Raw genomic sequence first — 59,771 nt, 5'->3', positions numbered from 1 at the left:
ACGATGAGACATAGTAGTACACTTACAGTATTAGAGTAGTATTAGAACTTCTATGTGTAGGGTGATAGTTGAATAGATTATTTGATTATAGAGTTATTCATTGTACATGAATGAAATTTTTCTTAAACTAATAGATAGGTGTGATTTGGTTGGAGAATTATAAATATCTTGTTTAAGAGTGGAAGAATAAATAGTATATAATCCTATAATAGAAACCGTGTAGGGGTTTCACAGCGTAACTGTTTATTTTTTAAACAAAAATTTATATGTTTTAATTAATATAAGATATCTAATATTTTAAGCACATTTTTTAATCAATTTCACTTTTTTTTATAAAGACAACAACATTTGATTTAAAAATATTTAAGGTATAATTGCATAGAAAGTTTATAGGATTAGATGGAGTTAATATTATTGTCAAGAAATTCAATAAAATAAATAAATTCAAAAAGATAGCATCCTCTAATATTAAGAAATTTTTTTGAAAATAAAGTCTATATTATTAATAAAAATTTATAAATTTTCAAAAAAAAAATATTTTATCTCTAATTTTTTACTATAGATACAAGAAAAAATATTTTCCAAGATATCAATATAAAAAAAAAAAAAAAGTCACGGTAGTGGAGACATGTGAAGAAAAGGAAGGAGAAAGACATCAACCTCTAAATAAAAAACAACAAGATAAAACAGATAATTCTAAAATATATCAAAAAAAATTTCAGGTAGTACAATAAAAATAAATAATACTAATAATATTATTATTTGACACCAAATGCTTGAAAGCTGAATCTCGATCTTAGGAACAAAACTGATTTTGAAGGGCAGGCAATTGTTGCGAACCGGTTGCAAAATCCAAAACAATGAGCAAGAAAACAGGTGATTACAACGGGTGTACGAAGAAGAGAGTGAAATTGACCGCACAGAATCCAAAACAGGGAGCAGGCGGAGAAAGCTGCATCCATCCGCATAGAAGTAAAACCCATGTGTGTTTTAGGTATCGGCCGCACAATGTCTTCTGCCCCCGAAAGTATTGTGGCCACGTGGCAGAATATGAGGAAACCAGACGCACACGTGTCACGACCGGAGAGGGGGTATTTAAAACCCAGAAAACGTAGGTAACGAACCGGTTTCTTGAACCGCTGAACCATTTCTTCTTTACGCGGTGGACTGGCTCGACTCTTCATTTTTCTCTCTCCATTGGAAGGGTTCGACGAACAGGTTGCAGCCCTTCTGACCAACAGCTTCTGCAGCATTCCATGGCGATATCTTCATATACCATTTTTGTATTTAAGTTTTCCATTGTAAGCTTGAATCATCGGTATAAATGGTTGAAGTTATAATCTCAAATAGTCTATTTTTCTTCCCTCTCTCTTCTTCCTCATTTAGTCTCCTTCTCTCTTTAAACTTTATCTCTCTTCTCTGCTAAAGTTATAATAAGTCAAAAGAAAATTATTTGTCGCATTATGCAATAAAAACAAATTTAAAACATTAAATTTTATTGAGTTGTTATTCTAATAGAACATTATTGATTATAGCAATAATATTTATGGTAATATATAGATATTAGGTAAAAGTTGTACGAATGATTTGATTGGTAGATTGTGATTGTGAGGTGGTGGTGGCGGTGGTGGCGGCGGTGGAAGATGGACAAACACAAAGCTGGTCTCTGCAAACACAAATGCAGGTATAGCAAATAGCACGGCAGTCTGCATCCTTATTGCACATCACCATTCTCTTCAGATCTCTTCCCTCTGTCTCTTTCACCAAAACTTCAAATTCAAATATACTTTTAATTTTAACTACTAAATTACTCATACCTAAAATAAAATAATAAATTATTAAATTAATTTTGGAAATAATATTATAATAAAAATAGGCATTTGAAAAATAAACATAAGAAATCATGTTATAATAAAAAATATTATAAACTAACAAATATCAAATTTTAGAGAATAATGTGATAATTTGGCATAAATAATATTCCGATAAATTATGTTTTATAACATTTTATTATTTAATTATTAAATAATTAGTAAAAAAATTCATTTTTTATTTATAATTTAATAAGAACAATTACTCGGTACGGAAAAATTCAGAAGAAAAATTTTATGTGGTCTCGTACTAAGAAATTTGATTATCAAACATAATATATAAATAATATTTACTTTATGCTATGCGTATATTTAAAAATAAGTTTTTTAAATAAATGTTAAATTTACTATTATTTTGAAAGAAAAAAAAAAAAAAAGAAATACTCACAAAAGGTGATGACCAGAAGCATCACAAAGAGAGTCAGTTTGTTTGAAACCTTCATGTCTCTTGCTTAGTGATTTGTTTTTTGATATTAAGAAGACTAATTGTAATTTTGTATATGGCATAGGCTAATGTTTTTATAGGTAAAATTTATAATTATTGATAAATCATGAGTTTATTTTTTTAATAGAGTCAGATCTCATGTGTAATACCCAGTTCCAGAATTTGGTATGAAATTAATTTTAATATTTTAAATACATAAAAAAATTTCAGATCAAGAGAATCTGATTTTCGAGCTCGATCCACAATAAGATTGCGAGTAGATGCAAGATACTTTATATTTTCCTTTACTTTTTTTATTTCTCGTGTTTCTTTCAGAGAATTCATTCCATGATGTTTGTTTAATACTTTTAAATTATTGTATAAGAGATGTAAACCTTAAACTTTTATTTCGCTTCCGCACTTAAATTATTATATATTTCTTTTTAGATTTTTGGGGCATTACATGTTACACAATATGAAATAAATAGTTTTCTTTATAATAAATAAATTTACATGATATTAAGGGTTGCATTGGTTATTTTTCTGATTTTTATTAATTTTCAGTTTTCGTATATATAATTAACGTAATATTCTTATTTGCCTAGTGTAGTTTACCCATTTATTAACTATTTCAGATCAAGAGAACTGAGATCTAAATTTTGATCAACAAAAAGGTTGCGAATAGTTCACCACTTGGACTGCTTTTAAAAATTAGTGAATGTTGTTTTAGAATGTTTAGCAATTTGCTTTTATTTATTTATTTTTTATTTTCGTTTGCTCTTTTAAAAAGAATATTTTTATAATCTTATTATGCATTCTAAATTATTGTGTAAGAAATATAAACTCTAATTCTATTATTTCGATTCTGTATTTAATTTATAACTTTATTTTCATTTAAATTCTGAACCTCTATATTATGAAAAAAAAAATATCTTATTCAAAATTAGTAGTAAAATAAAAAATTCCCTCAAAAGGAAAATAATATCCTTATATAATTGAATCTACATTAGGATACATGAACCTTGTAAATATATATATACATATATAAATTATACTCGGTTTACATATTACATACATAACGCCTATATGACTCAAGTTGATGTTTAAGCTAGCTTTTATAGATAAAATTTCATAATTTGTTGACAGATCATAAGTTTATTTTTTTAAATAATTAAATCCCATGAAAGAAAAACAATCTGAATCAAAATTAGAAATGAATTAAAAAAAATCCCCTCCAAAGGAAAAAATTTCCTTAAGCAGAATCTACAATAGGACAAATAAATTTTGTAAATATATATATAAATTATGTTAAATTTATATATTACTAGTGTTATTTTATTTTTTAAAAAGTATTACTGTGGAATTTCTTTTAATAATTTTCTCTTCAAAATACCTTTTCTTCAATCTACACTACTCAAATATATATATATATATATATATATATATGTATGTAACGCGGAACGCATTTGTAAAACAATATTACGACTAAGATAAAATGTGACAACAGTAGAACTTCCAAAAGTAATAATTTATATTTTACCATAGACATTTTATCTTAGACATATAACTGTTTGTTTTTTAAATAAAAAATTATATGCTTTAATTAATATAAAATATTTATTTATTTTAATGAATTTTTTTAAATAATTCCAATTATCCACTAAATACAACAGCCTCGACTTCCAAAAATGAGAAATTTTCTTTTGAATAATAATACAATTAAATTTATAATTTAAAGAAAAATTGTGAACTATATGTTAGAAAAACCGTAACACTGCTAACTTACAAACTATTCAGCTAAGTCTCAACGGCACCAGATGCAAAAACACGTGGATTTGTTTCTTGTAACAATACACCAACTGGCTCTGAAATTAACAAAAACAATATCCATTAATACCCAAAAGAAACAAAAAAAAGAGAGACAAATGTAGATATTGATGATTTATTGAGTAAAGAATGAGATTATAATTTACTAAAGCTTCACAAACAATTAAAAAGATCTTCTACTTAAAAAAAAAAAGAATTAAAGAATATACTGAAAATTAACAAGGACAAGTCATAAGATAGACCTCTAGAGCAACATATTGTTTCCTTGTTGTGACTGTGATGAATTTGTTGGGAGGCTGAGGAAAGGATCTCCAAATGGATTAATGGAACTCATCTGCTGTTCAGGATACTGAGATTGTTGAGGATATTGCGGCAGAGCTAGATACGGCTTAGGTGTCATTGACATGTTTTGTTGTTGTTGTTGATGTTGCATCATCATCTGTTGCTGCTGTTGCTGTTGCTGAGCCAATAATGCCATCTGCACATTGGTTGGGGGAGCGAAGTTGTTGGACATTATGAAAGGATCATGTGCTTGCTCGAACGGGTTTGGAGATGCTGCTCCTGTCCCTATGCCCCCATAGCCATATCCTGCATTTGTCATTTGAATTTGTCTCCTTGCTGCTTCATCTTCATACAAGCTATCGAGTAATAGCTTGTCAAATCCTCCAGCCTGATGCAAAACAGAAAATATATAAGCAGTAAAAAAAAGAGGTGAAGATCTTTAGCACGACATTTTTTTGGAAAAACATAGCCTCACCAGTTCGTTTTGTGTCAAATTGCTGGTAATATTATTGGAGGGAGTAGTAACAAGCGCTAGCTCCCATCCTGTTCCACTGATTTCAGCTAAAGCGAGATTTTTTGGATTTGATGGATCATCGCCTGCATAAATATAAGAAATTAGTAACCTACAAAGGAAGTGATGTTAAGAAAGAGCAGTTCAGAGACCTTCTAGATTGTAGCATCTCAATCTACCGTCCAAGAGGAAATGGACAATCATTAGCATCCAAATAAGATCCAACACGATTCTAAGATCTCACAGCTTTTAGTAGTGTATATTTTTATGGGTGGAAAACTACAGAATATAGGATATAATTATCTTATCTTCGACTGTCAGTCCCATTTCAACTGATAGATATGTTAGAAACTGCCACAACTTACCTTGTGGAACTATTGCAAGAGCCAGTGCATTGCTTTCCTCTAGCTCTGCAGCTTTTGGATTTATTTCATTCAAACCCTGCAGAGAAGTTGATCAATAATGAATTCATATACAGAGGAGTTCCTGTTTACAATAAGGTCCAGGGAAGCCGGGAGTATCTTTCTAAAATTGAATTTTCCGTTTTCTCTATTTACAACGAATAAATACCAGTTATAACAGGCGGTTCCATTTTTAATGAAAAATTTTGCAGGTGGCTCGGTGGTCTAGTCACATTGCCAAACCGAGTTAAAGTTCTTTTTTTGTTCTTTTCTCTATTACAAGGTGATTTCCCAACATAATACATGTCAGGCTTATCAAAATTAAGTAAAACACTAGGACAAATTTTAACTTACCAATAAGTCCACATCTTCAGTTGATATTAAAGGAGGTGTTTCAATCTCCTCTTCCTTAGGCTGAGGTTCTTCCTCTGTCTCAACCAGGGGCTCATTCTCTTTCGCATTTTCAACTTGCTTTTCAGTTTCTACTGGTTCTTCTGGCTTGGAAGACTCTTCTTCTCTTTCAGTATATTCCTGTTTCAGGAAACATACTAATCACAACTCCTGACATAGATTATGCCCACAAACTATAATTATTTGGCAAAATCAACTCAATCAGATATGGACTGGATCAAGTAGATAAGGGTCGAAAAAAATTGCTTTTACCTTCACAGACATAACAGTATGCATGAAGAGCTATACTCTATATGACTTAAATATGTTGGACAAGTATAAATAAGCTCTAAACCATATATGATTACATAAATGATCTCACCAGTCTGTTATGTACTGAACCCGTCTGAGGTGCCTCTTTAATATATTCTTCCATTGTTGCAAGAAAAGAGGGAGGCGGCTGTTTAGTTCACAAAAAAATAATTGTAAGAGACTGTGTGTTGGAATCCACTGGTACTTGTCAGTTTAATGCAGAGCAAGAACCTGTCTTAATATTGGAAACTGAAAGTTCCTAGCAAGTTCCAATCCTTTGCAGTATTCATAAAAATCAGCAAGATTTTCAGCCTGTAAAGTAGAGGTCCAAATGAGAAACTTCATGTAGTAGTTATACGGGATTTAGGAGTAAGCCTATTCAGTAATAATATAGGTCCATAGTACTATTTAAAATCAACAAGAATATTTCCTAGAGAAATAGAATAGTCAGGGAACCTGTTGGCCAGCCCTTTTGTAAATATTGAGAGCTTTAACTGCATCATGCCTTGGCATGTCAAAGAACTGTAGGAAAGTTGGAATTAGCTTCATATTGAAAAGGCTAAGATATCATAATGCAAGTGATTTAACTTAAAATGGATCTAGCAGGTTGTTGCAGAGCCATACCATGTCCACAAGACTGATGATTCCGTCATTGATGGCACAATATATTTTGAAGCTCTCTTTTAATACCTATATGCCAACCATGGATTGAACTTTGAAGAGTTAAAAAAGGCAATAATAGTTTTTTTTCGATTGGGCAAAGCATTATAATAATAGTATATTTTCCGATGAGAAAATATTGAAAGATTGTATGAATATAAATGATAGCACATTATTATCCAGTTAAACGCAAGACACGTGAAACTAGCAAAGAAACATGGTTTCAAAATTATAGATCAAATATTAAGTAGCATTTCCACATTTTGTATAATTCTAGAGCAATTTTGTGGTTTAACTATCAGAAACTGATAATTTCCATGGAGCAGCCAGGAATATGCATTCTGCTGAAACTGCAGAAAGAAATACTACAGGAAAGAGAGAAATATATCACATACCAGGGCCAATGCATATTGAATGAGATAGTTGCTATATGCTGTTCCTTCTGGCTGCGAAATGCAAAGCAAATTATAAGCCTTTTCTAGGATCCACGTTTAAAAACATATCGACTCAATGGCAGGCAGAAATGACAGGCCAGAAAATCATGACCAATAGATTGATCAAAGAGAGAAAGCTGGACTGAATCATAGAAATTACATGACAACCAATGAGACGGTACAGAAGTTGCTGCAATGCAGGCAGCTGCTCTAATAGCTCTTCACTACTCAGAAGCCGTGTTCTACTGTGTGCCTTCGAGAATTAAGCACGTTGTTGATCAGGATAACAAAATATAACATGATTCTGAGCATATGCTCTTCAATTTCAAAAACAAAACCTTGCTAATTGCAGCTTCTGATTTTGTCAAACGCTCTGTCTCAATATCATACTTCAAGACCCCAAAACATTCAAGTCTCTCCTCTAGGAAGAGTGCATATGTTCGAACCCATGCAGAGCAGTCCCAGGCTGCACATACAAGTAAATGTCTAAGAGGGAAGTGTTATTATAAGTAATTCTCCAAATGCATCCATCAACATAATGGAATGATTTTTGAACTTCTAATTTCAGGACAGAAACTATTTACCAAGAGGGCTTGAATCATCTTTAAAATTGGATATTTGGAGAATGCGCCCTCTGTGCGAGTAGCCTAGAAGCTCCTCCCTAAATGTAGGATCACCCTCTCTCAATGTCCTATGAATGACAATCAACGTCTTAATGGCGACCTGCACATAATTGTTACACATAACACTAGATTTTGAGGAGCATAGTCTTCACAACAGTTATTGCAGAAATAGATAACAAATGGAGTTTTGGGGCTTTAGATTCTACATAAATCCATGAATGGTCATTAGATGGGAGCCAATATTATTCTTATGCAACTTCCTCAACTCATATTGGTTTCTGTTTAGTCAATGGACACAAACTTTAGTCTCCATCTTTTAAGCACTTTCAATTGCAACATTTCAAGACATCAATTATCATTTAGTCATAACTTCACTCACTACTACCTTATACGCCCCCATTTTACCCTGGTCTGTTTTTGGGCTTTCTTAGCATCTGCTAAGATTTCAGGCTAATCTCCCCATTCCCCACCGCACTAGCACCTCCACCCAATACATAAAAGAATGACTATTAAATAATCCAAGGTCTTTATCAGGTTCAGACAGATTTATGGCAACTCCAATGTTGTTCAATGCGGGTAGGACAAAGGAAAGAAAAAAAAAAAAAGGACAAGCAGTAACTTTCAGGGGAGCCAAAAAGCAGAAGAAAAGAAAAAGAAAAGAACAGAGAAGAATTACAATCCAACTACGCGTCTTGTTTAACCTCTTGGCAAGCGCATGAATGCAATATGCCACATCTGCTCGGGGACGTGCCACCGATGTTGCAAAAAATATTTCTGCAGAATATTAATCAGTAAACAAGAAAAAGACGTCAAAACAAGTATACATTACATCAGCATTAGACCATCAAGATTAGATGAGGACGAGCTTTGAAATCAAAATCAAAAGCAGCCAAACAGGATTTTTTGAACTCGAGGAAAAACCCACCATCACAATTCAATCTCCATTTCTAACAAACAATGGTGTACATGAAGCCCATATTGTGAAAACAATTTCTCTTTTGCGGAGAAGAAAACAAAACAAAAAAAAATTGAACTCAATCAAGCCTACCAATCCACCATTGCATTTCAAATCGAATTCCAAACAACAATTGCATACATGAAATCTAAATGGAACAACAATGATTTATGCCGATCAATAGCTTCAGCAGATGGAAAGTTATTTTTTAACTGAACTTGCACGATCAAAACATGAACTCACTTCGAATATGACGTTCTTTAGGAGGACATTCAACGTGATTGGTGGCCTTTACTATTGCAATATCCAAATCCTACAAAAAGAAAAAGAACATTCAACCTAATTCAAAATCACTGTTTTTCCAAAAGCTTATAAGAAACAATTCAGGAAAAAAGAAGAAATCTGACCTTGAATTCGCTGTTGACCTTCGCAAGGCCAACCTTAGTCGTATCCTTGAGCGCGCCATAAGCTTTCCTAAAGCTCTGAAATGTCCCCATTCGACGAATACCTCTGTTATTAACCAAGAAGAAGAAAACAAAAAAAATCCTAATTAAAAAAAGAAACTGCTCAGAATGGAGACCGGTTCTTTTCTCTTGTTCAATTTCCAAAAATGAGAAAGACAGATGAAGAAGAAGAAGCAGAAGAAGAAGGAGACGACGTTTATGTTTGTTTTTGTTGTTTATTGATCTTCTTCTTCTTTGGGAACAAGAACAAAACGGCAAACAAACAGAACGACTCCCTCTCTCTTCTGAGTCCTCTCCAAAATGTTCGCAACTAAATAATAAGGGGGTATTCCGGTAATTTTACGGGGTTGAAGGTTAATTTAATCATGATTAGTGAGTGATAATTATTTTGCTTAACCACTAATTAATTTTCTGGGTGGAGCTTAATTGCCTGGGTGGTGAGAGAATATACCAACTACCAACTGATTTGCAAATAGAAAAAAGGCGGGTGCTGTCTGGTAGTTATGTTCATAGTACTAAAATGCCCTTGCTTATTTGTTTGTTTGCATGCATCCAAAGATGGGTAATTTGGGAATTTTACTGGTTTCACTTTCCTAAGTGGATGCGCATTTTCTCCAACTAATATTTGTGCTTTATGATTTTTTTTTGATAAATTTATTATAATTTAATTTTTAATATTTTTATAACAAATTAATTCTATAAATTTAGTATTTATTCTAAATTTCATTCTATTTAAAAATAATAATTGTAATTAAATTAATATTATTTTATTTTTATTATTTAATTAATCAGTAAAAATAAATTTTAATTTTTTTAAAAAAAATCTAAAATATTTACTAACTATTTTAGCATTTTTGTTGTAATTTAATTTTTTTTATAATACTTATTCTCAAATGCATTCAATTTTTTTTTTTAGGTAAAAACATATTTTGCTTGAGTTATCTTTGTGAATTTATCTATGAATTTTAATATGTATACATTATATAAGGAGTGCATATATCTATTATTTATTTTGTTAATATTTTTTTAAAAAAATGTTAATAAAACCATTGAAATTTATAAGGTAAACTTATCAATTTTTCTTTAAAAAATGTGTCTCTAAATATTGTACTATTGACGGGTATAAGTGTACAAGCAAATTTATTTGTAAGTAAATGTTTTGAGATTATTTAAGAAAAAACATGAAAGTCAACGCTTGAATAATTTAAAATATGTATTTATTGAATTTTTAAGAGAAATAATCCTAAAATTATTCAATAAACTAAGTCAAATGCTCTCAATATCCTTATAATCTCAGTTGATAAACGGATGATTTAATTAGAAGAATAAAATTAGCGTATCATAAAATGCACAATTAAATATATTAATAATTTCAAATTATTAAAAAAAAAAAAGAACCATCTATAAATTTGATGGCAAATGGCAAATCAATTATTGAATGGCGGTGGTTGACTTTATAATTTTTAATAATATTTAAATAAATTAAATAATGCATTTTTTTTTTTATAATAGAGGATATTAAAAAGAATAAAAATATGGGTATTACAATAAAGGTGTGAGGAGTATGTGTATAAAAATTACATTTAGACAAATAATTGATCAATAAATTTTAATTAAATAATTATTTCTTTTTTATTTAGAGAGTCAATTTTGATTTTTATTTTATATTTGGTAATTAGATAACTAATTAATAAATTATTATTTGGATTTGACACGTGAAATTCAAGATAAATGAAAAGAGGTCATGGCCCAAGGCCCAATACCAATAATAATAGGCCCGCCAAAAGGAGAACCCTGTATATCTTTTTCTCAATCCCAATTCGATCGGAAAGGCAAATGATCTAGTACTCAGCTCCAAATCAGAATTCTCAGATCTCCCAATTTCTAGGGTTAGGGTTTTAACAATCTCCTCCCATCTGAATTCAAACACTGCGAAAAGCAATGGCGATGAGGAGAGTCTACAACGAGATAAAAGGGATGAAGGTGAAGGAGTTGCCCAACTACGTGAAGCCAATGCTATCGACCGATTACGTGAAGAAGGCAGTTCAAAGAGGGCTGGACAATTATCACGCTAAGTACATACAGACTAGCTCTATTGACCCTCTGTATCATGTCTGCTTCGGTGGCATGATCTTCTCCTACCTCGTTGCGCTTCCTGAAGAGCGCCGCCATCTCGAGCACCAACAACACGCCAAGGAACACGGTGGACACTGATCCATCCCTTTTATTCTTCGCTCACTAATGGAGGTATGAAATTTTTGGGATTTCTAATTTTATCTTCTTTTTTTCTGTTCGGTTGGGTACTTAATAGATTTTCTAGGTTAGTGCTCATGTATGGTTGGTTAACATGGGCGTTTTTTCTTCGTTAATTGATTGCGATTAGTTGATGGTCTAGATTTTTTTACTTCTGAGGAACTGCTGATCTTCTGCTAGGAAATGATGTTTTATCATTTTTTTTTGTTGGCATGTTAGATCTTTACTGCGGATTATAATCAGGCTGGATACTTTAGGTACGGTTCGGATTTGGGATTGATGAAAGGTGCAAGCTGTTAGCTTCGATGGAATGTAGACCTAATTGGACTGAGGCCATTGATGTCTGTTCTTTCAGTTATTGGAGCAGTTTTTATGCATTGCAATGAAAGTGCTACGAGAAAAATTTAGGATGTTGGCCTATACCGCAACCATGTACAGAACATGAACTGGCTGAAACTAAATTGCATTAATAAGAACATGCAAGTTACTTAAACATAGATGAAAGAAAAATTATGATCATAATAACACTAAATTGCCGGCGTGCATCGTCTCATGTAGAAAGGCTCTCCAAAATATGTTTGGAGGTTGAGTAGTTTAGTTTATGTGGCTCTTTCATGGTTAAGTGATTTGCTATTCAATGATGCCATGAACAACGACCATCTTGGACTCTGAAAATGTATTTCCTTTTCTGTTGTCCTCCTTTCACAGTGCAGAAATATCTCTCTCATCCCCCGCTGTTGTTTGTTTTCCTCCTTTCAAAACTGCAGTTTTCAATTTAGTATTGGCCTCCTTCAAAACAAATTATTGGCTTGCAATAAGTGTAGTTTAAGCAATAAAAAGCCTAGTGCTTGCAATAAGTGTAGTTTGACTAATTAAAAGCCTAGTGCTTGCAATAAGTACTGCAATCCAGGTCAGCAAATACCAATTAAGGTTACCCATTGCATATTGTACTCCAAGTTAAGTGTTGTACCACCTTATGCCGTCCCTGTATATTTGCTACCAGCCTACCACTCAAAATGGCAAGATGATCCATGTAACTATTGGTTGGTTAGCTGAAATATTTTAATTACCCTGTTCTGCTATTAACAGAATGCATAAAGCACCATACTTCTGATTTTAAGTAATATATCAACTAGATCAACTAGACTATTAAAGTGTTGTTTGTGAACAATTAAAAATGAGAAAGTTTATGAACTTCTGTTCTTTAGTTACAGAGAGAGAGATTGAAGGAGAAATTAGATAGGGAGAAGAGGGATGAAAGGGGAGGAGTGAAGCATTTCTGCTCGGTTTTCTTTTGTAAACAACATCAAAGAAACCGAGTGAAAGTTCGTTGTACTGCTTGGTTATTGGATTCCATAAAGTACCATGTTTTGTAGAATATTCCTGTTAGCTTCACTAGTTCCCGAGGGAGAAAAACTCGAGAAGCAATTCCCTCTTTTTCTTCTCTCCTCTGCACTTGTGAAGGTGACAAACAGATTATAGAAATATAAAGATATTTATTTTCTGTTCCAGTCCCTCGATCTCTTCCTAATATATTAGGAGTGTTAATTTTCATGTTCTATGTTTAGCTATGCTTTTAATAATCATTTGAGATGGTTTATTTAAAAAAAAAAATCATTTGAGATGAGTACTTGAATTTCTTCAAAAACATGTTCCCTTCTACAAATTAATGGAATGTTTCAATCATGAATTCTGTCAGGATTTAGCAACTTTGTTAATTGTATAAGTTCTTTTTATTTTTATGAGGCACATAACTGAAATATGTGCCCAAAGCAATCAAAATTTATGGTTTTCTTGAGATATGTATGCCAACCATGTCTTTCCTACTAGGAATTGAGACGTACTGCTGTGTACATGCATATATTACTTTGCTCGCTCTTCATCCTCCTCCTTGGATATGAACGATACAGAAATTACTTGAAATTATACACTGACTGATCTTTGCTGCAAGTTTCCTATATCAGTAAATCATGATTTGTTATTGAAATGTAAACAGTAAACTGAGAATTTTCATGTTCCAGCCTCTGTTGCCCAGTAGTTAGTAGTTTCAAAAATCATCAAGTAGTTAATGTGTTACAGACTTTTCATGCTTCCTCATAATGAGTGCTTTGGCAGGTTGTATGTTGAAAATCTCACAGGTTTTTTTTTTTCAATATTATATTTGGCAGGATGAGCAATATCTCTTTGGGTTGGTTTGGTGAAGATTTGGTTTGCTTCTGGTGATCTTGGTTGTAATTTCTGGATATTATAGGTGGGACAATACCATCTTTTCAAATTTTCGATTGGAGTATTAAATGATGAAATAAAATATACTTGACGAGAGCTACTATACTTTGTTACTCATGCGATCTTTCTCAGGAAGAAGGAAATATTTGATTTTGGTTCTTCTGCTTTATTCTGTGTTTTTTCTTAGGACGTTATGCTTTCTATAAATAAAGCATAGTTGTCACCCAATAAGGGTCTTCTTCACCAATATATATATATATATATACACGTGCGTTATATAGCTCTTCAATTATAGGGATTCATTGGACTGTGTAGACTATAGGTGGTTTAAGCAAATTGGGAATTCACACTGTTTGGATTATCTTGCTGCTTGTCACAAAGAAGAGTAAATGTTTGTAAAAGGCACAGGAAAAGGGAGTCTGACACTCGCCAATTATTTCAACTAGACATCGTCCAGGACGAGAGAGAGTGATTGACTTTGTTTGTTGGTTGACTGTGAATAGTTTTAACTTTTAAGCAATATATTCAACTATATTTATTTGGTAATACAATAAATAGATAAGTTTTTGGGCTAAAAGAAACAATTTTCTCTTTTTCTCATTGAGTAAAAAGAGTAGCCTTCCATCATTGTATATCTATTATTCAATATAATATTTAAACTACTCATTTTTAGGATTGATAATTTTAGTTGTAATTTTTAAATAAATTCCATTTACTTTCATCTTTTAACAATTTAAATTGTTGGTTAAGTTGGTCAAAAGTAATAACCCTTATCCAAAAAGGAAAGAGAAAAAAAAGAAAAAAAAAAAAGCAAGACAAAATTATCTCTTGCAATCTTAAACTAATGTTTTAAACTTTTAGTTCAGTTCTCAAAACAACATATGTTGATAATTCAACTCTCGAATTTAAGTATCAAACCACAGTTGAAATATGGTGAATCAAAAAATCCAAATATGGTCAGGAGTTTCTTAAAATAAGAGAAATCAAATGCACTTATCAAAAACAAATGAAGAAAAAATCACTATGATTTCTGCCTACCAACTCTTTTGGTTAAAGATCTCAGTCAATTGTTTGTTTGACGACGTTTGAAATCTACAAGCAAAATTGCTAGATATATATATATATACATACATATATATGTCTGTATAGACACACACAGATATATATGTATATATATATGTATCTTAACTAAAAAAACTCAACGAGATATTCTTGGTGTAACATGAACAAAATTATAAATTAACAGTTATATCACCAAATGCATTAATGAAAACTTCGACCCACAAGAGCAAAATCCAATCCTTACCCTTTTGGAATTAGCTGCTTTCTGAAAGAGTGGGATCCACAAATTGCAAAGATTCACTTGTATTCTTTACAATCAGCCACAGACAAAACCCTTATTTATAGCTAAATCAACAGTTATTTTTTATTTTAAGGTTTACTTAACTTGGTGAAGAAATTATTTTTCCTTCTAATAACTTCTGAGTAATTTTCAAAATGTATTAAACGGATGTGTAAAAGTTCACTTTTAAAATTTGTTTGAAGCAAAAAATTAATAACTTAATAAATCCGGAACTCTTGAACAAAGTAATTGTGAGGAAGTTCAAATTCATAACATTAATGCAGCTTTTGATTTTTGAATTGTCAATATTTTCAAAAATTATGAAAAAATAACTAATTTGTGTTGTAAGTTTTATACAATAATGCCATTATTTTAATAGAAAGTATAATTTATTAAGTAAATACATTATACCTTGATCATTTACTTTCAATTATTATAATCTGTATATACATGTATATGAAATTTTCAGGATCTGAAAAAAAAAATGATATTTTTTCTTACCGAATATATTTTTTCTTTCCCAAAAAGAATCTGCCTTTGCTGGTGCCAACAATTATTAGGCAAGAGATTAAACAGAAAAAAAAAAAAAAAAAAAGAAACCAAGTGGATTTATACTCATTTCACACTGATAAATAATCAGTGTATGATCATTTGAAAAGAAACAAATAAATAAAAATCTCAACTTTCAATATGGGGAGAGGGATCTTGGAGAGATTTCTATTTTGCTCAGAGAGTTGGAATTGATCATTTGCTTCAGTTTCTGATAGGAGCAGAGACCCAGTACCTTACCGTTGAGTTGGCGCTCCAATTCTCCGTCGATAGCCTGCAACATCATCGTCGTCATCATCTTCATTCAACTCACCTTCAAATTTCAAAATTTGGAATAGAACCCTTTTGTATTTCCTTCCGTGGCAGAGACCCAAATCATGAGAAATCAAAGTAATCATTTCAAGTCTCGTTGATTTCCTTATTTTCATAGGCTACTACATTAACAAGCTCTTCAATTTCAGGTGAGTGTATGCATTCATCAACGTTACTTTTGACTTGCTCGTTTATGTTTCATTTTGTGGCGTTTGTTCAGCATAGTTTTCTTTTGATATTGACGAATTTGCTTCCCTGACGACCATGTATTTCTGGGTAGCTCATTTGATCGAACGAATGCAAAGATATGAGCATTTAGCTTTCTGGGTTCTCATGGCTGATGCTGATGATTTGTGTTTGAAGCTATGAAGTTGTCTTTACGATGTTCCTAATTTAGTTTCCTGGTGCTTCTGTTTTTGCTCCCAATTAAAATCTGTTCAATGGTTATTATGAGTAAAGACGATAATGTCAAAGTAGAATTGAATCAGGTGCTGGTTAAAATGATGTACCCTACTTGGTGCTTAAGTAGGTTAGTTCAAATCCTAGGTTTTCTTCTCTGAGATCAAATTTTATTTTGGGAGTCATTTTTACTGTTAAACTGAATCAGTACAATATTATGTTTGAGGACATAAGTGACGGTGAATGGTTCCTTTTAAAACAAAACAAAAGAGTGAAAAAAACAATTCTTTAACCTAGTATGTTATTTGATTTAGTGGTGCAAGGAATATATTGTTTTGGTCTTCACATAGAAAGTTTATATGGTATAATATTTGTGTCTGTGTTTGTCTATGTATATACTTAGTATTATTATGGATAAAAATTTCTTTAATAGATTGGTAAATGGACCTCATTGAGCTGCTGTAGCTCTAACTAAAATTAGAACTTAAAGTATAGAAAAATAAAAACAATGGTTGCTGTGTTTCTGTTCTGTTTATGATGAATTCCTTTTATTAAATGTTTCGAAGTTTTACACATATTGTGTAACCTTTTACCTAATGTTTTTAGGATCAGTATGCGTGGTCCTGGAAAGAAGGCGTCACGTCAAGAATTTGGAAAATCTGGCTTGTCAGAAAGGGAAACTGAATCTGAGCTAATTTCATCATTACAGTTCAAAAAAAGGAGCAACATGTCATGTAGCAGAAAACCAAAAGCTAAAGTAAAATCTCATGCAAAGAGAAATAGTACAAACCTGTCAAAGACAAAGCGGAAGGCTACTGGTGCAATGTCCTCTAAAAAGCGGGCTTCCATGAAGCTCCAAGACAAGATTGCCTCAGTTGTTAGTCCTGAAGGGGATGGAAAACATATCAGTGAAGATGTCAAAGTTAAGAAACTAAGGAAGAGGAGGAAAAAGAAGCAGAAGAATAAGGTGGAGTTAGACGAAGCTTCACGTCTTCAAAGGAGAACAAGGTACTTGTTGATTAAAATGAAGCTGGAGCAGAATCTTATTGATGCTTACTCTACAGAAGGTTGGAAAGGTCATAGGTATGGAAAATTCTGTTTTACAACTTAGTGTTAATAATGAGACTACTGCTTTTTGGAGCTTAGCTCTTAAGTGATCATGATTTCCATGGAGGACAAGTTCCTGCCTTTTAAGCTTAACGAGACTACAACATTGAAATAAAGATTCAGATAAGACATAGATTTTTATGGAAACCAGACATTTGGATAAGACAATAGTTTTACCATCACTTTTTTTGTTCCATTTTTCTTGAGCATGATATTGAAATAAAAAATATTTGTTTTTGGCTCATATATTTATTATTTTAAACCATATTGGAGCATGTAAACCGGATGTGTGAGAATATAGTAAATCATATTGGAGCATGTAACTGACAATATGGTATCTTACAAACAATATACACGGTAAGGTGCCTTTTGTTCTCGTGAATGGTATGAAGGATGCAAATTCAAGAAATATTGTTTCAAACAACATACACACGGTAAGATACCTTTTGTTTTCATGAAATATATGGAGTATGCAAATTCTTTCTTGATGTCAGTGGAATTAACAATCATTTATAAAACAACCAATAGTTTTCCCTGAAGTTGAGTGGGTTAAAATGATGCATTTGCAAGAGAGGAAATAGGTTCCTTATGTAAAATTAGGATAATTGAATCATAGAATGTCTTGCGTCACTACATAACATGTGCTGCAACTAGTGTCATTATTTACTTACAGACATGTAGCACAAAAAGGTTATAGATACCATCTTTATGTTAGCATTTGCACAAAATAAGCTTGCAACTAAGTTGGCTTCTAATATGACAATGTTTCAGAACAGATTTAAATGTTCTAATTTTACATTCCTGATTTAAGAGGAGGACGTTGATGAGCTGAAAATTAGAATGTCTGGCTTTTATTGCAGTAGAAAGTTTTTCACTTTTTTTGAGCTAGCATTTACTATTTTTCTGGGTTCATTTTCATAGTCGAGAAAAGATAAGACCAGAAAAGGAGCTAGAAAGAGCAAGGAAGCAGATACTCAAGTGCAAACTTGGAATTCGTGATGCAATTCACCAGTTGGATTCCCTTAGTTCTGTGGGGAGCATTGAAGACACAGCTATTGCTCCTGATGGATCTGTTTACCATGAACATGTAAGCAATAGTAGATAAAGGATTTACCATTAGTAGGTTTCATTTGATAAAAATTGTTTCAGTTAGAGGTGTAGGAGCTATTTGGAATTCCTCTATGATATGCTATTTATTTTGAATAAGCTTGTTATTTATAATTTTGGTAGCAATTTGAATTTTCCTCATTGGTTGGCCACATCCTGTGCTTCAATATAGACATCACCAATGATGCAGTTACCCAGCCTGGTTAGGAAGATATTACTTAATTGATCATATTTCATATTTTATTTTATATTCATGTTGGTCTGAGGGGACATGTATCTTTATATTTATATGGTTCTCTATGGATAGATATTTTGTGCAAAGTGCAAGTTACGTGAAGCTTTCCCAGATAATGATATTGTGCTTTGTGATGGGACATGCAATTGTGCATTCCACCAAAAGTGCCTTGATCCTCCATTGGACACTGAAAATAGTAAGTTCTGGTCTTGTGGATGCATATTTTGGACTATGAATGATGCTTTTTTTATAGTTTTTCTAAGATTGATTAAACAATTTTTCAGTTCCTCCAGGAGATCAGGGGTGGTTTTGCAAATTTTGTGTGTGTAAGATAGAAATTATTGAAGCTATGAATGCACATATTGGAACACACTTCCCTGTGGACAGCAATTGGCAGGTTATTTTTGCAATCTTGCCAATCCATCCCTGTCAATCAGTTGTATGCTTGAAATGGACTTTACTACTCTAGTGACCAAACTGATGAATCCATTCTTCATAGAGCAGGATATTTTCAAGGAAGAAGCTGCTCTCCCTGATGATGGGGGAGCTTTATTAAACCAAGAGGAGGAATGGCCTTCAGATGATTCTGAGGATGATGATTATGATCCAGAAAGGAGAGAAAAAAGCTGCAGTGCCAGCGAGGTGGGCACTGATGAAGATGCATCTGATAATGCAAGCAGTTCAACTAGCTTGAGTTGGTCTTTAGATGGTGAAGCTTTTTCAGGATCTGGTACATGGGAATTGGAGGGAGATCATTATAGAAGCCAATTAGTCGACAGCAGTACAAATTCTGCTGAGACCAGCGATGCGGAAATTATACATAGCCGTAGACAGCGAAGAGCAGTTGATTATAAGAAATTATATGATGTGAGTATCAAAAACTTTGCAGCTGGACAAATTATCTTGTTTAATGGGAATATTCTGTTGTATTCTCTTTTTTTAATAGTTTGACAAAAATTCTCATCCCATGAATTTTATTAATCGCATAATTTTTTCTCAATTTATAAGCCGAAGGAAATACCATTTCAGCATATTAGACAAAATAATTTCTCAGCTGAGAGCTTCTTCATTGGCTGTTTTACTACAAATATTGGAGATATTGTATGGCGGGATGAGAACTAATAATAAAAGTCTCTTTTCTTGTTTTGGGGAAGGAATGGGTGGGGGAACATGGCCATCTGAATATTTTCAGACTGCTTATTATTAATCTTTAGTTAAAGAAAATAAATAGAGGTCAAAGTATGTTTTGAGATTCAAACTAGGAGCAAATCAGAATACAAATCTACTTGATAAGCTCTTAATAAAGGGAAGAAAACAGAAGAAAAATATCAAGAACAAAAAGAGGGAATCAGAAAAAGAATAAAGATTGGAAAAGTATCTTCCCTCTCTTTCTGATTGGAAAATTCAGATTCAAATCCATTCTTCTATTCTGCAAGTTTCCTACGAAAGCCTTCACACTTATTATTCTAGAGCACATAAAAGTGAGATGCCCATTCAATGTATTAAAAATTCGCTGTAAGTTGGTTTTTCTCAATGAAAAGACTCGGTCTCGTTTCAACTCTCAAATTGCTTTATCATGGTTGTGTTTGTAGTTATGCATTTTATTACTAGTGCACTTAAGTTATCTAAAAAAAATTTACTTTTATAATGTGATCCTTCTCTATACATAGGAAATGTTTGGAAAGGAAGCTCTCCCATATGAGCAAATTAGTGAGGATGAAGACTGGGGTCCTCATAAAAGAAGGCGGAGAGAAAAGGAATCAGATGCTGTAAGCACCCTTATGACCCTGCATGAAAGTGAGAAGAAAAGCCCAAATATTGAAACTGTAGAAGTGGGAGAAAAACTTTCTCCTGATGATAAAGCTAGAAGGACGATTTTCAGAATTCCTCCCAATGCAGTTGAGGTAGTAAATGATTTGGCTTAGTAGAAACTTTTCTAATGGAGCTCCTTATTCTCATCAGACCACAGAATAATGTGTTTCCTGACATTCTTATTTTGCCCTATTACGTGCTATGGCAGAAGCTTCGCCAAGCTTTTGCTGAGAACGAACTTCCTTCTAGAACCATCAAGGAGAATCTTTCAAAAGAGTTGGGTCTTGAACCGGATAAGGTATAATTAAATAGATCTTGTTCTTTAATACCATAAATTCTGTCGACGTTTAAAATGAATTTAGTTCAATGATGGTGCAAATCTCTCTAGAAACTAGAGTTCTCTTTTATTCAGATACTATTTTATTCATAAAGAGGAGTCATTATTATTTCATTGTTTTTGTTGTTAGTTTGTCATATTACTAGCGTTCAACTATATAAAAAACGATTCATTTATGACCTTACCAAAAGCATTCTTTTTAATGAAATGTATCTCTCAAAGCATAAATAGAGGTGGATAAATAATGAGAATATGAGACTGTTCACACTAGAGAACTACTGTTAGTTTTGACATCGGAAAGGGACTCTTTAGACAATATCTGTTTGTTTCCCTTTGTGTGTAAAGGGTGGATTGGACCAATATTAGCATATATAGAGTTGTAGATCAAGCCAAGTTAGTAGTACTGATTTGGAAATAAATTAATAAATATAGAGGAAATAACTCTAAAATCTTAATAAGAATGTGATGAAATAAAATTTGCATTAGTGCCTATTCTCTCTAGAACTTAATAACCCAGATCTTTCTAATGTTTTTGGGGGAAAAAATGTATAAAGATGTATCATTCATAAGGCATCAAGGAATTACATTATACAAGAAGAGCTATATGCAAGAGAAACATAAGGTCATTGAAGTTTCAGATACCAGATAAAAGAGTTTAGACGGCCTGAAAACCATAGATTTAGTGTCTGAAACCAGTCATCTGTAGTACAATGTGAAGGAAGAATGACAGTCTCAAGTGTTCTTCAATTCCGCTCTCTGTATGGTCCAAAAGATGGAGATGGAATAAGAAAAACCAAGGTTCTATTTGGCGCATAGCAGGATTTTCTGGTTTATATACGCACACAGGCACGCGTATGCTTAACAAAACAACATGCTTGATGGTTGAAAATGGAAATAAGTCTTTAGAAAATGAAAATAAAAGTGTTGGTGCAGGTCTGGAAATAACAATTTTTTTTTCTTTTTTCTCAAATTAGTGTAAAAAAGTGCTTCAAAGTATTGTGATTTGACCTGGACCTATCCTGATGAAGGTCAAGGCATTTCAAATTGTTTGTTGACTCACAGAATGAAAACTTAAGACTTTGGTCCATTCCACTGGAGGAAGGAGAGAAATTAGAAACACACAAAAAAAAGGGGAGATGCTCTCCAATATGGGAGATCTTTAAATATATCGCCAGGGCCAAATAAAATGGAGATAATCTTTCCATTATTCAGAAGTCCAGCATCCTTTCTCCTCCTTGATTTCCTCCTTCTGATGTTGTTCATCATGGATCATTAATAGTTTCTGAATTGTCTGGGTAACAGGTGGGAAATAATGACATCCATTTATTGAAATTACTGTTCTATTTCTTATTAGCTCTTTCAGTTTTCACACCAAAGTAGCATTTTCCAGGTAAGCAAATGGTTCAAGAATGCCCGCTATATTGCGCTAAGAACAAGAAAGGTGAGTCTCATTCTGTACACTGCTAATATTCTTTTGATTCATTTACCTCCAGCCTTTCTCCCATTTTCTTAGAAGTTAAGTACCTTTTTTCTGGTTTGAGCAAATTCACATTTTCATATGGATATTTAGATTGCTAGCAAAAATTCATGCTCTTTTATAGATAGTATAATTCACATGTTAATATTTAATCGATTGGTTAAATACAATTGTATGTCTTTGGTCCTTATGATGGTGTCTGGGATTTGTATGCATTCTTGACTATTGACATTAATATCTATAACTTGAAGATTTTTGTTTTATATAATTGTAAGCAAGCTTTAATATTTTGGACAACAGGCAGAGGGAGCAAAACAACACAATTCTAGCCCTCAATTTCTAGAGGAATCTGGTCTACAATTATGTAACACTGAAAATCCAGATGATGTGGTAATGGAAAACAACTCGGCAGAAGGTGAGAATTCGATAAAGATACATAAGGGAGTGAACCAGAATCGTCGTGGTTCACTTAGAAAAAGCAATAAGGTATTGTCTGGCAAGATCCTTGTTATTCTTGACACCCTCTTTGTTATTTGCTAATATGATGATATTAGAATTAGTTTCAAATACTATTACTATTATGGCGGCAGTCAAAGTGTAGAAAATCATGAAATGGTAGTTTAATAATTTTTTGTGAATTTGTTGTGGGCAGGTGGAGATGTCCGCTACCACAATATCCTTTTTTCTTCATTCTATTACGATATTGTTCGGGTGCCAGGTGCCTATATAATGGCACCCTCCTTATTCTGTAATGCAAGAAAAATCAAAGAAGGAATTCTTCTCCTTTCGAAAATCTTCATTTTCTTTCTCTAAAATTTTCATGGTGTCAGAGCATCTCTGATCCAGAAGCTTCAATCCGACTGAGCCGAATCCTCAGATGGCCGCGGATGAGCAAAATTCCTCTCCACCCGAAGTACTCTCAGGTGCTTATCTACCTACACCCATCAACACCGGACTGGTGGAACGGTCTTCATCGTTCATCATCGGCCACAAGCTCAACGACAACAACTATCTACAATGGTCTTCATCAGTGCTGTTGTTCATCCGAGGGAAAGGACGTGACGAATACTTAACTGGCGAAATCACACTGCCGCCAACACATGACCAAAATACGCGAGCCTAGAAGATTAAAAATAGCATAGTCATGTCGTGACTAGTAAACTCCATGATTCCCAAGATTGGAGAGAACTTCTTGTTCTACGAGACTGCGCACGAAGTTTGGGAAGCTGTCCGAGAGTTCTACTCCAGTCAGGATAACATGTTGATCATCTTCGAGATTGAATCTGCCCTCCATGAGTTGCGACAAAGTGAGATGTCTGTTACCCAATATTATAATTCTCTCATTCGTAATTGGCAGCAGCTTGATGTCTTCGAAGAACACAAATGGAGTTGTTCGGAAGATGTAAAGAAGTTCAAAACGATTGTTGAACAGAAGAGAATATTCAAGTTTCTAATGGGGCTGAACGAAAATCTAGATGACGTAAGAGGACGAGTGTTAGACACAAAGCCCTTGCTGAGCATTCGAGAAGTTTTTTCTAAGGTCCGCCGCGAGGAGAGTCGAAAAAAGGTGATGATGGAAGAAACCCAGCTCGCTCAACTAAGTGAGAACGCCTCGGCACTCACCACCCGGGTCACTGATTTTCAAGGAAAGAGAGGACGGCCATGGTGTGAATTCTACAAAAAAACTAGGCCATCTTCGTGAGAAATGTTGGGAGTTTCATGGAAAACCGGGAGAGAAGAAGCCCATCAGACCATAAATTCATCACGAAAATCTAGCAATGTCGGATGATACATCAAACACTCAACCCAACAACATTCCTTTTAGTACAAAACAGATGGAGGCCCTCCTAAAGATGGCTTCTCGGTAATGCTTCAATTGCACAAAAAGGTAATTTCCTACTTGGTTTATCTGCCTATTCAACAAAAAGACAAATGTGGATTGTGGATTTAGGAGTATATGATCGTACGACAAGAGGTTGTTCACTGCTTCACCAATACAGTGAATGTAAAGGGGTATTTTTTATAAAAATTGCTAATGGAACAAGTTTTAGGGTGGTAGGAATTGGCTCAACTGATATATTACCGTGTTCGACACTATATTCAGTTCTTTATGTACCCAATTTGAATTGCAATCTGTTATCTGTGAGCAAACTATATAGGGATCTGAACTGTGTTGTTAAATTTGACACTAATCTTTGTGTATTTTAGGACGTGGCCTCGGGGAAGACGATTAACAGTGTTAGGTTGGAGTCAGGACTATACCTTCTACCAATTGAAACACCTTTTTCAAATTGATAAACTTCAAATGCAGTATGTGCTAGTTCAGTTTCTATAGGATGTTCAAATGATGACTATTCTATCATGCTATGACATTACCGATTAGAACACCCAAACTTTTTGTATTTGAAATAACTGTTTCCTGCTTTGTTCAGAAATAAAAATTCGCTTTCATTTCAGTGTGAAATATGTCAATTCTCTAAACATATTCGAAATTTCTTTTCAAGTTTGGCATATAAACTCTCAAAACTTTTTGCATTAATCCATAGTGATGTATGGGGACCATCACGGGTAAATCACATTACTGGTACAAAATGGTTTGTATCTTTTATTGATGATCACACTAGAATTAACTGAGTTTTCCTTATGAAAGAAAAATCTGAAGTGGACCAAATATTCTGGAAATTCAACATTATAATTCAAAACCAATTTCACACCACAATACAAATGTTGAAATCAGACAATGCATGCGAATATTTTGAATCTACTCTGGGAAAATACCTTACTGATCAAGGCATTATTCACCAAAATTCATGTGTTTACACCCCACAGCAAAATGGTATAGCCGAAAAAAAAAATTAGACATATCATTGAAGTTGCTCGAGCACTTATGTTTACTACACATGTTCTCAAATATTTTTGGGGAGAGGCTATCCTTACCGCCACCTACTTGATCAACAGGATGCCTTCCCGTATACTCAAACTTAAAACACCATACGAAACTCTCCTTTAACTCTTCCCTAAATCTCACATTCTAAACACAGTCCTGTTTAAAGTCTTTGGTTGTTCTGCTTATGTTCATATTCATGCTCATCTTAGGAGGAAACTAGACCCAAGGACCCTTAAATGTGTATTTGTTGGATACTCATCAAATCAGAAAAGATACAAATATTTTTTCTCAGGTACCCCTCAGTTTTACAATACTATGGATATAACATTTTTTGAAAACCAACCCTTTTATCTCACTCAAGAATATCAATTGTGGGATGTGAACACACCTCCTCTATATATCTTTTTGACAAATATACTTTCTCCAACAATTAAGCCGGTTCCTGAAATTACAAAAGAGTCTGAACTTGTCACAGAAACTGATAGTACATTACTTGCAAAGAGTGAATTACGTGTCTACACTAGGAGAAATAAGACTCAATATGATAAAGTATCTTAACCAACTACGCATTGTCATGAATTAACTCCTGGATCAAGCACTCAGAATACAACAGGTAATGAAATCTTTGACTCATCGACTGATATTGATACTGAGTTACCTATTGCTTTACGAAAAAGTGTTCATTCTTGCACCATGCATCCCACACAAGATTATATCTCATATGGTAAACTGTCTTCAACATATCATGCACTTGTGAGTAAATTAGACAGCAACACCATGGAACTAAAAACAGTTCATGAAGCACTAAAATTTCTAAAATGGAAAGTTGCAATCCAAGAGGAAATCAAAGCACTTGAGAAGAATGGGACATCGAAATTAACTGAACTGCCTTTAGGAAAAACTCCAGTAGGATGCAAATGGATCTTTACTCCAAAGTATAATCCAGATGGAAGTGTGAATCAGCACAAAGCCTGCCTTGTTGCTAAAGATTTTACTCAGTCATATGGGATTGATTATCAGGAGACATTTGTCCCAGTTGTCAGGTATAACACTATCTGGGTACTATTCTCAAGAGTCTCAAATCTTGATTGGCCTCTTTATCAACTTGATGTGAATAATGTTTTTCTTAATGGCGATCTAGAAGAAGATGTATATATGGAAGTTCTAGTAGGACTTAAAATGAACTTGCAAGAGGTGTGTAAACTGAAAAAGGCACTTTATGGTCTCAAGCACTCCCGAAGGCTTAGTTTAATAGATTTACCAGGACGATGAAACATACGAGATATGAACAGTACCAGTCCGATCACACATTGTTTGTCAAACACAGTGTCACAAGCAAGAGAACTATTCTGATTGTGTATGTTAATGATATTATCCTGACTGGTGATCATGTTGAAGAGATTCAAATATCAAAAGCTTTCTAGCCAAAGAGTTTGAAATCAAAGACCTTGGGATACTCAATTATTTTCTTGCAATGGAAATAGCTTGGTCTAAAAAAAGAATCTCTGTATCACAACAGAAATATGTCCTGAATCTCTTGAAAGAGACAGGTATGTTTGGTTGTAAACCCACAGAAACACCCATGGAGTCAAATGCTAAGCTAGGACTTAAAACTGATAGTAAATCTGTTGATAGAGAAAGGTATCAGGGATTTATAGGCAAGCTTATCTACTTAACTCACACAAGACCTGACATCAGTTTTGCAGTGAGTATTATGAGCCAATTTATGTCTCAATCTACTGAAGAACACATGAGTGTGATATACCGGATTCTGAGATACCTAAAAATGACACCAGAATAGGGATTATTCTTTCAAAAAATAATAAATAGGGACATTGAAATCTTTACTGATGCTGACTGGGCAGGATCAGTAACTGATAGGAGATCCACATCTGGTTATTGTACATATGTGTGGGGCAATCTAGTCACTTGGCGTAGTAAGAAACAATCTGTTGTATCAAAAAGTAGTGCTGAAGCTGAATTACGATTACTTGCTCATGAGATATATGAAGGAGTGTGGCTGAAAAAGATACTACTTGAACTAAGATTCTCAGTTCCTACCCCTATAAAACTCTGGTGTGATAATTAATCAACCATTAGCATGACAAAAAATCTTGTGTACCATAATAGAATCAAACATGTTGAGATTGATCGCACTTCATTATGGAAAAAATTGAAAACCAGGCCATAACACTACTATATGTTCCAAGCAGTCAACAAACTGTAGACATACTCACAAAGGTAGTATTAAAATGGGCGTTTAATAATTTTGTATCTAATTTATAATTACTCAATATCTATGTAACTTAGATTGAGGGGGAGTGTAGAAAATCATGAAAGGGTAGTTTAGTAATTTTGTGTAAATTTGTTGTGGACAGGTGAGGATGCCCGCTACCACAATATTCTTTTTTTCTTCATTCTATTAGGATATTTTTCGGGTGCCAGGTGCCTATATAATGGTACCCTCCTTATTCTTTAATGCAAGGAAAATCAGAAAAGGAATTCTTCTCCTCTTGAAAATCTTCATCTTCCTTCCCTAAAATTTTCACAAGGTAACTTGGTCCTAAATCAAAATAGCATAACTTTCGATTCTCATCATTGTTAAATTTATAAAACACAAATCACGAAACAGCTTCTGTCGAATCTAATTGTAACCAAACAGCCAAGTCAGTGCAACACAGTCGGTAACCAAGTTACCTTGTGCTGTTCTTGACAAAAATTTGATATCTACTTTCCTAGCGACTAAGAATGTCCTGTTCGAAGAGGCTGAAAAGAAAGCAAATTATAAATTATAGAAGCCGGGGAAAAAGGTCATCCTTTTGAAGTTAACACTATACTTTTTTAATGTGAAACCTCATTTCAGGAATGAAGTTGCTTTGAAGTGATAAAGGTTTGTGCAAAATTGCCACTCCTATAGATTGCAAGGTTCACTACCCTGGTCCAATCATATGCGTGAGGAACTTTATTAATCATTTTCATTCAAGCTGTCAAAAATTTCTTGTGCCAGAGAAGATTAGTTAATTGACAAGCTAGAACTTAAATAATCCTAGAGCTTAGATCATGAACAGATCACACCTAATATGATTTAGATTTGAAAATTGTATGGTTAGCAATAGCACTTTGTTAATAGCTCATATTTAATGTTGCTTTTCACAAACAAAATCTAATTAGTAGTTTTTATGAATCTGGTGCTACATGGTGGTTAGCGTGCATATTACCTTCGATGCAGACTGAGTTAGAGCAGCAATCTTTAAACATTATAATGACCCAATTGTTTTGCAGTGTTTTCTTGCTTGATATTTGTTTTCTTGTACGTACAGATTAACCTTGAGTTCAATGATGACATGAGCTTGAAGAAGCTTCTGAAAGCCAAAAGGAAGGAGAACAAAAAGGTTGGTATTGCTGCTGGACACAGATGGCAGGCATTTGAGGTAGAGATGGAAAGACTTTATAGGGCCAAAGTCAGGCTAGATAATATGAAGCATACGTTATTAAAACTTAAGAATCAGAAAGCCAGGAACTTGAATAAATCTCAGTTACTTGAAGAGTCTGTGATTTATGTTCCTGTAGCAGAGTTGAAAGAAAAAGCTTGATGCTACTAAATGTAATTACCTTTTTGTCAACAGTTTTTGTGTATGATAGTTTCATGCTTTACAAACTTTGTTTCAGCTGAACCTCATCCAAATAACAGTGATAAAGTAGTCCTTCAGTTTAGTGGCTTTTTTTTTTTTTTGAAAATTTTTCATTCGGTTTTGTTTGTGGATTCATCATACATCCTTGAGCTTAGATGATAAAATTAGTTGTCATATAATGCAAACCTGGGATAGATAGACAATGGTGACTGAGAGGGCAGAACCTGATCAAAACCATTTGTGGGTTGGGTGGTTTTTGGTTGTCTACATATTTAGGTTGTCAGACATGTTTCACTCTTGCACTCCAAATTATAAAAAGTTCCAAAATGAGAAAAAAAAAAAAAGCGATTTTACATGGAATCAAATACTTCTGTTTGGAAACGAATTTGCTTTCTGCAGTTTCTTCCTTTTCAGAGCCACCATTTTCAGCATAAGAAAAACTAGGTTGAATTACTAGTATGAAAAGGTGGAAATATATCAATTATAGCATGTCAGATCAAATGATTCTCCAATCTTGACTTTTCCGGGAAAAACACCCTTCTGATATTAGAATATAAGGGCAAACTCCTGTTTGTCCCCTGAAAATGAGAATGAAATTAACCAAATAAATCATGTTAAAATCAAATTGGACCTGAAGGTCATTCTGTCCACAAAATATGCTACATTCTGCTATGAAGTTATATCTGCAGCAAGAAATAAAATATCAAATCGGAGGTGGATCTTGCAATGAAACTTCTATCTGATCCAAACATGTCCAAGGCACAAATGCCTGCAGCTCATATATTGCATATTGATTCCCCTCACTACAATTATAATGGATGTTCACTCTGATGGAGGTATATCTCGAAAATTTTTATCTTTGGATTTTAAAAACTGAATATACAAGAATATATTTGACGGTATATTCCAGTTGCCAAAATTGCCAAGCGGTGAACTCTATTTTTTTGTCACAACTCGGGTAGTGTCTCCTGAACCATCACTCCTGGTCTGATGAAGTCTGCGCCGTTTAGCAACTATCCGATGCCTCAGCTACACAGGACATGAAACTTGTTAATCTCCAAAAGATAACCAATATCATAGAACTTTGATAACAAGAGACGTACAACTCCAACAAGCCATCATAGAGAAAATGGAAATTTTATATAGGGGCAGAAATGATGAATCTTAAATCTGGGAAGAAAACTAGAACTTGAACCACACAACGTTACATAAGTTGGTACCAAACCACATGATAATACGTAAGTTGCACACACAGCAGAAATGGACTGCATACAAGCTCGCTCTTGCATCCTAATATGTTCGAGGAAGAGGCATGATTATACCCAAAGGGCACTGGCAAGTACAACATGAACTATTACTCTTAACCATTTGGTGAAGAGATAATAAAAGTAGGTAATTACAAATGGCTATATGAATAAACTGAAGGAAACAAAAGGAAATCAATAAACCTAGGAACTGCATAGTAATGTGCTTGTGGAAAACCCCAATCTACTAATAATAATCTAAAGATGGGACCGAAGAAAACAAAACCTATACTCAATCTTTGATGCAAAAAAACCACAAACCAGATGAAAGCACAAAACTAACCTTCTTAATATACTCAACCTGCTTCAACACTTTATCAGTTTCCAGCTCCTGAGGAAATGCATAGAATTAGAAATTTGCTAAGAAATGATCAAGAAACAAGCAGAATGTAAATTCCCACAATAAAATGTCTGAAGGAGGACTAAAAAATAAAGTACAGTACTTTATTTCGAGCTTGTTCAAATAAACAAGAAAAAGGAGATGTCTGAAGGAGGCCTTGGAGAACTGTCTTAATTAAATGAATACAGTACTCTATTTCGAGCTTTTTCAAATAAACAAGAAAAAAGTGATGAAGGAGGCCTTGGAGAAATGTCCTAACTAAATGAAGTACAGTATTCCCTTTCAAGCTTTTTCAGATAAACAAGAAAAAAATGATGGCAGCCATTTACATAACTCTCACAGGTAAAAAAATTACCTTTGTGCTTCATATCTTAACTTGGCCTCACTATGCACATACCAGAAATCATTTTTTTAATGTATAATAGAAACAAGATCTCATTTGAATGAATCATTAACCAGACCAATAACATAATCCTACTCAATTTTCAGATAGATCAATTAAAGTACCAAAACAATTGATCGGGGTAATGATTAAATATTTGCCACTTAGATGACCCCTTCCCAAATCCCAGGTTCGAAAATATTCACTACTTCTACTAGAGCAACCACTTAGTATAACCTTCCTTCCAAGTATCTTTATAGCAATACATAATCAAGAAACAAAAATTATATAAATAAAGGAGTTCCAAAATTGGAGAAAGTTACCACCTGAGGAACAGCACAATCAGCATGTGATGGATCCCAGAGGACAGAGCAGAAGCACTCCCAGTCATCAGTTTGGACTTCAAAAAGAGGAGCCCTGGGTATATAAAAATATTGATTAAATAAAGACTACACACTAAGCATTTTTTTAACTTTATATTTATTACCATTCTTATAAAAATATCATAACTATGTATGTTTAGGTGTTCCATTAACAAAATAACGTAATGTTAAATGATTGTCAGGTTAACAATTATCTTAAATTTTTAATTCATAGAGAAGATGATAACTTTAATATTTACATACTAATGCTCACATGCATAAGTCTACTGGGCTAAACGCATGAAAAAAACACAAACAGATTACAAACTAAAGGAGGATAAAATAAAAATGAAATAAGAACTGCATCATACAAGATAGCAATCAAATCCTTGTGTGGCATGGATAAAAGAATTCTCCAGAAAGAAACCAGACTTAAGCCCAAAGAGAAACAGAAAACTGGTCCTCTCCAAAATAACCATCAAACAAATGAGACCTTTGCTTAAAATTTCTCGCATTTCTCTCCAATCAAAGCCACATAAAAAGGTTAAATCAAGAGGACACACCCAAGAAGCATGAAAAGAAAATAATCTTGTCCAAATCCTCCAGACATTCACGCAGTGATTGCACACTGAAGTGTGGAAGCACAAAAAACAAACATCAAAAGAAAGCACTCTTTGAGATCTATGATTCTAAAGGTAAGTCATCGTATTTACCCTATTTAGAACCACCATCCACAAGAAGCTCTCACCTTATAAAGACCTTTCCAGAAAGGGGGGAGAAAAGTCTAAATTGTATTTGGTAGGGTTGGAGTATGGGTAAGAAACTCAAATGATTTGCAAGTATAGCACCCAAAAAATAATGGACCTTTTTGTTTTTTTTTAAAAAAAAGTATAATGCGTATTCATTAATTACAGGCACTAAGGGGGTTCCTCTATAGATTACATCAATAAACACTTCTGTAAGGTTACCAAAACCCTCTATAGATTATAAATAGTTACTGGTAACCCAAACAATATTTACACATCAATAAGTATTTCTATAAGGTTACCAAAATCCTTCATAGAATATAAATAGTTCTCCGTAACTAAATAAGCTAAAATTTGATACCATTTATGTCTAACCTATCAAACTCCTCTTCCATCTCTTCAAATGCCCTTCGGTTTCTTTCTTTCTACACTACTCAAAAAATTGTAAGAGGAATGAGGCCCAAATATTTTTTTCCTACCACTCACCCCCTTCCATGTCCAAATCTAACCCCTTACACTACCTGCCATTGCCTAGCTAATTCTCTCCCCATAACCCTCCTTGATGTAGAGGTCTTTTGAGTACATCCTGCGCCACCAAATAATCTTTCTTTCTCTCCTCCAAATCACCCATAGAAATCTGCACCGTATAATTTTTCTAATTTCCTTACAACACTCTCCATAATTGTTAAAAGAGACAGATAACACACTGATAAGTTTGATAACGTACTTTTGATAAGAGTAAGACACCCTCCTTTAGAGAACAAATTCCTCTTCCACCCTGCCGACTCTCTCTCGAACCTGACCACAATAGGGTCGTACATTCTCACATCTTTGTATTTCACTCTCAAAGGCATACCTATACACTTGATCAAAAGCTTTTCTACCTTGCATCCCAAAACTTTAGTGTAATTTGCCCCTTCATCTAGTCTCACCAACTCAGATTTGGCAAGATTAATATTAAGACTCGAAATCCCTTGAAAGCACAATAAAACACATCTTAAATTAAGCAGTGCATTCTCATTCGGTTCACATAAAACTAACATGTCCTCTGTGTTTTGCCTGCTCTTCGGCTCCCACCGTAAGCCCTCTAAGTAATCTCTCTTCCTTAACTCTTAACATCAAAATATTCAAAACTTCCATAGTAACAATAAACAACAATGGAGATAAAGGATCTCCTTACCTAAGACCTATTGTATTCTTGAAAAATGACGATGGTCCACCATTCACTAATACTGCAAAAGATGTCATTGTGACACATGAATTAATCCACTTGCACCAACCTCCCTCCAAATCTCAATCTCATCAACATATAACCGATGAAACCCCAGCTAACAGGATCGTATGCCTTCTTCATATCAAGCTTGCATAGGATCCTATCTCTATTATGGTATAATAGTTCATCTACAACTTTATTTGCTACCAAAATAGCATCCATGATTTGTCTTTCTTCCACAAATGCGTTCTTACCTCTCATAACACATTTGTAATATTTCTAGCTAATATCTTCACAATGAGCTTGTTCACAATCCCTATTAAAATGATAGGTTTGAAATTTTTTATATTAGATGCTTCTCCCACTTTTGGAATTAATACGAAAAAAGTTGAATTTAAAAATTTCACGAATGTCCCCATCTCATGAAACTCTCTTAAGTTCTCTAGAATATCCTCCTCCATTAAATGTTAGAACTTCTGTATGAAGCCCATATTAAAGTCATCGGGTTCTGGAGCTTTGTCCTTGTTACATTGCATAAATCCTTCATAAATTTCCTCCTTCGTGAATTCTCTTTCTAACAACTCTCAGCTTCTATCACACAATGCTCTAAAACTAATACCATCCAGTTGAGGTATCCAATTAAACTCCTCTTGGTACAAGCTGGAAAAGAAGTCTTAACCCCCTGCTTCAGCTACTTATTGCCCATCACCACTCTATCCTCAATCACCATTTTCTCCATGTAATTGATCCTCTTAGAGTGACTAGCCATACAATGAAAGAATTTGATATTTCTATCACCTTTTTTATTCACCTGGCCCTTAATTTTTGTGTCCACGAAATCTCTTCCCTTTGTAAACTGCTAGCCAAATCAATATTCACTTATTTCTTTCTAACCGTTCCTCAATAGACAATCCTACCCCATCCTCTTCTTTATCGAGAACCTCCACCTCCTATAGTAAAACTTTGGCATACTCCTCTTCCCTCACCTCCACTTTGCACCATTGCTTAATTATGTCATTCACAGCTTTACCATTCACCCCGAAGTGTCTCCACCACTCTTCAACCTTGTAGAAAATGCTAACCTTCATCATTTCTTTTTAAATCTGAACAAGCATGTTCCCACTTGGTACCATCAGCTACCAAACATATAGGTAAATAATCAAAAATAATCCTTGACAATAGCTTCTAGCATATCTTTGGAGCTTAATAATGGCATGAGACTGAAACTAAGAATATGTCAATACATGACTGTACTAAATTAAGACTTTGGTTGAACCAAGTCCATTTGCCACATGAGGGATAGATCCAATAAATTAAGTTTGTCCAAGGTCTCTTTAAATTCATTAGGATAAACCCCTTAAAAGACCTTTCTTCTCTGCACATAACTATATTAAAATCTCCCCCCACCATCAACAGAAAATCATATTTCAATTTGCATTCGTCTAAATCCTTCTACAACGAGTCTCTCTCTCTTCCTTTTATCTTATAATAGACTCTTGTAAATACCCATTTTCTTCCATTGCTATGAATCTCGAACAAAGAAGATATAGAACACTCTCCCTTAATTACCTCCAAACAATTAAGAGTTGTCTCTTTTCATAAATTATAATCCCTCCATATGCTCCCCTCGCTGGTAAATCATACAATCCAATTTCTTTTTCGTCTACAAACTCCTAGCAACCCAATCATGACAATCTTCTAGTTTAGTCTCCTACAAATAGATGACTTCTGGTTTCCATCTACTCATGCATCCTCTAATTACCTATCTTTTCTTACAATCATTTATTTCCTTAACATTCCAGGATAGATGCACCATATCGATTAACCTGCAATATTACAACTCTCTAGATTCCTCCATACCTTATTTGCTTTCTTTTTTTGCTTTTTTGCTCCCCATCCCTCATATTTCCTCCCTTTCTACTCTCAATTTCCTTAAACAACTCCATTGTTTTATCTTCTAAACCCTCAAAAGAAACTCCCAACATACAATGGATCTTTTAAATATTTTGCATTATCCACCTTGAAATTTCTTTTTCAATTAGATCCCGGATCTTCTCTCCACTCTCTCTCTCTCTCCACCATAGCCACGCCTCACTGGTTATTTCTTTCTACCTCCTCAATCTCCACCAGGATCATTGTCAGTTTATAATCAACCTCATCAACCTCCCTCTTATTGCCATCACCATTCCCTACGTTGATATCTCTTTGGCAATCTCCTCATCCGAAATCATCATCTCCCTCTATGTCTCCCTCTTAACGTCTTCTACACTTGCTTTCAAATCTCCCTCCACCTTACCTCCGCTTGACTCTCCTCTTTCTCTACATCTTTCTCCAATCTCCGTGGCCAACACCACCCTCTTCTCCCTCATCGCCATATATGTATTCGTGGTGAATGTGGAGAAAAGAGTCTAACAATTTTTTTCCGGATAAAAAATGAGATAATAAGAGGAAGGCAGAGGAAAAAGTGTGCTAATATGGAGATTAAAAGGCTTGCCTCTATCATTCATTATAGTGATATTAACAATAGAAAAGGTGTTTAATTCTTTATGTAGATCATAAGTTGCAATCTCAATGGTTTCAGCAACATTCTTAGTTAAGATCAAGGTGGTTATTACTAGAGTAAGCCAAGATATTGATCTAATCCAAGAGACCAAGTTGGGTACGATCAATCCAACTCTTATCTATAGTGTTTGGGACGCTCTAGATTTGAATGATAATCCTTCAACTCCCTCCCTTGGGGCCTTCGTGGGCATCTATGTGATTTGGAACACTAAAGTGGTATCTTATGTTGACCAAGTTGAGGGTTCTCTCTCTCCTTCTATCCATTTGAATATTGTGGATAAGGGGTCTTGGTGGCTGTGTTATGTGAACGGGCTCAATCATTCCAGTTTCCGTTCTTTCCTCCACGAGGACTCTCTTTTCTTTCGGATATATGTGGCCTCTTGTGATGTATTGAGGCTAATTGTAAAGCTTGCAGAGAGCCTCTAAAAAAGTTGACAAATAATAGAATCACAACTATCATGAGAGGCTTTAAAGATTTTATTCAGGATTGCAAGATAAGAGATCTTCCCCTACCCAATGCTCAATTCACTTGATCAGTGAATAGAAGTTGAACCTTTTCTTTTCACATTGACCATTTTTTGGTTCCTAACAAATAAGAAGAGTGTTTTCCCTATTTGGTTCAAGAGGTTCTGCCCCATAATGTTTCCAACCATTTCCCTATTCTCCTAGAATCTAGATGTCTGAGTTTGGATCCTACCTCCCTTCCATTTCGAGAATGTGCATAACCATCTTGACTTTTTGGAAAATATCGAAACTTGGTGGTCGGAGTATATAATTTGCTAGGTTGGGAAAGGTTTAAATTTATGAAGAAATTACAGTTCCTTGAAGGTATATTGAAGATTTAGAATAAGGAAGTTAATGGTTATATTAGATCAGAAAATCCAATATTCTTAAGGAGATTTCTTTCCTTGACAATATGACTTCCATAGATGTCCTTTGTCAGAGTCTCGCAATCTAGATTTGTTCAATAGGCCTTCCAATGTGAAGTCTTTAAGCAAGCAAGCTGCTTACTTCCCATTTTTTTAGCCTTCCTGCCCTATAGTGAGGTTGGTCTAAGAGAATTCCAAGTCACTTGGAAAAAAACTCTTTGAATTAATAGTTGAAGCTTTTATTTATGATAATATGGATACTTATAAGGAAGCTAAATCGAGCTAGTTGTATCAATAGTGACACCATATTTCCTCCTTTTGTACTGTTGTCGGAGTCAACAAGCTTCTTGTCTTTTCATTTTATCGACCTAGTGGTATCAACTGTCTTCCTTCTTATGGTTGATAATTTCCAGGAGAGGCTTTCAACCTAAGTGGCCAGCCCGTCCTACCTCTCTTCTAAGCGGGCATAATCCTACTGATATTACTTCATGAACGTCTCATATTGTCACTAGAAACTTTTGAAGTCCTACATGATCACTGGCTCCCATACCAATTTGTCATGGGTCCCGAGCTATAGATCATGTCACATAGCCTTTTAGTATAAAGTCCTAAAGCAAGTAAGCTGCTTACTTCCCGACTTTCCGACCGTGCCAGAAGAGGCTCTTCTAAGATAACTTTTAATCTTTTAGAGAAAAACCCTATCGATTAATAATTAATACTTTTATTCAAGATGATATGCGTATTTAGATAAAAACTAATGTAATTAATTCTATTATTAATTCCATGAATCATAATTTCTAATCTAAAGTCTAACTTCAATTATAGGAATCATATTCCTAGCTTTATTCCATTTCCTAATCTAAATCTAAATTTAAATATTTAGTAGAAATTCTTAAAGAATTCTAATTTTTATTAGTTCCTTAAAGAAACCAACTTCCAATCCAACTATTTTTTTTAAACAAAAAGTATAACGAGCACTCATTAATTACAAATACCAAAGGGATGTCAACTCATATACAAAAGATATTTACACATCAATTAGGATCTCAACAAGGTTACAAAATCTTCCATAGAGTGTAAATAGTTACTCATAACCAAACAACCCAAAAATTAGATACCATCTATCCTTAATCCTATCAAACTCCTCTTTCACTCCTTCAAAAACTCTTTTATTCCTTTCTTTCCACACTACTCAAAAAATTATAGGAGTAAGACCCAAATGCTTTTTCCTCACTCACCCTTTTCCATGCCCATATCTCATCCCCTATACTACTTGCCATAGCCCAGCTTATTCGTAATAGCTCATACGTCATATTCCATAATTTATACCTTAGAGGATACCGTAGTAAAATATGGTCGCAAGTCTCCTCTAGCCCTCTTACAAAGGTAGCAACCATTCAGTAAAATTTTTTCCCTTCCCATCAACTTGTCAATAGTCAAAATGTATCCACGCTCTGCCTCCTTAGTAAAGAAAGCGATTCTTAGGGAAGCATTTTCACATTTGCCGAAATGGGAACTTATCCTCCAAAATGTCATTTTTAACCAAATATTTATAAAATGACACAACCGAAAAAGACTTATTTGGGTTGACGTCCAAATTAGTTGATCATCGCTCTCATTCAAAGATACAGAAGACGGTAAACTCAAAAGAGATTTGTAAGCATATATTTCCCAATTATTAAGGTTCCTTAAAACTTTCACATACCACTCCCTCCCACCCCCAAAATCTCTAAATGCTTCCCTTACTGTTATATCTTTGTACCTTAATATTGCTTTTCTATGGGAATCTATCTTTAAGCGTGTCCTCTCTGAGCCATATGTCCATCCAAAAGCTCTCTCCCCATTACTAACCTTCCATGAAATATGATGCTAAAAGTTGTCTCTTCTCATACATATTTTTACCCATACTCCTATCCCATGCAGTCCAACTATATACTCAAACTCCTTCCTTTTGTTGGTTCCATCAGTTCCACATCCTCCTTTTTGCGTACTATGACACCCTTAACAATGATCAATAGATGAGAAAGTTTTCTTTTAAAATTTTTGAGAAGTTCCTGATTAAAGAAGAAATTAATTGGCATAAGAAATCCAAAATGAAACAAGTTAAAGCAGAAGATGCTAATTCTAATTTCTTTCATATAATTGTCAACTGTAAGAAAAGGAAAAAGTTTCATTAAGACATTAGAACTTGAGAATGGTAGATTAGAGAGAGATCAAGAAATGATTGGCTCCTCAATTACTGTTTTTTATATCTCTATGGGGATGAGGTAAATGATCAACCTTTTGTTGCCCAATCAATGGAAATCGAGCTAGGAGGATTAAGAGACCTTTCAAGAAATCTAAAAGTAAGAGAGCTATTTGGGACCTTGGTATAGATAATGTTGTTGGGATATCATCAAGGAATTCTATCTTAGATATTAAGGTTTTTGAGGAATTCCATCACTATTGCCTTCTTCCAAAATTGTTTTATCCATACCTTCACTATTCTCTTCTTCCAATGCTAGTGGGATATCATCAAGGAAGACAACGTTAAGGTTTGAGGAATTCTATCTTAATAGCAAGGAAGACAATGTTAGTATGAAAACTTTTATTACTTTAGTTCCCTAAAAAGATTGCTCTATTAAGGTTTCTGATCTTCATCCAATCATTTGATAATGACTATTTATAAGATTTTTCTAATGTGATTTCTCATTGATTGAGGTACTCAATGATAGGAAAAACCAACGTTGTTTTGTTGGTGGCATAGAGATCCTGAACACTGCTCTTATTGCTAATAAGGTGGTAGAGCAGTTCATGAGATTGAAGAATAATGCTTTAGTGTTCAAACTGGATTTTAAGATAACTTATTGTCATGTGACTTGGGCCTTCTTAGATAAGGCCTTAAAGAGGAAAGAATTAGGTGCTGGATTGCAAGGTTGGATCTCTGGAAGTTTCTCTTCTGTTGCTTTTGCTGTTTTGGTTTAATGGCAAATCTAGAGAGTGGTTATTGTTGGCATGTAAAAATTGACAGATCTAATGAACTGAATTGGTTATAATGTTTTACAATGACCTTTTCTTTACCTTGCCTCTGGGGAATAAATCCCAGGTCTATCAACTTTTTGGGACCCTGTTGTGAATAGTCTCTAAGCGCATGGATCTTGGAAGGTACTCTTTTTTCTATGGGTGGTCTGCTTACTCTTACTCATTCTTGCTTGTTTAGCATTCTACTCTACAATCTTTCTCTCTTAAAATACCTAGAGGTGCTGCAGAATAAATTAAGAGGGTGATGAGGAAATTTCTTTGGTCCGCGTTGGGTGATTCCTCTAAAAACCACTTAGTTATGGGAGAGATGTTGTTTATCAAAGTCTAATGGTAGTCTTGATGCTGGTAATCCTTTTTTTTTTTTCGAAATATGATGCTACTAATCCTTATTGTAAAAATCTGGCGCTTCTGGCTAAATGGCTTTGGCGCTTTTCTTTAGAGTCTAACTCTTTATATTATAGGATTATTAAGAACACTTTTTTGCATCATAGTGAATGGGATTCCAAGTCGTTGTTTTGAGGACATAAAGGAGCCCCTAGAAAGTTATTTTCAACTTTTACAATGCTTTTTTACCCTTGCTCAAAATAAGGGTGGATGATGGTTCTTTGTCCTTTTCTGGGAAGACCCTTGTTGTAATAATATTCCTTTAGCATCTCACTTCCCTCATCTGTATATTTTGTCCCAGCCTCATCATGCCCCATTTTTTTTTTCATAGTACTTTAATGATTCACTTTCTTATAACATGTCTTTCTTTGGGAACCTTAATGACCCAGATTTTGATGATATAACCTCTCTGCTTCACCTACGTGACTATGTTGTTTTATCTAATAACTTTAATCATAGAATCTGGTCTTTGGAACCTTAGGTCTCTATTATGCAAACCTTATTATGTTTTTCAAACTCAAGATCTTGCCTCCCATAATGACATTTTTAAAGAGAGTTTTGGGAAGTTTCTTGCTTCCTTTAACATTGAAGTTTGTTTGGACTCTGATTTTGAAAAATATGACTAATAATGATTGGCTTCATGCTTCCTAACCAAATCGTGCTTTATTCATGGGAATTTATGTGATATGCTTCAGAGCAACAGAGACTTTTGCATTGTGATAGAGCTTGGAGAATTTGGTGCTCTCATTTGATACTTCTGTTGTTTCTTGGGCTTTGCCAAAACACAATAGAGAGATTCCTTTCATATGTTCTTTTGATACAGAATTTGAATAAAGATATTAAAACTCTTTCATGTTACCCCAAGGTGCTTGCAAAGAGATTATCTAGAACTCTTGAGGAAGTGATTGACGAAAATCAAAATGCTTTCATTGAAGGGAGACAAATTCTCGATGCGGTATTGATTGCCAATGAAGTTATGGATGATTTAGTAGGACAGAAGAAACAGGACCTTATATGCAAAATTGATATGGAGAAAGCACATAATCATGTGTTGAGATTTTGTGGACTATATACTTAGTAGGATGGGTTTTGGGTGTAAATGGAGAAAGTGGATTAGAAAATATATTTCTTCTACCTCCTTTGCGGTTATAGTTAAAGGGGGACCTTCAACTTTTTTCAAGTCTTCTAGAGGTCTTCGTCAAGGAGATCCTTTATCACCATTACTCTTCCTTACCGTTATGCAGACTTTTAGTAAATTGATAGAGAGGATGGAGGAATTGAACTTATTGAAGGGAGTAGATATTGGGAAGGGGAAGGAAAGAGTGAGAGTTTCTCACTTATTTTTTGCGGATGATGCTTTAATCTTTTGCGAGCCGAAAGTTAATGCCATTTTACAATTGAGATGTATTCTACTTTGCTTTCAAATGGTTTCTGGGCTTAAAATCAACTTCAGAAAGACGGAAATGGTGTGGATTGGTAATAGAAGAGATGAAGCAAGCTTGGCCATGGTTTTGGGTTACAAAGTTACTACTCTACCAATTAATTACCTTGGTCTCCCACTTGGGACCAAATATAAAGATGTGAAAACTTAGTAGTCTATTATTGAGATGTTTGAAAATAGGTTGGCCTCTAAAGGGGGTAGACTTATTTTGATTAAGAGTACACTTGTTAATTTACCAATATATTATCTATCCATTTTAACAATTCTGGCCAGCATTGCAAAAAGACTCGAAAATATACAATGTAGATTCCTTTGATGTGATGAGGATAGAAATAGGAAATACTATTTTATAAGGTTGGAGGAGGTAAAAAAACTGGTTATGGAGGAGGGGCTCAGTTTAAAATCAATAATGGATTTAAATCGTGCCTTCCATGGGAAATGATTGTGGAGGTCCCTTGAGGAGGAGGAGAAATTGTGGTGGAAGGTAGTGCATGCTAGATGGGGTGATTGGGAAAGGGAGAGTGGAAGAAAAGGTATATTCAAGCCTCATGGGTTGAGCATTTGGAGAAAAATAAGGGATGACAGCCATCTTATTAGGCATTATGTGGGCTGGCAGGTCGGCAGGGATGGTGAAGTTAGTTTTTGGCATGATGAATGGATGGGAAACTTCAGCTTAAAGGACAGATTTAAAAGAATTTTTGATATTGCTAGCAATAAGGATGCCAAGGTGGAGGAGATGTATGAGAATGTGGGGGAGGGAAGGGTGTGGAATGTGAAGGTGAAGAGAAATCTACAAGATTGGAAATAGATGAGTATAGCAGTCTGCTTTTGTGCCTGAATGAGATGAAATTGAATAATGATAGTGACAAAAGGCTGTGGAAGCTGGATGAGAAGAAAGATTTCTCGGTGAAATCTTTGTATAGCTTTCTCACTAAGAGTGACAACAATGGAAGCAAGTCAGCACCTTATAAGCAGACTTGGAAGTCTAAAGCCACTCCTAGAATGACTTTTTTTCCTTGGGAAGCGGCCAGTGAATGTATTTTGACTATTGACATGCTAAAAAGGAAGGGGAATTCTTTGGTTAATAGATGTTACTTATGTCATGATGATGAGGAAACATGCAACCATTTATTATTATCTTGTCCAGTGACATACAGCATTTGGACCTCTCTTTCTGGGTTGTTAGGGTTAAATTGAGTTATGACTGATAGTGTGAGAAATGAGCTGTGGGCCTATGTGGGTTTTTGTAAAAAAAAAAAAGTAATTTATTTCTTATTCCACTTACTATTTTTTGGGTGATGTAGAAGGAAAGAAATAAGAGAGTTTTTAAAGATATAGAGACTAACTTACAAGAATTAGAAATAGATGAATTCATATTTTTAGCTCTATTTTGTTGGGTCATGACATCAAAGATTGAGAAGACTTTGATATTGTCATGGACCACTTGATTGACATGTAACTATTTTGTATATGAGTGGTACTCCCTTTGTATATTGCGCATAATAATATTTTCTTTTTATTTTTAAAAAAAAAAATTCTTTAATGTCACACTCTCTTTATTGGGTTATGGGTGATTTGGCTAAAAAGAAATGTAAGAAATTTTAGGAACTATTCTACTCCCAAAGAAAAACGGGCACCCTTCCAAGAGCCTCAGTGCTTTGAAATCTCACAAACAACAGCATCCCAAAAGGAACCAGCCCGAGGATTCCTCCCGGGAGAACACCAAGGTAAGTGAAGGGCCATGTAAGACATCGAAACCCATAAAAGCAGTAAAGCCTATACTTACTGAAGCTCAACATTGATACCTGCAAAGCTGCTCTACCTAAGGCCAACTGCAAACCCAAGATAATCTAAAACATAGCAATATGGTGATCACATTATAAAACGGAGCATGATAATTAGAAGGAAGCAAGGGTGAAAATTTTTGGGGAAGAAGCAAGAAAGGGAGAAGATAACTTATGGGTAGCACTAGGGAGAAATAGGAGGGGGAGATTTCTTGTGCTTACAGAGGAAAGAGGGGACCGTACATGGCGCATAGTTATACCGGAGGAAAAGGAGGCGGAAGGATGGTGGAAAATGATGGTGACTTAGGCTGAGGTTGCAAGCAAAAGGTGGGAAGGAACAGCTAAACACAGTGAGGTGCAGACTGTTAAGAAGGCAGAAGGAAGGAAGAAAACATGGGCAAAGCTGCTCCAGTGTACCTGTGTTGCCCTAGCAGCCAAACCGAGTTCAAGATGAGATTGGAAGAGAAGAGTAAAAAAAGTTATGCAGAAATTGCACGGAGGAGGGTGGCATTGCCGAGCTGAGTGGAGAAGAAAGGATCCGGATACATGCCGGATTGGGAGAATTGTGAGCTTCAAATCCTGGAAATCAAATGCAGATGAGAGGATATTGATAAGAATAGAGCGAAATGGTTTCAAACCCTAAGATTTTTGTAATGGGTCAACCTTTATACTCCAGGAAAGATTTTGGTGATTTAATAGATATCACATGATTTGTAAATATTTTTGTGCATGGGCTTGGACTCCCTTGGTGCTTGTAGTTAATGGTACTCTATACTTTTTAATTCAAAAAAAATATAAATAAAAAGAAAAAGATCTTGTCCTCAACAAACTGAAGGTGGAAAACTTCCAGTTTATCATGACCAATCTTGAGACCCTTGAAACCACTGTCTCAAAACCTCTCAAGAGCATACAGCTCAAAACATTGACAAGGAAAGGAGATAAAGAATAACCTAGCCTCGACCCACGATGTCCACGAAACCACTCTCTAGCCTTACCATTAACTAAAAACACAAACATGACAGAGGACAAAAAAAATCGATGGCCAACATCTCTATCTAGGCCGAAACCTTCTCCATCCAACGATCAAGAAAAGCCCAGTTCATCCGATCACAAGCCTTCTCAAAATTCAATTTAAGCACTGACCCTTCAACTCTAGACCACCTAACATCCTCCACCACCATATTAGCAATGAGGGAAGCATCCAAAACCTTCCTTCCACCATCAAAAGCTCTTTGATGGATAGAGATGGTCTCGTCCAAGACCCTAGGTAATTTAGCAATTTGCATATGTAGCATTATTATCTTAAACAATCTATAAAAACAGGGATTTCTTCAAAAAATAGCATTTTTTAATGTTAATATCACAAAAAAAACCCCTTTTGTAAAAACAATAAAGTGTGAATTGTATTACTATAGACACCAATAGAGTGCCACCCATGTACAAAATTTACAATTAACATATCAACAAGTTCCGCTAGATCCTCCATAAAAACAAGAGGATGACTCTATAACAAAAACCCAATGTTCTGAAACCATCTATTCTTAAGGATATCAAAACCATTTACATTCTCAACCCCATCAAAAACCCTGATATTCCTCTCCTTCCAAACTACCCAAAAGATAGAGAGTGGTATTATGTCCATTTGTTTCTACCGGCCTCTAACACCCCTACACGCCCAAATTTCTTCCCTCACTAATCATGCCATCACCCAACTAACGTCCAACAGCTCATAAACTAATTTCCACAGCTTGTAAACCTCCAGACATCAAAGCAAAACATGCTTACAAGTCTCCTTATCCCTCTTACAAAGAAAACAAGCATTGACCAATATCTTTCCCCTCTTCTTCAAGTTGTCAATGGTAAAAAAAAAAAAAATTCTTTACTAGCCTCCTAAGCAAAAAGAAAAAAAGAAAAAGAAAAAGAAACCCCGGGTGGGGCATTGGTCTTCCATATCTACCTAATAGGGAAACATATACTTTTATCTCCATACCTGTATAGCTTCTTGTAAAGGGATTTAACTGAAAAAGACTCTTTGGATGTGAAGCACCATCGAGGTGTATCAATGCTTCAATCCAACGAAATGTAAGATAAACTTTCTAATAACTTCTCATATTCCTCAATCTCCCAATCATTGAGATATCTCGATACAAGCACCTGCTACTCCTTCCCACCGCTACTATTCTCAAGTAGAGAGTCACAAATTTTGATGTCTTCCTACTGTGCAGTTGCATAAATTTGAGAAAAACGTGCCCCCAAAGTGCTCTTTTCCAGCCATTGATCCTTCCATAATCTAACTTTATCCCTCTTTCCAATCTTCCACCATAGACACTCCTACAAATTATCTTTCCCTTGGGTAATCTTTTTCCACAAGCTTCTCCCATGTGACCTTGTGCTCTTTCTGGTAAGTCAACCTCTATCGTCCATGCCCAATTTTGCTACAATTATTTTTCTCTATATTAGTTCTTCTTCCGTTAAAAATCTCCATAGTTATTCATCCCCTACAAAGATTGCAAGCCCAAGCGACCAAGGTGTAGAGACTTCTTGAGCTCACTCCATGCCACCAAATGAATTTGTCTTTCACCCGTGTCAACCCACAGGAACCTGCTCTGTACGACTTCCAACTTCTTTACCACGCTTTTCAGAATGGTCAACAGAGACATGTAATAAATAGGAAGGTTGTCCAAGGTACTCTTGATGAGCCTGAGTCTATCCCCTTTTGACAATAGGCCCTTCTTCCAACCTGCCAACCTCTTCTCAAATCTATCTACCATCAGATCTCACATACTTATTTATTTGAGCTAGGATCCAAAGCTAAACTGAAATGCTTGATAGGCAAATCGACATATCTACATCCTAAAGCCCTTGCCATACTGACCGAATCACCTATCGACCTCACTCTCGATAATTCAAACATGGCAAGGTTAATATTAAGCCCTGCAACCTCTTAACAACCCCTCAACATACATCTGACGTTCAACAAAGCTCTCTTCTCTGGTTCACCAAATAGCATAGTATCATTTGCAAAAGGTAAATGTGATATCTCCTCAATCTGATCCCTTACCTGCACTTTTTATCCTCTTAAAAGCCCACACTCCCTTACTCTAATAAGCATACCATTCAGGACTTCCACTACCACTATAAAAAGTAAAGGAGATAATGGGCCACCTTAACTCAGTCCTCTAAAAGTTTTAAAGGAAGATGTAGAGTCTCCATTAACAAGGACCCTAAAAGAAGTGGTGGTGGTACAAACCTTTATCCATCTCCACTTTTCACCAAAACTCATCCTCTGAAGCATATAATTAACAAAACTCCAGTTTACATTATCATAAGCTTTTTCCATGTCAAGCTTACATAAAGCCATTTCCTCCTTCTATATATCAATTCATCAACCACTTCATTATTATCAAAGCTGCATCCATTATCTGCCTACCTCCCACAAAAGCATATTGACAATCGTCAATCACCTTACGACCTTTGTCATCCTTATTACAAGGATTTTGGCAATTAACTTATAGATGCACTCCACAGTTTAATGGGTCTCAAATCCTTAATATCCCGAGCCCCACTAAACTTTGCGATGAGTACCAGGAAAGAAACATTAAGGGATTTAATAAAAGACCTATTTTCATGCAACTCCTAAAAGAGGTCCATTATGTCTTCCTTCATAACTGTCCAAAACTCCTAAAGAGAACCCATATTAAAATCATCTGGACCAGGAGCCTTATCTCTCTTAAACAACATAAAATTGTTAAAAATCTCCTCTTACGAGAAGTATCTCTCTAATACTGTTCTGCTTGAGTCATCAAGGACTCTGAAGTCAATGTCATCCAGACTGGGCCTCCAATCCACCTCTTCCCAATAAAACCTACGAAAGTAACCCCTCGTCTCCATTCCTTTTTTTTTTTGAGATAAAACCTCTCCTCTCCATTCTTAACTGCTTGTTATCCGTCACAACTCTATGATTAATCTTCATCGCCTCAACATAGTTATTTCTTTGATGATACCTGGTCATACTATGGAAGAACTTGGTGTTTCGATCCTCTCCTCTTATCCATCTATCTCTTGACTTCTGTCCCAAGAGATCTCTTCCATCTGTAACCTGGAAGTGACTTCAACTTTTAGAGACTCTATCCTGGCCATGTCTTTTGTCATCAGATGTCCATCCCCTTCCCTTTCCATCTATACCCTTAATGTCATCCAACATTGTCTTTACCTCCCTGTCAAATCTAATCCCTCTTCGTTGCACCACTTCTTGATTTCAGCTTTAAAAAATTTTAATTTTTGTTGAGCCCTGAAGCTTGCCTTCCCCACAGGATTTATGGTCGTCCACCACTCCCTTACCTTATCCTAGAACTCATACACTTTTAACCATTTGTCATCAAACCTGAAAGGACATGGTCCCCATCTGATGTCATCTGCCAACAAATTTATGGGGAAATGATCAGAAATAACCATCTGAAGTCTTTTCTAACACATGCTGCCCACGTACAACTGCCACTCTACAGAGACAAGGAGTCTATCAATTCTGGAAAAAGTCACCAAAAGCCCACGTATGGGGAAATGACAACAGATTATCACCAAAAATCCTTTGTTCCAAATCTTCAATTTTCCCCGAATAAATTGCGACTTCTTCATGATCCTAAAACCCTCTCACGGCACAGGATTGAACTCCCATCAACAGTTTCTAATATTCTCCAAGAAACCTGGACGGATCAATCGCATATTCTCAAACCAGAACAAAGTGGGACCCTATCCATAGGGTTGAAGTCCCTCTACCAGTTTTTAATATTCCCTAAGAAATCCGAGTGGGTCCGCCAATAAAAGTGGCCATTTACCAAAAAGATGGTGAAGTGTTCAAAAACAGAATGGGAAGAAACTTCTAACCCAAATCCATAAAAACATCTTTCCAAATCCCAACTATTTGAGACAAGAAAATGATCAATACAAGATGAAAACACCACTCCTATTTGCCAACCAAGTATTGAGCGTTGGACAGAGGTTAGTCCCTAAGCTCAAAATCATGAAAGAAACCATTAAATCCCCATAGTAGCAGCTACTTTACCGCTCCCAAACTTCTCAAACAAGTAGTGACAAGCAACAAAATCCCAACTAATGCATAAGAAGGCTTACATAAACCATAAACATACAAAAGTTCCTCACAACAATACAAAATGAGCACTGGGTAACTATGTTCGCGCACACAAGTAAACCACCAAGACCACTTACCGTTTAACATTCAATAAAAAAGAATTTTGCAAGAAATGCGACTAGCACGGGGATTCAAGAAGGAAGTGGTTTGGACATTACATCTTGTGGAAAGGCTGTAAAGTTAAAGAAATCCAGAGAAAGGGTTCTTTCCCCACCCAACAAAGAAAACAAGACCCTCACCTACCTTCAACTCAAAGTAAAAGACAAAAAGAATCATACACCTCTACAATAGATTTCTAGGAGCTTGTATGAGTAAAAGTTGCCCCAGCCTTAGTAACCTACCTGTTTTGAAGCAGCCTAAACTCACTCTTCACCACTCCATAATAGATTAGAGTCCAAGAGAAGCCACCATAGCCACTTTGGCCGTAAGGTTTTCAAATATTAGTATCTTAACTGGCTGTTCTGGGTTAACTGTTGCAAAAATCTGGGTTTGGGAAAGAATTGAAATTGATAAGAATGATAAAAGGGCATTGCTCTTATTTATCAAGCTATCTTCTGGGTTAATAGGAGAGAAACCCTCTTTACTTAACAATGTTCATTTTTCTTAACCTATTGTTTAATAATCCCCTATTTTAGGTTATCTGATTTTTGGAGGGACCTTACAACCTTTTTGTATGTTCCTCTGTTTTGTACTCTTTGGTGCCTTGTGACATACTTTTTTCTTCTTCTCATTAAAAAAGTTAAGTATTATCTTTTGAAGAAAATTTGGCATATGTGTCTTCTTGTCACTTTCTATCCAAAGAAGACAATAATGCATTTTCTTGTCAAATATGGATCCAAAAGCAACCAAAACTACCCAACAGACTATATTCTTATTAGTTTACCTGCGCCACTTTCCACAGATTCCATCACCTTCTACAGCCTCTCTACACTGGAGCCAATTACCTATTGAGCTAAGTTCAGAAGACTTGTCACCATTAAACTCCTACAAAGAAGGATGTGTCACTTTTTCTCCGATATTGAGTCAAATCTAAGCAAAATGGAAAATGCTATGACAAATAATTACACAAAATGAAACCTACATGCAAATTAATACACTCTGATGTACCCATTTCCAGTAGTTCACCAATGGTATTAACATCCCTGCATAAAAGTCAAAATAAAAAGAAAATGTTATGAAAAGATGTCCTACATGGATCAATAATGCACATGAGAAATCAATTATTCAAAGGATGCTTATGACAATATCAGTTACTGAATATACACAGGACAATATCGTCTCCTCAAAATTTTTTTTTAAATATCATCTGAATATTTTTTTTAAAAAAAAAGAATATCATCTGCCCAAAAATGCGTGACATCACCACTTTTTTTCCCTTAAATTCTTCTGATACTACAGAAAACAAGCTTCTAATTCCAAACAAAAGTGGATGACTTGGAGGGAAACCAAACTCTCCCACAAACACCACTGATCAAGGCCATGCTTGAACAAACTCAAGAAAATTTGTCGAATTTGTTTACAAATTACATTTAGTTCGACAAGGAGAGAATAATTTTATCAGAAAATGATAAAAAAAGGCAGCTAGTTAGCAAGTTAAAGTTCCATTGGAACAATATATTTCAAATTTCACTGAAATTTAATAAAATTTGGAACACTGTTTAAATTCTACTTAAATAACTTATAAACTCAAATTTCCTAGTTGAAGATAAATCTTTTACCTTCACCTAATTAAACTAGATTGGATTTCCAAATGAATTCCACAAAACTTCATTTTCTAAACTTAGCCTAAAGCTTTCAATCCTCTCTCCATGATAAGCTATAGTTAGCTTCTGCAAGGTTGCAAAGAAAAAATAGAAAAGGATACGCAAAATAAGGGTTGAAAATAAACCGAGCTAAACCTAGTTTCTTGTGTATCATGGAGCTCGAGTTTAGCTTCAAACTTTTTCAAGAAGAATAAAGATATTATATTAATAGCCTAAAGCTTTCAATCCTCTCTCCATGATAAGCTATAGTTAGCTTCTGCAAGGTTGCTAAGAAAAAATAGAAAAGGATATGCAAAATAAGGGTTGAAAATAAACCGAGCTAAACCTAGTTTCTTGTGTATCATGGAGCTCGAGTTTAGCTTCAAACTTTTTCAAGAAGAATAAAGATATTATATTAACAATGCACAATGAGGTGACCACCCAAGTGCTAAAGAAATAGCTAAAAGTTAGTCAAATATCAATAGTCTCCAAGATCCTCCTTTGAGTGAGAGAGGGAGACCCCTTTAACAAAAATCCAGGACATTGGAGTCAATAATCTCTTATCTTAGAACTTGTCCCCAAAGCTCTTTGGCTCCTTTTCCTACCAAATAACCCATATGTTAGACAAAGGAATGAAAACAATCATCTTTTTTTCGATCTTTACTAATCCTAATAGCCAACTCTAGAATTCAACCTTAATTTGACTTTCATTTCAGACTTGTATCAGTTTGTGTATAAAGACTATATACAACTCTTAAGTCCTTCTGGATTTAAACCAAATAATAGAATGAGCCTCCCCAGTCTCAAGCTTGAATATGCTTGATATCAACTTTAACTTTCAACAAAATAAAATTAAAAACCAAATACACAAATAAACTATTCTTTTTTTTTGTAGAGCCCATTTATAACCTTGATCTGCTTGAAACTTGACCAAATTGACTGAGCCAAACCCAAACAATTTGTTAGTCATATCTGCCTTGCTCAAAATAAGATCGTTCTAAATATACTAAAAAAAGGATTGTGATCTTGAAAAGTTCAACATAATTCCCAAGATTTCATCTCTTCCAATCAACTTAATTTAGGAGACAAAACTAAGATAAAGGCACACGGGACTGAATAAAATCAGTTCAGTTATTACACAGAGAAGAAAGTCAGGGATGAAAAGTAAATATCCAACACAAAAGTTGCTAATTTCTTCACACCTTTACACCTTATGCTCTCTAAAGACCATTCAGTAGAATGCCCAGCACTACGGAAAAACTGTCATGTTTCTTTTCAATAACATAAATGTAGATCTTAAATTATTTTTCTTAATGCAGAAATCCAGACTATAAAGTCAGCACAGAAAGCAAAGGATAAAATTAACAGCCATTCAGATTTATGCATACTAGATTCAGTTAAATCTGTTCTTTGACTTCACAAAGAAATTGGTTTTTAGCAGACCTCTAGAAAACTTTCCTTAAAGTTAATGAACATGCACAAACTGCCTAGATCATTCTTTTAAAAGAAAATATAAAGATAGCAGAAATAACCTCTGATTGAGTGGACCTGACCAATCTGGAACTTCTGCTTGAAAGCCTTTTCCAATTCGAACACCTGTAGTATATGGTTCAGTGTCCCTCAACATCGATACTATCGAATTAGATTCAGCCTTCGACCATGAAGTTCTGCATTTTCCTACTGCATTGGTGATATTTGTTGAACTTCTTGCAGTTGTCTCCTTGAGAATTTTTCGCTTCTTTTTCAAACATGAATGACAAAACCACTCATCAACTGGAATTTTTTTTACGCGGGGATTGCCACATGTTGTATGAAATGCTTCTTCACAGTTATCACAAATTAGCATGTTCAGTGTAGTTTCTGACTGACCACAAATTTTACATGACCTGGAACAGCTGCTACTGCTGCTAACAACAGTGTCTTCAGTAGAACAATCAGTCCTCATAGGCCAAGGTCCTTCAAGGATGCCATGGCTTCTAAGTATAGAGATGCAGAGATCCCTTTCTGATAGATCTTCTCCCATGACTTCGACAGGTATTACACTAGAAGAGGAACATTCACCATTATCATCTCCCTCAGCCTTCATGGAAGCTGAAGCAAGTTCAACATTTGATTTTGATGATGAGCAACTATCATTTATACTATCAATATCTATGCTCTTAGGCATGGAACCTTTTCGTCCTTCATCAGAAGTGCACTCCTGTACAACTGGACATTCATTGATGGACACTAATTTTGAGAGATGATTCTCTGCATTGCATACAAGTGAAGGCATGAGAGGAGCTTCAACAACTGTAGCCCGTGGCTCAACTTGAGAAACTCCATATTGAACCTCCAATGCTGGTGAAGGTGAATCAGTACTGACAACAGAAAGACAATCTCCACTTCTCTTTGTGTTTGCAGAAGCCTCTGCAAAAACGAAGGTTACAGGTTTCCCCTGTAACTTTCTTCGGCTATACACAAAACGAGGTGCAGAGATTTCAGACATTGTACTGACTATTGAGAGCTGTGAAGAACTTTCTGGAAGGTTTAGACGGAAGTAATCAACAATTTTCTTTTCCTCTGTGTTTCGAACAGCTTCTCCACGGCAACCTTGAGAATGCTCATCAAATTTTGAAAACATCTGCCATTTGTCAATTGAAACATCAAACTACACATATCATCCTTTTCTAATTTTCAGATACACAAAATAAGCAGCTTCAACAAACTAGGAGGAGAACCTTGTACCAAAATTGTCACCTGAAGAAACTACACCAATATCCAGAATAAGACCTAAATATCTGACTCTTCTTTACAAAACTTTACTTGCGAAAGTATAATATTTGGCCTTTGGTATTTAGGTCTTTAATCTTTTAATTTTACTTATTTAAATATTCAACTGGGAAACTACCTCCAACAATCCTAAAACTTTGGCTCTTTGGCCCCTATACCTCTAAAATTTCAGTCGTGTATTGACCACCCTTGATTTTTTTTTTTTTTTGAACACAAGCAAGAACATAGTCCAACTCGAACCCCATGACCTTCTATAGAGAAGGGACGTATCGACCATTAAGGTAAACAATGGTCGATGACCACCCTTAAATTTTAATTCTCTGCAAAGTCTATATAGGATGAAGAATAATGAGTTTTGCTTCAGAGAGAATATCACTCCTTCTCTGTCCACCCTAATCTATTTAGGAAAAAGAAAAATTCCACCCTAATCTATATAGGAAAAAGAAAAGTTCAACCTACTAGTTGCTCAACAAGGCAAGACCAAAAATATTTGTAAAGAGACATAATTAATCAGTCAATTAAATCAGCTTTGATCAAAACAACAAAAATTCGTAACAAGTCGTCAACTTAATCGAATAGCTTATCTTGGATCTGTTATCGTGAAAGTTAACAGCAACAGCAAATAACCTTTGTTGTCAAAAGTAGACATCTTAAATAAGCTAAGCACACCCAGAAATTAAAAGTACTACATCTTTTGAAGATTATTAGAAGCAGACATACTGATTCTGTACTGCTGGAGAATTTGAGATCTTTGTCAAATATGAGTTTTCCACTTCAATGCTTCTTTTGAGCGTTAAGTACCTAATCTAAACTCAAAAGCAACATATATAATAGATTCTTCACATTGTTCGACACCAGAATTTTGAATATAGAGATCTTCTTGGAGAAAAATCAAACGGAAAGAAAGATATAGAAAAGCCTAATTGTTCGACACCAAAATTCTGAAAAGCCCGTTTACTCTAAGACAAAAAAGTAAAAATACGTTTGAATGGTTTAACCAGTAAAGATTTTTTGGTGTAAAATATTTGTTTCAAAAAAAGAAGCATGGTGTAAAATAATTATGGGGAGATTTTAATTAATTACTTTTGGAAAAGGAAACCCCACATTTTTAGTAACGTGATATAATTTAAATTTCAAATTGTCAAAGTTTGAATGGAAGTTTGACGGTACAAAGAATGAAAGTTCAAGGAGTATGATATAAATTAAAAAGACTAGGGATCCATGAGCCAACGAGTAAGGCTTCTCAGATTTTTAGGGAAAAAATTTCCTAAACATTAAAAGTTAACAAATTTCTTTGAAATAAAAAATAACAAATTAAGCTCCCAATAACCTATTCCATCCGAAAAAATAATTTGGAAGCATTTTCAAGCAGCTTCCTTTGCTCCTTTCACCCAATAAGAAGATAAAGAGGGGAAAGCACTAAAAGCTCCCTACTCCCAAGTCATCTTCATGTCAAAACAAAAATTGGTACTTACAAGATCTAGTTCGACAGAAGTAACTAGGAAATTTAAGAGTATGTAGATTTAATAAGCCACCATTAGTTCTTATTTGTAGACCAAAATCTCCACGATGCCCAGATATGGACCCGGCTCAAGAATAGAAAGTTCTCTATGAAGTACTATTTTTTGGCTTTTTGAATAGAAATCACGTCTCAATTCATGTTGGAAGGCCACGTGTGTATATACAAATTCTTCTAACACATTTCCTTTTGTCTATTTGAGAAGTTGTTTGGATCTCAGATGGACAATCTCAATAGAAGGGGTTTCACATCACTTATCTGTATGTGAGACAATGAATCTCCTAACCATCTTCTTTAATGTTGTCATGAAGGGAGAAGAGTACGGGAATTGACTAATAGTCTTTTGGGTATCATTTGGATGATGAGTAGTTCTATTTGAGATGAGTTTTTTGCTTGGAATGGTATTCGTAGTCAAAAGTCAAACTTTGCATTTGTTCCTCATGCCATTATCTAAACTATTTGCATGAGAGGAATTGGAGAGTTTTTGAAGGGCTTTCTACTAATTTGTTAGCCTTATCGCTGATTGGTTCCAGACCTTAAGTATTTTGTTCAACGCCCATAGCCTCCTTGGTGATCTAATAGATGCCTTGCACTGTTCTTTGCTGCATCTTTGTATTTCTTAAGCTTTGGTCTATACATACATGGGAGGCAATCCCCTAGAGAGCCCCCTTTAATGCGTTCTTCTTATTCTTTCCTCTCAAAAAAAAGACAGATCTACTTCAATGCTTTATTAAGGCCTACAAAGCCAGAGAAATTAGGTGAATTTCTAGATCTTAAATGATTTGTGACGATTACCTTTTTCCACATCAGTCAATAACCAAGGATTCTTATGACTCTAAGCATTGATGAAATAGTAGATTACAACTGTCATGTACTAACATCATGAAGTTTCTCAAAGCAAAATGCAGTCTCTTTCTATTACAACATGACAAGATTACACCTCGACGTTATACAATCCCACTTTAATTTGGCAAGCATCACTTGGTGCCACCCTGACCTTGGACAAATGTAAATTTTTTGTTCTGGTCATTTATTAACTTTTCTTGGCAATGGCATTTACCCATCTTTCAGTGCATTTATTTTTTTTTACATATATAGCAGCTTCCGCTGCATATCCCAAAAACAATCTTTTAACACTTATTCAGGATCTTACTAGTATATGACCGGAGAATTAGTTTCTCATGGTTAAATTTCTTTTTACTTGTTCCCAGAACTCCAAAAACTTAACTAGACATTAGCTTCTGAGAACCTCATGAATTCCTAGGAAACAGAAAAAATAAACCAAGAATAGGTGTTCAACAGCTGCCCAGTCATTATTGTGTTCCTTGAACTGGAACCTAGGCCCTTAACAAGATCTCGAGGTATATATCATATGCACAATTTATGAAGTGAACTAAGAACCTTCTTTGTAAAAACAGGAAAGTTCTTATACTTGCAGACACTTCCTTTTCCTAATATTTCCAGAATTCATTTTGAAAAACCCAAACTTCCATAAGATCCAGGCAAAAACAAAAATGAACACATAGAAAGGAAATGTACAACCCAAGGTGATCAAATGGAACCCACAAGTTGTAAAACCTAAGTACTTCTTTCCAAGTTGATCAAATTCCCAACTATCTGCAGTTATTTTCTTGCAAGGTGCTGTCAAGTTTACCCAGAACCCAATTTTAATTTCTCTTATGTAAACAGAAATCCCAATATGGTGGGTTTCAGTTTCTTTACCATTGGTTTTTAATCCAAAATATTCTTCCAGCGGTGCCTTAAGTTCAAACTTCATAAATCAATATAGCTTTCTATTGCATGAAAACCCTAGAACACATAGACAAGACAATAAACTATCAACAAGCAATCCCGAATGCCTAATCTCAATATACCCCACATAAAGAAAAAACCACATAATTATACAGTAAATTATGCAACATAAACATGAATTTGCATTCAAAACAAAACAGAGAACAATCAATAATAACCTGATCTCAGAAGAAATAGATGGCTTGGCATTGAAAAAGAACCGCCTTCGGTATAACTGTTTCTCAAAAACGAACACAAAGAAAGGAACTTTGAAGGTCTGTCAAAACCAAACAGTTGAGCAATATAGCAATGACAATATACCAAATCAAATGCCCAAACCAGGCATCCCTCTCTCTATCTCCCTCTGAATCTCTCAATGGGTAACTTTTCTTTTTTTCTGGGCTCTGTGTGTTTCTTTTTCTTTTTTTTTTTTCTTTGATAAACTGTGTTTCTTGTTATATGGCGTCCTTTTTCACTTTCTGTTTGTTTGTTTGGGTGTATAAACCAACGGGTGCCATCACTCATCAGTCTTGTAAATTGGAATGTAGATTTGATTTCATGAATCTTACCAAACATGTTTATTTTCACTGCAAATTATAAATTCTTTATTCAATGCTTTGGATTTTTAAGTCTAATATGGTCATATTATGATTAGTTACTAATAACTTTAACTCATTGTTATTAGAATCTAAGTTATTTTTCTCATATTTTGACTCAAATTTTAATTTTATGAACTAATAATTAAAATATAATAAATTTTGATTATAAATTTAAATAAGAATTATACTTAAATATTTGTAGACAAGTAAAAATATAAATTTATATTATAAAGTTAAATATATTTCTAAATTTAATTACTTTATACATCGCATGTACAAATTATAATCAGTTTTATATTTTATTAAATAACTAAAACTTATTAATTATATAGAAATACAATCTGGTTGAACTAAATGCAACATAGTAACAATTTATATTCTAATAATTGAACTTAGTAGTAAATAAAATGTTAAAATATTCATGAAATTTTTTTCAACAAGAAGAAAAAAGTAACTTACTTGGTAAGGATTGTGCACCTATGTTATCAGTTCGATTTGCAAACGGGAAGTTTAATTTTTTATTGAGATTCATATTAAATATATCTTAACTCGCAATTAATAAGTTCAAACTTTCCATATTAATTAAGTTGGAAATATGTATATCAATCACCTTAGTATTTTGGTTCAATCAAAAAGATTTAAAAGATAAGTAATATAAGTAATAAATTAAATTTTTATCCATAAATAAGTTTGATTGAGTAGCATTGTTCCTTGTAACGATCAAAGTTGGTAAGCTCAGCGGTCAACACAGTTGTCCATATACCAAGAAAATATTCAATAACCATAGATAATGAAATAGTATTGTGAGGGAGTGGTGAAAAAAACTCTCATCGATGAGTGAAATATAACATGAACTGTAAACTCATGAGTAGTGAGATGAGCCCAGGACTGTGACTGTGTGCTTATTGAATAATGAGCTAACAACTCAAAAGCAGTGACTTAGTTAAGGAAACTTATTAGAGTCATAATGAAATATTCATAGGACAATTGTTATTACTTACAAATCAAAATCTGAGTGATATATCAATAATTAATATAAAATTTAAGTGAAACTAAGTGGAGATTCGAATTAACTGATGTTGAAGAATCAACACATGAGTTGTGGTTATGGTAAAATATAATTTGAATCCATAACTAGTTGATTATTCATAAAATATGTTGAAACGTAATAATTAACTGAACATATAAATGTAAAATATTGTTTCGGTACACGTCACAATAGTGATATTAAATTGAAGTAAACTTTACATACTAAATATGACCTCAAAATAATATAGATCAAATTTTTTATTTGTTTAATGTATTTAGATTACTGCAATATTATTTATGTTTGTTTAACTAAGTACTCTATATTTTTTATTTTCTCTCTTATTTATAAGAAAAATGCAAATGATTTTTTTATGCAAATATTTGTGTGTATCACCTTCTAAAATGTTCTTATAAAATTGAAAGGGAAACTAAGGCAATAAATTTTTAATTATAACAATTTTAGTAAAAATTTGAAAGTTATTATATGAATTTTAATTATTATATGTCAATTTTATTTGTAATTAAAACAAAAATAAAATAAATAAATAATTTTAAATATTAAGATATGTAATTTATCTATTTTATTTGTTATTCTATCAATACCTATCGGATGCAAACCTTAAACATTATAAATGTTTTACTACTTATTCACTTTTAATTTTATTATTAACTTTTGACTCGTGTAAGTACGAGAATTTATGTTGATTTCATCTTCATGATACCATTCATATATGAACATTTAATTATCAATAATGATTATACTACTAAAAAAATATATCAATAATAGTTATAAGCTCAATTATATAATTTTATTGGTATACAAAGAATCTCTTTTCTTGCATTCATTAGAATTCATAGAATATAAAATTAAAATTAAGAAATTAGTAATTAAATTATAAGATAATAACAGTTTACATCGTATACAAATTAATTTATTTTAAATAAATAATATGATTTGTTTTAGTTTTAAAAATGAATTATTTTAATCACTAATATAAACCTCACATTATATTAGTAGTACTTTTGGTTAAAAAATTATCAATAGATAATAAATAAATTTTGATCGTAGCTTATAAAATTTGAGTATTTTATAAAATTAATCTAATTGCAAAGATAATTAATAAAGAAAAATCTTAAAAGAAAATTTTAATTTTATTGCACAATTATAGAGATAATAAAAATAATATATTTAATTATAAAATTTAAATAATAAGTCATCCCAAACAAATTATATAACACTATTTTGAAAGAAATCAAGTCTAAGACAATCAAAACTCCCAAATAAAAAGTTCAGAAACCTCCATATAAGTTATCATAGGTCGGCCCAATACCCATTACAACCCAAACCCGAAACCGCTCTACAAACCAGAAAACAGAAATCAGAAACCCCCGATTTTTTCTCCATCCTTCACCGTAATGGATTCCTTGCTAGCAAGCTACGCCTCCTCAGACGACGACGACGACGAGCGGCAACCACAACAACAACATCACGCAGCTTCCTTCTCGTCCAAACAAACTGAACAGTCGTCGTCTTCTTCTTATTCAAAGTTTTCTTCTTTTTCATCGGTCGATGAAGGTAACTCCGCGCCGGTCTCTGTATCAAAAGCTTCTTCTTTATTCTTTTCTCTTCCCCAACCTAAACAGATCCCTCAAGTCCCCAAACACCCAGTTGATGGTGGTAGACGGAAAGATGATCTGAAACCCTCGTCTGAACCCAACTCGTCTTCTCTTTTTTCGCGTCTTCCCCTGCCTAAATCTCGAAAACCCGAAGAATCCATTTTCGATTCGTCGTCTTTAGGCCCCACCCCAAAAAGGGTCGTTCAATTCAGGCCTCCCATTAGTCTTACCCCAGTTAAATCCATCGAGGATGAGGACGAGGAAGATGATGGAGAAAAGGAGAGAAAGAGGCGCAAACAATCGGAATCTCAGGCTC

The 59,771-nt window shown here is 34.3% G+C and overlaps 5 protein-coding genes across 9 annotated transcripts in view; 3 read left to right on the top strand and 2 right to left on the bottom strand.

Annotated features, from left to right (window-relative positions):
- Positions 1–3,933: 3,933 nt before the first annotated feature.
- LOC110811057 (ENTH/ANTH/VHS superfamily protein) lies at positions 3,934–9,470 on the bottom strand. The gene is made up of 16 exons (XM_088208103.1): positions 9,098–9,470; positions 8,934–9,003; positions 8,412–8,509; positions 7,697–7,835; positions 7,451–7,578; positions 7,273–7,365; positions 7,074–7,124; positions 6,643–6,708; positions 6,475–6,540; positions 6,250–6,330; positions 6,089–6,166; positions 5,671–5,847; positions 5,281–5,356; positions 4,880–5,001; positions 4,365–4,792; positions 3,934–4,160 (listed from the first exon to the last, which is right to left on the bottom strand). Exons 1-15 carry the CDS (start codon positions 9,185–9,187, stop codon positions 4,367–4,369), a joined length of 1,761 nt encoding a protein of 586 aa, XP_088064229.1. The 5' UTR covers positions 9,188–9,470; the 3' UTR covers positions 3,934–4,160; positions 4,365–4,366.
- Positions 9,471–10,964: 1,494 nt separating this feature from the next.
- LOC110811117 (ATP-dependent RNA helicase) lies at positions 10,965–13,733 on the top strand. Of its 2 annotated transcripts, XR_015813503.1 has the most exons (3): positions 10,965–11,401; positions 11,627–11,664; positions 13,576–13,733. XR_015813503.1 is itself a non-coding variant. In XM_022037500.2 (2 exons), the coding sequence occupies exon 1, from the start codon at positions 11,096–11,098 to the stop codon at positions 11,366–11,368; it is 273 nt and encodes a 90-aa protein (XP_021893192.1). In that variant the 5' UTR covers positions 10,966–11,095; the 3' UTR covers positions 11,369–11,401; positions 13,576–13,733. The 2 variants fall into 2 exon arrangements, 1 of the variants encoding a protein (XP_021893192.1); XM_022037500.2 differs by lacking the exon at positions 11,627–11,664 and having other exon boundaries at positions 10,966–11,401.
- Positions 13,734–15,561: 1,828 nt separating this feature from the next.
- PRHA (pathogenesis related homeodomain protein A) lies at positions 15,562–28,911 on the top strand. 2 transcript variants are annotated; one of them, XM_088208303.1, is made up of 11 exons: positions 15,562–15,985; positions 16,842–17,318; positions 18,264–18,429; positions 18,757–18,880; positions 18,978–19,081; positions 19,189–19,551; positions 20,355–20,588; positions 20,705–20,794; positions 22,224–22,274; positions 22,611–22,796; positions 28,518–28,911. In XM_088208303.1, the coding sequence occupies exons 2-11, from the start codon at positions 16,849–16,851 to the stop codon at positions 28,788–28,790; spliced, it is 2,061 nt and encodes a 686-aa protein (XP_088064429.1). In that variant the 5' UTR covers positions 15,562–15,985; positions 16,842–16,848; the 3' UTR covers positions 28,791–28,911. The 2 variants fall into 2 exon arrangements, with proteins under 2 accessions (XP_088064429.1, XP_021893119.1); XM_022037427.2 differs by having other exon boundaries at positions 15,563–15,985; positions 18,969–19,081.
- A 514-nt stretch (positions 28,912–29,425) lies between these two features.
- On the bottom strand, positions 29,426–56,745 carry LOC110825010 (RING/FYVE/PHD zinc finger superfamily protein). Of its 2 annotated transcripts, XM_088208304.1 has the most exons (7): positions 56,390–56,743; positions 51,661–52,751; positions 49,468–49,528; positions 49,270–49,370; positions 31,182–31,272; positions 30,417–30,464; positions 29,426–29,858 (listed from the first exon to the last, which is right to left on the bottom strand). In XM_088208304.1, the coding sequence occupies exons 2-7, from the start codon at positions 52,749–52,751 to the stop codon at positions 29,766–29,768; spliced, it is 1,485 nt and encodes a 494-aa protein (XP_088064430.1). In that variant the 5' UTR covers positions 56,390–56,743; the 3' UTR covers positions 29,426–29,765. The 2 variants fall into 2 exon arrangements, with proteins under 2 accessions (XP_088064430.1, XP_088064431.1); XM_088208305.1 differs by lacking the exons at positions 49,270–49,370; positions 49,468–49,528 and having other exon boundaries at positions 56,390–56,745.
- A 2,417-nt stretch (positions 56,746–59,162) lies between these two features.
- The window catches only part of LOC110806817 (mitotic checkpoint protein PRCC-carboxy-term protein), a 16,602-nt gene continuing 15,993 nt past the window's right edge, over positions 59,163–59,771 (top strand). Inside the window, exon 1 of one of the 2 annotated variants that reach the window (XR_015813040.1) lies at positions 59,163–59,771. This exon is cut by the window's right edge and continues 632 nt beyond it. Coding sequence is in view for 1 of the 2 variants with exons in the window: in XM_088206853.1 (XP_088062979.1) it covers positions 59,255–59,771 (517 nt within the window). In the remaining variant the exon portion in view is untranslated. The other variant, XM_088206853.1, reaches the window with a different exon arrangement.

This window comes from Carica papaya, chromosome 7 (genome assembly GCF_054855325.1).
Source record: "Carica papaya isolate Zhongbai chromosome 7, ASM5485532v1, whole genome shotgun sequence".
Taxonomy (NCBI): Eukaryota; Viridiplantae; Streptophyta; class Magnoliopsida; order Brassicales; family Caricaceae; genus Carica; species Carica papaya.
This window is presented reverse-complemented; position numbering and strand designations above follow the sequence as displayed.

Bases quoted from the DNA above. Each gene is read 5' to 3' on its own strand.
- LOC110811057 (XM_088208103.1), bottom strand. From the start codon at position 9,187: ATGGGGACATTTCAGAGCTTTAGGAAAGCTTATGGCGCGCTCAAGGAT. The intron at 8,510-8,933 runs GTGAGTTCATGT...AATATTCTGCAG, and splicing joins TAAAGAACGTCATATTCGAA to AAATATTTTTTGCAACATCG. The intron at 7,366-7,450 runs GTTTTGTTTTTG...TAATTCTCGAAG, and splicing joins CAGAAGCTGCAATTAGCAAG to GCACACAGTAGAACACGGCT.
- LOC110811117 (XM_022037500.2), top strand. From the start codon at position 11,096: ATGGCGATGAGGAGAGTCTACAACGAGATAAAAGGGATGAAGGTGAAG.
- PRHA (XM_022037427.2), top strand. From the start codon at position 16,849: ATGCGTGGTCCTGGAAAGAAGGCGTCACGTCAAGAATTTGGAAAATCT. The intron at 20,795-22,223 runs GTATAATTAAAT...AGCATTTTCCAG, and splicing joins TGGGTCTTGAACCGGATAAG to GTAAGCAAATGGTTCAAGAA. The intron at 22,797-28,517 runs GTATTGTCTGGC...TTGTACGTACAG, and splicing joins CACTTAGAAAAAGCAATAAG to ATTAACCTTGAGTTCAATGA.
- LOC110825010 (XM_088208304.1), bottom strand. From the start codon at position 52,751: ATGTTTTCAAAATTTGATGAGCATTCTCAAGGTTGCCGTGGAGAAGCT. The intron at 49,529-51,660 runs GTTATTTCTGCT...ACTTTTATGCAG, and splicing joins TCAGGTCCACTCAATCAGAG to GGATGTTAATACCATTGGTG. The intron at 49,371-49,467 runs GTAGGTTTCATT...CCTTCTTTGTAG, and splicing joins CAGAGTGTATTAATTTGCAT to GAGTTTAATGGTGACAAGTC.